General features: G+C 32.8%; 1 protein-coding gene across 5 annotated transcripts; it reads left to right on the forward strand.

Moving 5' to 3' along the window:
* The first annotated feature begins 11,295 nt into the window (after positions 1 to 11,295).
* Positions 11,296 to 48,007, forward strand: LOC115441100 (elongation of very long chain fatty acids protein). Of its 5 annotated transcripts, XM_037443232.1 has the most exons (10): positions 11,311 to 11,638; positions 14,354 to 14,537; positions 16,495 to 16,560; positions 31,591 to 31,672; positions 33,069 to 33,259; positions 33,471 to 33,551; positions 36,543 to 36,705; positions 41,325 to 41,461; positions 41,645 to 41,833; positions 46,300 to 48,007. In XM_037443232.1, exons 4-10 carry the CDS (start codon positions 31,624 to 31,626, stop codon positions 46,417 to 46,419), a joined length of 930 nt encoding a protein of 309 aa, XP_037299129.1. In that variant the 5' UTR covers positions 11,311 to 11,638; positions 14,354 to 14,537; positions 16,495 to 16,560; positions 31,591 to 31,623; the 3' UTR covers positions 46,420 to 48,007. The 5 variants fall into 5 exon arrangements, with proteins under 5 accessions (XP_037299128.1, XP_037299129.1, XP_037299132.1 ...); XM_037443231.1 differs by lacking the exon at positions 14,354 to 14,537 and having other exon boundaries at positions 11,296 to 11,638; XM_037443233.1 differs by lacking the exons at positions 11,311 to 11,638; positions 14,354 to 14,537 and adding an exon at positions 16,307 to 16,329.
* The last annotated feature ends 21,743 nt before the right edge of the window (positions 48,008 to 69,750 follow it).

Raw genomic sequence — 69,750 nt, forward strand, 5'->3', positions numbered from 1 at the left:
GGAAACAAAGCAATAATGTTACAGGAAAATGAAACTGGACTGACTTCAAAGGTGGATCCGGTTTACGCAATAATAAATAGATATGATCTACAAAAAAAAAAACTAAAAAAATAAGCCTATTTAATTAATTATAATTTGATGCTGTTTTTGCAACACTCTGTACAACACCGTTTCCATAATTTTTACAACTTGCTCCTTGAAATAATTGGTCTCAAATACCTCGTAATTAGGAGTCTCATTAAGTCAATTATTCTGATGGAACTTAGGCTTTATAATATTACATTTATTGACGATTGTCATCAAACGGCGCGTTCAAGACCCCAGGTTAGTAAGATATATGTATATTAAATGACAATCAGACGCCACTAAATATGACCGTTATGGTAGAGATGTGTCAACTCGATTTACTAACTCGAGTTGGGTTTAGATCGAGTCAACTCGAGTTGAATTCACTTTAACTAGAGTTTAAATACTCCCGTCTGGCCCTAGCGCATCAGCCGAATGACCGATAGTCGACTCATGTACGGCGCGGCGATTTTTTTTTATTGTTAAGTAAAAAATGAATACATTATAAATAAGTAAATGGTCCATCTTAGAACTTGCCATAACATATTAATTTCTATTCGACTCTATTATTTGAGTACGAAGAGTCAACGTAGAGTATGAATAAGCTAACTGCCAAAATATGATTTGTGATAAGATAGTTAAACAGCTAAGTTCTTTTTTGATTAAGTTTTAAACTTTTTTTGTAATGATTAAACCATAAGTAAATATCTATGTATCTGGGATATAAAGTTAGACTGATCTGATATTATTTTGTAAAGACTGCTAGAAATAAACATAAGTAAATACATAAATACAATATGATAAATAAATAAATTCCTTCATTATTTAAATTCACCTTGTGAGTCATTACATTTGTAAAAATAACCCAAAACAAATCATGACTCAGTTTCATTTTACCCAGTACGTGAATTTAAATTCGAGTTAGCCCGAGTTGGCATCACTACGTTATGGCTAACGGTCATCACATAAAGCGAATTATAGAATTAATTATGAATGTAATATCACTCGCTTCGTTTACGAAATCCATTCGGGATTGAACGTGCGACTTTGGAATCTTTGTACATTAGACATTCGGACTCGAAGTTTCGTTTAGAATTACTTCTTTGCACTCCACAAAAACCTTAACTTTTTATACCAAAGTGATGTAAAGCTGATACTGTACAAGTTATCTAAAAACGATTTTATTTATTAATTACCATTATTACATCATCTTTGATAAGTATTTGGAAACCTCTAAGTAGCGATTAGCGATTCTACTAGTGAATTTAGGGATTAATTTAACTATTAATTTATATTCAACAACAGCTAGACATATTTCTACACATAGAAAATTATAATGTATAGTAAGTTTATTATTATTTATATTTCTTGGCAATGAGGATCATCATGAAATGACCAAATGCCGCGTTTGTCTCTACTTCAACAACAAAAAGTATTTATTGTATCCTTCAACTTGTGTCAAAACAATATCTGGTTATAGAATACGAATAATTGTGTTTGATCGAAAATATATTATACCATAATAACGTATTGTAAAAAAAACTTTACCGAGTATATAAGGACATATAGCGCTTTAACGTATTATCACTTTCCGCACAGAAATCCAAGAAAGAACTGTTCTACAATTCAGTTAAAGTAATTCAACTACTATGTATAAGGTGCGTAGGAAATTATTTGTATTTATTTTATTAAAATACGATCAAACAATAAATGTTAACGTGTTTGCAATGCACTGTAAGTCTTGAGTTTTTATTACTAAGCTTTATGTCAATGAACAAAGCAAGTTGATTAATTTATTAGATTACGTCTATTTTGTTTGGTATGTTAATTCTAGTTTGTTCTGACAATAACATTTTATAACGTATTAGCTGATATCACAGTCCGAAAATACAACACTGTTTATACTAGCTTATAACATAACATAATGCCCTACGTGTGACTCGCGTTTTCGCCCGAGAAATACCTTTCGCGCTACCAAAGTCCGTAAAACAAGAATCGACGCTAGAGCCATCTACTTAAAAAAACATTATTCAGTTTCTATGTTCACTTGTCAGAAATATTCCAACAAACAAACATTTTCACAAACTTTCGCATTTATAATAATACTAGCTTTTGCCCTCGGCTCCACCAGAATTTTCCGGGCAAAATTTTCTGTTATAACAGTCACGCTATATATTTTCCGGGATAGAAAGTTGTCAATGTTCTTTCCAGGGTCTTAAACTATCTCCATACCAAATTTCATCAAAATCCGTTGGGTAGTTTTTGATTTTAACGCGTCAGACAGGCATACAGACAGCGCGGGAGAGCTTGTTTTATAATATATTTCTTAGAACTTTTTAAGAGGAACTATTCTATTAGACATATTTCTATCGTAACTGTTTACTCAGCGCACGCAACATAATCTCTCAAAAGTAATCGTTTTTGCAATAGTATTCATAACTGTTCCGCTCCTATTGATCATGATGATATACATCCTTTGCCTTTCCCCAATAAATGAGTTCTCCAACACTAAAACATTTTTTCGATTCAAACCTATATATAATTCCTAAGATTAGCGCGTTCAAATAAACAAAGAAACAAAAATCTTTAGCTTTATATATATAATAGTATAGATTAATAAGATAATAAGAAATATTAGTTACATAAAAAGGATGTTTAAAACTGCGATATTTTTTACACCCAATGTGAGATTTGGTTTTTGTGCTACAAGCCGTTAATGGTCAAAGCAGTGCCCCGAGCAAGATGGTGCGCTAACCACATTCTCAGATATTATTAGAAATTTATAAAACATATAAATAATGAAGCATTCAAAATCAAACAATGATATTATTTTATTGATGTTGTAACGAACGTGCCACTAAAATTATTGATTCCATGTATTACCTCCTAAAGTACATATCATAACAATCTGTAACCGATACTCTAAGATAGATCATTTAATAAACAATATTTTCATAGTTTAATTATTTATTTTTTGTTTATACTTATACGAATATAAAAATATTTAAAACTATATTGTGCTCCCTTTTAAAAAAAATGCTGGCTAGTGATCTTATCAGTTAAGTAGGATATTTACAATAGCCTTACAATGCAAACATATTATAAGAGGTCATTTTATATTTTATTCATATTATAACCTTTAAATGCGGAAATAAACTATTCCTCACATATAAATTATTTAATTTCCTCCTACGAGTTTCAAATTTGGCTAAAGAGGAACGAATATCGTAATTATATTGACTTTCGACTAATTTTCACAAGGCTCATATGCCTTTTATAGAATGTAGTCTGTTAGTTTGTGAAATAAAAACTGGTATTTAGCGAGGAACCGTATTAAGTTCGGATGATAGTCATTAATATTTTTAATAAATATCTATTCACGTATTCCATTTACTAAGGAAAATAAAAAAAATAAAAAGAAATATTACTGAAATTTTATCATTATTTTTAGTAATAGCATTGTAATTTAGAAAATTACTATTTTCATTTCAATAACTACCTCGGTTGCATAATTGTACGTGCACGGTACACCGCTCTTAGGGCCTGGGTTCGAATCCCGAATAGGGCAAAACGACATAGGGTTTTCCTGCTCATTATCAGCCCTAAGTCAGGAATTGTGCTCGACATGGCGATGAGCTCGCACTATCAGATCATGTAACAGGCAATAAATAGATGCCCTTTGCACGTCTAACTATCCCTTTGAAGATAAGGGCGTGATGTGTGTAATTTTAAAAACGATTACAATTATTAACTGTAATAATAATAGTAAAGTTTTATCAGAGAATGTGTGTATTGCGTTTGCTGTATTTTATTATCCAAACATGTTAAACCATAAGTTATTTTTAGCGTTTTGAAAGTAAATTCGTTTCACAGTGAGGAAGTTGAGTTATAATTTATTTCGTCATAATAATTCATCAATTGCAATGATTTTTTGTGGAATAGTATAAAAAATACTTAGAAGGCACAAATAATTCTATATTATGAGCCATGGCGTATGCCTGTGTCGTACCGAATTGTATATTTGTAATTAATTCATTGCTGTTTTTGCGTTAAAGACCTCTCTGTTATACATGTTATTCCAAATATGGTCTGTTTGTTTGGTGCCAAACTTTATTTAAATCCGTTTATCTGTTTTAATATTAAACATTTTAAATAACTTTCGCAATCATTACTAACGCATGTATTACTAAAATTATATATTGGATCGAGTTGTAATATCATTGCTGTAATATTTAGTATAAGTGCGTGACATAAGTACTGTCCGGACTACTTTCGGTTTAGAACCAACAACAATTTGTGAAGGGGCAACATGGTATTATAGGTATACTTAAATAAGCCAAGGCAAAAGCACAGAGCCATCCAGGATGTGACTTTTATAACGTGTTGCGAGTTCCATAGCAGTTACGCAAAAAAAAAAGAGCGAACTCATATGCTAACGCTATACGAGACGATATTGTGCGATCCTATGTCCTCCAGTCATTGACAATCTTTGACAAGTTACTATTTTTATTTTCACCGACGAAGTTACTCTGTGCTCGCGGCCTTTTCACAATAATAGTGTTACTTTTCCATATAACTGCGTCAACGTTGTTTAAAAGCTTGTTATAAGAATTTTATGTTTTCCACAATGTCACTTCAATGTTAAAGCTTTCTATATTTTAGTCATAAAAAAGTAGTTTTAGTTTTATTTTATAAGACTGCTTACGATACGTAGTAGCATAATACGAAAATATTTATTGTTTCACAAATTTTTATAACAAAATTTTAAAAAGTTATCAAACAATCAACTATTTTCGAGATTCATAACCAGACAACTTACTACTACTGACCAAATACGATAGCAATAAGTCGGCTGACTGTTTAATTTCTGTAACATTTGAATATTGGTCAATGGACTTAATTTTAACGCTGTTGAATAAATACAGGTTTATTGTAGGTTATAGCGTCCTTTGACAACAAAAACGCAAAAGTCACGAAGAGTGTACGCAAGGTATGTAGTATGTGTAAAATTACGTAAGATAACATTAATAACTGTACGTAAAATACTTTATACGCCGACATAGAGGTTGCGACCGATGACGGGGGGTCAGTCACCCTTTTGTCGATCGTTATTTTGTTGGGTTTTACCATTCAGATTAACTGTAGTAATACTGTTTCTTTTAAATTTTTTTATACGTGCAAAATAACCCCAAGGTAAATAAAGTGGGGCCTAATATAATGTCAACTGAGGGGAATGATTCCCCTTCGACCTCCACACAATTGTGCCAAGACAGGCTGATACCGGAACGCGACACATTTACGCAGGCCACTATGGAGGGATTTAACACCATGTCTAAGGTGGCTATCCGGGCGGATATACAATATATCCCAATTTGACTGTATATGTCTCATATTTTGCAATTTTATAAGGGAATCAAAACCTATAGGATACGTTCTTCCCGGCGAAATAGAATCATAATATTGGGAAAGAAGCGATTTCTCACAACACATGTAATAAGTATGTAGTTTAATAACAAAACAAAGACTAGTTAGTACGGAACCTTCGTTGCATGATTCCGATGCCCACTTATCCGGTTTTTTTTCTTAAAGTAATGTGAATATAACGTAATCTTTCTATGTTCAAAATGTTACATTCTTACGAATATTTTTTTACTATTAAATGGTACTCATATTTTTTATCTTTTTGAGCCTGATACACGTGCAAGTGGATCACTTAATCAACTCCATCGCTCCTTAATACGCTAAGTATAAACAAGTGGTTGAATTGCCGGTCTCAAAAGAAAGCAATAGGGATGAGGGAAGGAACAGGGTTGGCTGTGCCTCCGGAATTTTCTTCTGACCATACAAACACTAAAATAAGCCTACATTTCAGGGTCATTTTTCTGTGTAACTAGGCATGACCCGTCAGGCCGGCCCATTCATACTATACATACATTTATTTGCATCATGGCTCTACCACTTTAGACCTTAAATCAAATCACATTCAAAAAACCAGCAGAATAATAATTCTTTTGGAGATATTTTTTATTATTTTGTATCTCTTTTATTATACTAAAGCCTTTATCTACAATGCAACAATATTTATGACTAATGATTCTATAGATAATACAGTCGCCACTCTTGTTTCTCAGCCAAAAACGAAGACCTTCAGACATACAAACAAACGGTACGGCCGCTCCAATTAATGAACCGTCTTGTAGATAGTCACGAATGCTGAAAATAATATTATTTTTACAGACTAGTGGATAGCGAGATACGGAAAGATTGTCGTGTCTACCTTAAATATGGCCAGGCTTGAGCGTCCGTAGCGCTCATGCCCTGTGCGATTTCGGTCGTCATAAGTAAAATGCTTTAAAATCGCGTTCATATGCCCACTTATGAACTATAAATGTATTTTAATTTATTCAAGCGTTTTGTGCAATATTAGATTATATTTGTAATAATTATTATCTTAAGGTGGAGTATTGATTTATAATATGTCAAAATCAATACTCATTACAATATTGCCACACATTATAAATCAATATATCACCTTAACATAATATGTATTACAAATAAAATATAATTATATGCGCAAAACGACTAAGTAAATTAAACTAAATTTGTAGCTCAAAGGTAGGCATACGATTTTATATTGCAGGAGAAAATATTACAAAAAATAGCATCGTTTCTATTCTTTAAAATTGCAATTGATGTTTTTACTAACTAAAATATAATTGTTTAAAATTTAATTAATAGTTATTGATAATAATTTATCAATAAATACGTGGTGATAAGCTGACATATACTTAACATTAACCATACACGTATTCCGCTAACTTATGGACGATAGAACGTGCCGAACCAGCACACTAAACATGAAGTATGGAGAGATGTTATAATGAAATCTGATTATAAAAGGCCCACACATGACGACATACTCCAAAAATAATATGAAGAATTGCCGTGAAACAGGCTTTTGTTTTATTTCTATTCATTTTTGTTAAAAACCCCAATATATTCACATAGGTATAAATAAAATAAATACAATTGGCGATCTTATCACTCAAGGCCATTTCTTTCACACAGCCATAGTAAGGATACAAGGATAGGAAAAGAGAGGGCAGTTGAGGGTTATCTTACTTAGGCCTCAATTCAGTCTAATATTAAGTCTTGAATCATCGGTAGGTATGAAACGATGAGCTCCTTCATTAATGCAAATTACGAAACGAGTTGAACTAGAAATTCTTTTATTATTACGAGAAGCACGCGGAATTGATCCTCCTCATGATTTTTAATGGGCAGTGTAGGCAATTATGTAGTTATTGTTAAAATTCAGATATTTATGTTAGTATTGTGACCCAAAAAAGCTGCGTTCGCGTCAAATATATTAATACTTAGGGTAGCTATGTTCCCTTAATTTAGTCTAGTTTCATTTATTAGGTTCCGTGACCTTACTACGCCTATTCCTACCAAAGTCTAGTTTTCAAAATTTCTACTAAAACTTTACCAAACCATTTCAAATAATGCATAAATAGGTAGTTCTAATTAAAAAAATATCTGGTATTTATTCTATAGTGCGTCGTGGCAGTTGCCAAGTAATTATTTCCATGAAATAAACTTTATAAAAATAAGGAAATTATAAAGTACTTTATATTATTTTTATTATTGCAACAAGATACTTAACTAATCTTTTGGACATTACATTATATATAACTTTTATTGTTATTTCTTCAAAAGATTCATTGAACTCAGGTTTACTCCAGAAAAATATTTTGGCGCACCTTTTTACAATAAATCTTACATTATTACCCACAAAATGAATTCACGGCATTTTATAAATCAACGGTTTTAATTTGAAATTGAAAATATATTAAAGTGCGTCTGAGTAACAGCAGATGGCGTCACGTCCGATTTATTCATCAGCCACTGGACTGTCTATTCTAGTTTAATAATTGAAATATCACCCAAGGTCTTATAAGACCCAGCTTTCCGAAATACTAACCTCTGATCGAGTGGGAACGCAAGAGTAAACAATGAATTGGCCTGTCTCCGTCTCCGTCATACCCGTCTGACTTTATAAAAGACAATGTGTCGCGCCAACTGTTCTTCAACATCAGAAGTGGGATAGGCAATCAATGCCCACAGATAAGAATTGTCTCCTCTACATATCTACTCTATGTGGAATACATATGGTACTAAGTACTTATATAAATATTTTAAGAAACGCAATTCCCTTGACGAAAAGAAATCGCCCGAGGGATAAGAACTAGCCTGCAATGTGAATAAAGGTGAACATGTTGTGTGTAATGCATGTATTGCATCTCAGTTTGTGAGGATGTTATGTGTATTAGACTTGGTATGAACATGGGTCCATGTGGACCGCGTCTCAACGTATTCCCGTGCTCATGTGTCGTGTATCGTGTGAACACTGCTCCAGGTATCGACTAGCGGTTGATAGGAACGGCTGCATCGCTTATCTCGTGCGGTTACCTGCGACGGTATATGATTTTTACTGCAGTCATATAGGGTGTTCGCAATTAAAATTCGTTGCTGATTTGCGCGTGCGTCTTTCGTATTGAGGAACAACGTAGTGTAGCTTTTGGACGTCTTACGTGACAAGAATTTTGCAGATCGTCTATGGTATTTTTAATAAAGCTATCATTTTTTTTATTTTTCTGCCCCGGCAGAAAATGTCTCACAATCAGGTGAAAAGTTTTCAGTCTGTCATGTGGATTGAGGTTTACTTGTTCCTATGATGATTTGCGAAAGTGGCTGAAGGTCAAGATGTAGTGAAGCGTTCGTTGATTGAACAAAGTAAAATGGAACGATGGGCGGCTCGATAGTCAACACATTGCTTAGTGGTGCACGATAGAGTCACAAATACGGGAACCTCGATGCATTAATGTGTAACATATTATCCAAATTAATTGTTGACTAAAATCTCAAGCGAAAATCTTACATGAGCTCGCCACTGGACTGGCAATTCTAGTTTAACAATTGAAATGTCAATTCAGGCCTTTATAAGGCCTAGCTTTCAAAAATAATGATCACCGATCGCGTGCGAACGTAAGAGCAAACACTGGATTGGCTTGTCTCGTGACGTACTCATTGCTTTATCTGTGTCCTACGTCATAGATATCAATAAGTCGCGCCAACCGTCCTTCGACAGGTATATTATTGTGATTGGAATTTTGAACCACTGTGTAGTGTGCTGGTGCGTACATACAGGCTTATAGGTGTATAGTGATTTACTTTACCTTCAGTTTAATTTGGTCAATAAAAAAGAACATGATATTCGGCCACTAAACTGAATAAATAAGTTACAACCCCAAGGACTATTTCTTGTAAAATTATAAGAAAATGAAGCACTTATTTGATCGGCTTCAAACGGCCCGTCCGTCATCCTACTCCACACATATAAAGCAAAGCCACTCTACCTATCCCTTCGAAATTAAAGGCATGATGTATATTTGTTAGTATTCAAAATATATTTTTTAGATACGTACCTGTCTATTTTTTATTTTTTTAATGCAGACCAATACTTAGAAATTAAACATATTTATAATAATTGTTATCTAGATCACAATATATTAACATCATATGAACCTCGTTTCCAATAATTTATTTATATGTTAGAGTAAACGTAAAACATTTGTCAACGTTTTTTTAAATGACTTTTAGTATAATTTCTATATGGCTCATGTTGTGGTTGCATATAATCAGAGTTGCAATAATTTTTGTTTGTTATGCATGTGTGATATATTTGTAAATTATCATTGTAAACTCAGTTTGCAATCCTAAATAAATAAATAAATAATAAATAAATAAATGAATGATGCATTCAAATTTCAATATGTTCATAGAATCATACGATGATGCGACTACAAAATACATTCATAGTATTTTTTTATATATATTGCATAAAAGTAAGTCCTGTTGTCTTTCAGGAAAACATTTTTTTTCCTGAATACAACATAGTAAGTATTTATTGCATATTGTTATATAACGTGGATACGAATATTCACTGAAGTTTATAAATGAAATATTAAACATAATTTACTCATATATTATTGATATTATATGTAGGTACCCACCTACTTCACCCAATAGGTAGCAGTCGATAGAACATTGAATCATAAAAGTAATAACTATGAATATACACATTAAGCAAGTGCGTGACTAAAATTTAATTATTAACAAATACATAGTATTTGTCCTGCTAAAAACAGTAGAGTTCAACGGTAAAGATTTATATTGAATGAACTTCTAACTAAGTAAGTCAATTTATTAGGTCTTAGCATCGGCATTTAATTTTATTTGTTGAACAAATATTATATTTCCTGATGTATAGGTCCATGTCCATTACAAAGTGTGCAGTTATTCAAAATCAAAATTAATAATTAGGCCCCTCCCCGACCATACTGGCTTGAGCAATTCGTTCTACTTACTTGGTGACGCGCGAGTTAAGGGTGGCAATAAATGCAGTTTTGAAAATAAATTCTTATTAAATGACTTCTTTTATAAAATTAATTATTATGTAATCTACCGAACAACACTGTTCGGTAGATAACATAATGGCTTCAAATTATAGTATAATGTACTTTAGGAGGAATTAATCGACAGAATTAACAATTTTAGTAGATTTTTTTTAATAAATTAATGAGACAATATTCATAATAACTATAAAAAAAATAATTCAAAATACCTAAAGAAAATAGAGAATAATATATTGCAATAATATTTATTAAGTTTATTTTTCTGTGTATAGGTAATATTATTATTATTCGATGGATAGATTCTAAGAGGGCTTTAGCAAATTAATTAACCAATGTTACAGCCTTTATAATATTATAATTCTCGTTTTAAAAAATAAACTAATTTTGTTGCTAATGCAAGTGGGTAAAACTTTTAAGTATTTACAGAATCCTGAAACCAATGTGTAACGGCTTCTTGAAGATAAAATTAATTCATACCTAGCACGCAACGCCATCTGTATTTATATTTCTATAATACTAGAGACTACTGTTACCGAGTATAACAAACTTTTTCTGCTATTCCACAACAGATGCCACTTGTATATATATCAGAGCAATAATTTAAAGTGAATAATATTATCTATATTAAAAAGTCTGTTCAGCTATCACTTTAAAATATTTTTACCTAGGTAAATAAATAATTCAAACAAATTGTTTAGTTATAAATCGACTATTTCTGGAAATCGAGAGTTAGTTATCGACTACACCCATAAACCAGCTTAGTGCACCCATCTCTAGGTGGGTGGTGCCGAGAGGTTCGTTAGGATTTTTAATTTAGAAATCTGTTTATAATTTTGTAATTAGATAGATAATTGAAACATAATTGTTATATTTAGACATAAGAATGACGTTAATAGTGAAATAAGTGTACATAGAATATTTCGTTACGATAATTTTTGTCAGCTATTTTTATAACCTAAATTAGTCATCGAATCGAGACTAGATCTAGTTAGGAGTAACAGACGGTGTCTGGATTTAATTACTCATTTTGATTTCTCCTGTGGTTCCTAAATTTTTACGTGTTGTGTTCATGAAATAATGTTATAACTAGACAGGTAAGTGTTCTGGTATCTTACTATAATTTACAAATTAATATAACATTTTCGTAGTTTATGCCACTGAATCGCCATTTATTTAAAAAATATTCACTAATAGAGAATATGATTTATATATAAATAAGGTATCTATCTATTGAATAAAATGTTCATGGCGTAGAAAATTTTGCCAATTTAATTAGGTTTAATTATTTTGTATTTTATTTAGAAATAGATTGGTTATATTCACGTATTTATAAATAGGTTTGATTATATACTTAATAATCATTAAAATTAATTATATATCTAAAGTAATACTTTACTACCTATTTCATGTAGATCCAGATGGATTTAAAAATCCATAGAAAACTCTAAAATTTTCCCGTTTAGTATAATACTTTATTTACGAAATATTGTTTCTAAAGGTTAATATATAAAAAGAACATGACAATTTATTTAAACTATCTTCAGCCACATATTCATAGATCTGTATATTGTGCTAAATTTTAAAAGCTCGTATTAGATTTATTGAAAACTAGGACCTTTCCAAAATGAAAGAAAAATTAGGTATTCAAAATATTTTATATATTAAACTAATACGCAAAACAGATTACAACTGAATACTATAAATAATACAAACATGAAACTAGATTATATTCCAAAACTTTTTGCCTTTATACTAGTTAATTACTTAAAGTGCAGACTAAAATAAATTATAACTATTTAGTAGTGTATAGCTAAAAAATTTAAACTGAATATAGTATAAGTCTAACTTAACAAAAATATCTAAGTATTGCCAGTTAAAACACTAATTGTAGTTTATCACCTTATTTATAATATTACTGCCTTCTTTCAGATTATCTCCAAGCCCCAGGAATATAAAACTTATGATAGCTCATTAAGCCTTTATGCTATGGTATTACAAATATAAGAGGCATAAAATAAAATAAAATAATTTATTTCACCATTTGTAGATGCTTCTACCTTGTTTATCAATGCACCACCCTAAGGTTGGGTAGAAAATATTATTGGCATTAGGTCCACTGCATATAAAGTGTAAAAATAAATATATAAAAAAAACAACTAATAGAAATAGTTTCCTAATATATACTTTGCTGGTGAAAAAGTTTTAGGTTAACATTTTTACATATCCTTCAATAATATTATGATTTTTAAAACACATGAACACAATACTCAATTTTAATTTATTATGCTTAACAAGTTTATTCTTGTTAAAATTAGTCTACTTTGTCTTCTTATTAATGGGATGTCAAAGCAGTATATTAAGGTGACAATTTACCCGTAACAAGTTTTATTAGGATGTTTAAATTTTGCAAATTGGCTAGATTAATGCCACCTTCAATGATTTGTAAACAAACTAAATACAGCATTGAGGAAGATTAAAAATAACTAATTATATGTGTAAATAATTGCAGGCAATATATAATCTATATAATACCCAATATATTACAATGATTTATTTTGTAATAACTATCTTCAAACATCAAATTTATGTTAGTCATGTGATCAAATAGCACTTAAGTGACTATAACTTCTTATATTTATTCTTATTTAGATCCAAGCGCAATTAAATAGCTAACCAACATTCAAACATAAATTGGCATGTTGCTCAAATTAATGGTGCCTAAAAACATGCAAAGTTCAAACAAGTGAACTTGTCAAATTTCACATGTGAATCACAAATCTACATCGGAAATATTGGTTTTGTTTTCCAATTGGCACCAAATAGTTGTTTAAATCTGAATGTTTTTTAATGTCATATATATAATGCTGCCTAACATAGAATATAGAGCTAACCTCAAAACAATAACTACTTACTAACAATTCATGCTACAAATATTAAATTTATATAGATAATGGTTGCGGCTCTGAAAGATTTCTGTTGGTTTACAAATACCATTGTGTCAGGTTGAGATCTTATTATAATTGAAATAACATATTATTAGCCAGTGTTTGTTTTAGATAAAGTATTGTAGTTTAGACAAAGTGGTAAAAGAATTAGTAAAATCAGTTTAGTAGTTTATCCATTATAGATGAATTCTCACAATACGAAATTAACATTCTTTAAATTGCAAAAACAAGCATTCAAGCAAATCGGTAACACAATGCTTAAGGAATTATAGGTGCATTGCCACATTCTTGGTAGTAATTCAGATATGACATTTATTAAACAACATAGAGATTATGAAAAATAACATCAAAATTGACATTATATGTATCTTCTTTGTTGTATGTTGAACTAAGGAAATGAAAATGAAAATTGATACAATTTAAAATTGTATACTTTAATTTATATGTAGTAGTGACAATCTTACAGTAATAACTTGCACTCGGTTTTTAATGCAATTTGACTTTGTATGATCTAAAATAGTATTAATTAGCACTCAATTTTTAACGCAATTTGACATTCCACTGTCTAAAATAAAAAGTAAATCTAGGCAAAAAATCGTAAACATGTGTCATACTTAATCCAATTATGAAAGCAAGCTGTAATCATTAAATACTGATAAATCTAAAATATACAATGATTCATTATATTTTATTGATAAATGTAATAAAAATAGGCGTGATATGTATAATTCATTATAAACGATAAGCAATGTTAATGCATGTTTAAGACAATGCTCATTAAACAAAGATTAAAAAAAAGCACTAATAATAGATTTATACTCGATTATTGCTTGTTACTATACCTATGTTAAAATCCATTTCCAGGATAAAAGTGGCCCATTGCACTTGTGGATAATCTGGCTTTCTATTAGTGTAAAATGTTACTTCTACATCCAAACTCACAGACTCTGTTATAACACTTATACTGTAGACAAAAACATCTGTAACTTTTTAATAGGAAGAGTGCTTGGACTGCAATCCCTACATGCTGGACTAGATACAGATACAGGTAAACTTGACGAAATCTTTTCAAAGTTGTTGTGAAATTTAGATAAGGGTGTCGGGAATACTTCATAGGATTAGTGTACAGCCGAATTTTATTATCCACATTACAAGTCTGTCAGATGTTGGAACACTAAAAATTTAAAAATATGTGGTTAGGTAAGAGGTTTATTGCGCTAAAACTCTTGCAAAAGATTGCTTTATACAGCCACTTGTTTATTACTTATTTTAATATTACCAAAGCAGTTGTCGTAATATTAAAAAATATTCTATACCTTAACTAGTGATTATACTTGTCCGATATCCTTCTACCCTTATGGCCATTCTAAATGCTGCGACACGATAGATTATGGGCTATTTCTTGAATACTGAGTTTTCTTCCATCAGTATTAGCCAATATTGCGGTGAAGTAACAATACCTAAAAAAAATACAGTATTGTTGATTTTAATCAATAACAAGGCAAATGTGACAAGGTAACCCAATGATGAATGATATTTTTAACAATGAGTCAAATCATTAGACTTGAGTTTGGTGTTGAGAGCCGTCATTTACACTCTGGCATACTGATTAATCATCTAAATTTGTTTTGCAGTGTAATTTATATTAAGTCGGCGAAATAATAAGATTTCAACTGCAAAAATATCAACTATTCAAAATTAAGCAGCGAAGGATAGTATTGATTTCCGTGACTACTGAATTAGTGTTACAGATTTTATAAAACGTATGATATGTTGTATTTAAAATACATATCATATTATTAATGAAGGGTTGAAAAGAAAATTAAGCCTAGTCTTAAATAAAGGTTTTTACTTGAATTAAGGTCAGTTCCTTTTTTACAGCCTATAAGCAGTATAATATATGGACTTAAGCCACGAATATAAAAAGTCGCATATTAGTTAAAGTTATTATAAAGTTTGTAAAATTCCACAGCTAAAAAAATCTTAATAACCCGTAACGTGATTGTTATTATAAGTGCAAGTTTGCGGAAGATAACGCACATAACACGTTAAACTAGATCTGCGTAATTCCATTGTTTGAGTCCCCTGTATTTGTTTTTTTTTTTATTTTCGTTACTTGTTAGTTTTTACTGTCTGACGTCTTGCGACACTTGTAACATTAGTGTGCAACTTTGTGTACAACATATTGTGTATAAAATGTGTATAATGTGCGACGAGGGGTAATAGTAATTACCTATAATCGAAGTTGTATTAAGTGGCGAATGAAATTTTCTTTGTCTGAATAAATATGTAACATTATAATTTGTTTGTCCCATATTCGCGCTAATAATTCCATATTCCGAGGATGGTTTGTTTTACGGAAATTTTGAATTACGAGGAACTTCCCAAAATAACAAAACAGAAACTTTTCAGAGCGATCATGCAAATATTTATCTCAAGAGGGGATACAGCCCGCGAATTTGCCATTGTGTCGAGATTCCGAGAAAGCAACACGTATTTTTAGTATTTTATTTGTGACAATATTGTGATTTGAATTTTTTTTTACTGCGTACAATTTGTCAATTAATGACTATTTATTCCAACAGTTAAAAATATGTTATAGATACAATTTTGATACATAGTTGATAATAATGTATCAGCGGGTTAAGTTACAAATATAATAAATACCATGTGTAACCTATACGAATATATAAAGCTGAAGAGATTGTTTGTTTGAATGCGCTAATCTCAGGAACTAGTAAACCGAACGATTTTTTTCATTGATAGGAATCTACATTACTGCTAAGTGCTATAGGATAAGTTTATCCCGGGAAAACTCTTTCTCGCGAGCGGAACCACAGGTAAGAGCTAGTCCGTTATAACTGCACATCTTTCAGCGGCAAATTATCATTACCTGACGCACCCTAAACTAGGCTTTATAATAGTGGGTTTCCTGGGATCTACCATACATAGTATATTAAATATGTATTTTTGGTCTATTTTATGACAACATAAATTATTTACAGATAACATAGAAACATACGCCTCTCGTCCAGACCACCGTCACGCTGTGATATAAAACCCAGTTTGTGGTAAGTCTATTTTAATTAATCATTTGGCAAGTTTTAGTCTTGAACGATTACAAAATATAACGATTATAATTACACTAAGCTGTGTTCAATGATTTAATTCTAGAAGTGTAAACATAATATGCGTAATTGGTATATTTTGTTTTTTCAAATATATTATGATTCTTTTCCATGATGTAGATATTGTGCCCCATTAGTAAATTAACTAAATATAAGTACATGTAAGTAGATAAGTTAGGGATGTTAGACTCGAAAGTAGAATAACCGACATTGAACAAAAACCCGTTACATATTCTAAGTTAAATAATGGTAAAGTATACGATATTAAATAAATAGACTTATTTAATTTTGGTCGATAAAAAGAACAAGAGTTTATTTATTAACTCGTGGCGGTACAAAAACAACATATTTATAAAAGGTAAATATTTTGTGGTATTTTTATCTGCCAAGCTTACGTTCAACGCTTTGTCCTCATAAGACCATGATGTCTTGTCGACCTTACGAAATACAGGTTATTTATATACTTCCGATAAAATTAAGTAGGTATAAGGCGATGGAGAGCGATCATCATTCTCGAAAAATATTTTACTGTGGAGAGGTCGATGTATCAAAGTAATGAACTTAGGGTCAAGGGATGCGGAAAAAATTTGCGCGAGTAAAATCATTAAACTGCCATCAGTTCGATGATTTTCATACTTCCATAGGTTTATTTTTATAAATATAGACATCGAGGTTTAATCATTAAACTGATGCAGGTACTTATTTATAATTATTTAAAAAAGTATATATCGTGGGTCGAATGGGAATGCGTAAAATAAAAGAAAATCGATGTGTTTACAAAGATTCTACTTGGTTGTCAGAATACTTAAGTAGATTTAACTGGTTAATAATAATTTCATCAAGAATGAATTACATTATATATGTAGCTAGTCTCACTCCTGGCTCAAGAAGCTATTGCTGCCAGTGATATTGAAAACGTCTTGTTTGTGCAATGCATAAAACAAAAGGAAAACTTGTCCTGTTTGACGGGTTTTACTAGTTTGCATTAACGATTAATGGAAAATATTTAAACAAAATGTAAATTATCTTGGTATAAAGAACACATTTAAGGTACCGAAAGTAATTATTTTTAATTTTACACGCAAATATATAATATAATGAATACCGGAAAATTCTTAAAGAGCACTTGGTCCTAATAATAATAACAACGTTAACGGCATTATTAAATCAATGAAAATTTAATTTCGTGGTCAAAAATTAACCTCGATTTAAAGGTGCCACTTTGATCATTAATTTGTATTAAATATTTTTACAAACACGACGAGGTTGAAATAGTTCACATTAATCTAAGTATTATTAGTTCCCATGAAAAACTACGACGTACAAGTATCTTTAACAATTTAGAAATCCTCCTTTATATCTTATGTTTACGTGAATATTAGACATTGAAATGAAACTATTTTGGAAATTTGTAAAATATAAAAACCACGATAAAATCCGCATAATAGTTTTATTTCAAAATCCTCCATTATTTTTTAAATTTTCGTGAAAATTCTCCGTTTATAACAAAGTCGCCTTTATCGTTTTGGTTTTATCGGAGAAAGATTAACATCGCAATAATAAGGCTATTGACCGCTAAGTCTCAGGTGCGAGTGTTCTAATAACTTCTAGTTTCGGATTTGGTCAAAACTGTTCGTATGACGATCTTGAACTGGTTACTTGACACGTAGACGTTACCGTGAGATGTACTGGCGATGCCAGTCACATCATTTACGTAAATTTTCGTCGACTTCCTTGGCAATTAGCATAATGTCAACAGACGCCCCGCCCATTTACATATACCTATCCTATTTGGCTACGAACATTTTATCTTTTGTTAATTTAATGTTACCATATTCAATATAGTCATTTTGCGTATATATTGAATATTGGAGGATGTTACATAACATAATACGATTCCATTGCTATATCAATTGTTAAGTATATTAATATATGTAAAAGTCAAGAAAATATCATGGTCATATGCAAAGTTTTTGATTAATTGGTGGCATTATTTGTGTACTAAAAAAAAATTACTATGAGTGAGTGAAGTAGGAAAGAGAGAAAACACTTTTTGTGGGCTAGGATTTATTAAATTGTAACCGCATTTTGGAGCGAAAAATACCAATTCATGAGTAAAAACTAATTTTTATCTTCACTTAAATAAAATTTATTCCGAGGTTAGAACAAACTGAATTATCGGAAAAAGAAATAAAATGATTTTAATTTTAATATGACTAAAATACGTAAATTATATTACGGGAAGTACCCAGTTGTCTATTCTGGTTTCGTCTCTTTTAACTTTCGCAAAGGCAAAAGTGTTTTCATATCATGTATGATATAACCTGTAGGTTAAAATGTAGTTTGTGAAAATAAATATCCAAAAAGAGCGCATTTACAAAATTTCACAGGAAATACATAAATGTTACATTATTCACTCCCACCATTTTTCATTTTAAAATTATTTAATGATGAATTTGATTTCCTTTTTAACTTTAATTGTTTGTATATATGTTATTTGACTTCTTTTTTATATCAATAATCGATTCTTAGAACCTGTGAATGAGCCTATACTCGTTATGAGCGAATTCAATCATTAGCTAATATAAAAAAAAGTTGCCACAGAAATCCTAGGGTTGTTTAGGTTAGGATGGAACTGCATCCCAGTGTGTTCAGTTATTTATGCGTTTATTTGTAACAAAAATACAAACATCCAAATAAACGCATTTATTATGTTACAAAAGAGAAATACAATTTAAGTGTGATAAAATAAAACGAGGCAGACATTAGATTGTTTTATTTCGTGCAATAAAAAAAATAGGACATATAACTATAATAATTTTATCACTACCATTACGCATTACCTAGTACCTACTGTTTGCTCCAAATAGATTAAGTTCAAAGCAACATTCGGCATGTCGTAAAAACGGCCTTGAATTCCGAAAATTTCCCCGCGTATGAAACCAAATGCCATAACTTTCACTTAACGAATATTTTTAATACTCTGTGTATTATTATGACAACCGCTTTTATCTGGCTAATACTAATAACAGGTTCATCCTGGGGATTGATTCTGGGGTTTGATTTTACACATGAAAAAAATGCCCATCTGAATATAACAGTACGTCACGCATAATTTAATTTTGTATGATGGTAAAAATTACATATATAAGAACAGGAATAACGTAGTCCAAATAAAATAAGACTCTTTCTTGTCTTATATGAGGGTTTTCGTACAATTACATATTTTGAGGTTACTTTTGAACAAATGAGAGTTGCGCTTAAGGATATGCGAATTAATTATAATTATAATGGACTATAATCCGAAATTGAAATCAAACAACGCCGTTGTTATATCTCTTTGCCAATAATATGTTATATGATATTTTTTTTGTCAAATATCGGACATGAACAACAATATCATAATAAAATCAAAATTTTGTATTCTTTTAAATTGTTGTGTAAAAAGCCAGGTCCATACGGTATTGCTCTTTTATTTAAGCAAATCTATTATTATTAGTGATGAATATAAAAAAATATATATACTTTCTGAAATATCGATGTTTTAACATCGTCGGTCACTTACCGTTATCCCTATACTAGTCTTTTGACAGAAATCCAGCTGTCGACAACGTTCAAAATGGCGAAAATAAAATCAAATATTGTCTTATTTGGAAAAAAACTAAAACTATTTCTAACAAATAAAATATACATATTTAGATAATTTATCAAATTATTTAAGTGAATAATATTTGACGGGATTGACGTTGTATTAAAATCGGCATGTTCAAACCCCGCAAAGGCTTCCTTTTAAATTACTAAAAGTATTTTCTAATAATGTTTATTAAAATATGAATAATTGTACAAGGTGTGTCCCAGATTTGGGCACTCTCCTTTAAGAGGTTATACTTTCAGTAAAGAATAGAGCCATTTTGATACTGCTTTGATCATATCTGTTGATTTTAGAATGAAGCGGATATTAATGTTTTAAATCCCCTAGTGCTTAATGGCTGCTATTGATAAAATAACGTTACAATTTTTATGAATTAAATTGCATTCATTTCTGAAAACTCCTTTTTAAAATCGTCGCTGTAGTTGCTCAGTTGTCTTTGCAATGACTAAAAAAATCCTTACATACTATTTATATCTACGAAAGTAACATGTTATGTAAGATTCAACCGAAAAATCGATATTGATTATTTTAAGGTGTTGTATACTGTCTCATCCTACAAACCTTGAAAGTCTAGCAGACTGCAAGCAAAATATTAAGTAATATGATGTAACGAAACACTGCGAGCAATGTTTTGCGACAGTACAAAAAGTTTTGTTGATTTATTGTGGTGTGTGCGGTGTAATCCTTTTTGGTTGACTTTCGATTTATATGTTAAAGTGGAAATGCCATGGACCAGGATCAAAGGAAATACCAAGTTCATAAATCTATTTTACTTGCAATTAGTGACGTGTTACCTTGCTTAAGGTAAAAATTACTATAATTAAGTGAGACAACAGGCATGCTAAGAACTCGGCCGCACTTTGTTTCCTGATTTAATAATGATCTTAGTACTACCAGCCAGAAACCAGATTGACTTGCTTTGGCGAACTATCGTTTAATTAGTTATAAAGGGTGAACCACTCATTCGTGTATAGCTGCTACGGAGTTGTATTTTGTACTTAAAATAGACACAGACGAAAATTTCTACACTTAAATGTATAGCAACATTTGCTCGTTTTATACATATTTTGTTTAGCAAATATTGTTGGGTTGGATTTGCGAAATAATTCTTAGTGATAACTCTTTAACTAAAGTTTTATAAATAATTTATATCAGCGCAGTAGAAAGCTCCGAGAATTATCATGAACTTAAATAATGTAATGAACTAATATTAAATAATGTAGTTGAGATCAGAATCACGGTTTTTCCCATACGCAAAGATATGGCATGGATTGTCAAATCCACTTGAGGTGAGGACAGAGGAGCGATTCGTCGGTGACGCGGGTGGTGTGACGCAGGCGGTTGCAAGTGGATGGCGCGGTGACCGGCGCGCGCGCCGTCAGTCTCTGTCCGCCGCTTGCCGCGCCGGTGGACGCAGCACCTGCGACCAGCGCCGCTACCACAAGCGCACCACACACCCACAAAACGCGCGAAAGTCGACCTGTTTGCATTTTTATTTGTATTCACGTTGTGTCCCTAACAGGCACGCTCCTTTAGAAAGGACCGTCTCATCCTTTCGTTGGTCAGTACACGTCAGTTCCGTTCAGCCTATATATACATGTAAGTCAACATTACGATTATATTTAATAGTTTATTTATGTGTTACCATTGCATGGATAATTGCAACAGATATCATATTATATTAATTTAAGCCTTCTGTGTAATAGTTATAGCTTAATTGTTTTGTAAATAGTGGTCTTGTTTGAACCAATGTGCAATGTAACAACATAGTCACTAACTTTTGTTATAATAATGTATATTTATAATAAAGGTGGATAAATTACACAAACGCGCGAGATTGTAATTAAATGATAATGAAACCATACAATTCACTGTTTTTCTCCTAACTTTTTTATTCATATGGTAAAAAAATATTGCCTACTTCATAACTTTGTCTTAAATCTTCATAGCTCCGGAACATGTTTGACAGCTCAGAAAAAAATATAGTTTACATAAAGTCTACCCCTTTACATTATTGTTGGCAAATGATAAATTTCGAATATTATGAGTCCTTAAATGTAGTTTTGCAAAATACTTCAATAAGCTGCAAACTAAACTTAAGAATCTAATTATGTACTAAAACAGTTATCAATTTTGCAAAATAAACTTAATCGTAAATGACGGTTTCACGTAATCGTAATCTCAGATTATCCATTTCCAATGTTTTTTTTAATAAACGTTAGTCATATAATTCGGGCAAAAATCTTATCATCTCATAGTTAATTGGGGGGCCGTGAGACCATTGCGTGTTGTTCGGTTGGTAGTCGGTAGTCGGTACCGTCTCTCTGGGTCGAGGTCGCTCAATCGAACACAAGCATACATGACTTTTCAATGTGGACAAACGTTACGAACATAATGTAACGTACAGAAAGACCACAAAAACATTGACGCAACTTGAATACATTTTCATGTTACGGTTCATGCAGGATATCGATGCAATAGTTAAAATAAATTCGTGCCCGATATTGCGATAAGCTCGCCCACTATCACATGGGACGGAATACACTTGGAGAAAAGTGGTTGCCCTGGTTGCGTCTCTGCAATCCCCCTTCGGGGATAAATGCGTGATGTGTTTGTTTATTTAGTTTAAATATAAAGTTCCTTAATGTCAACTAAATTTGTTATGTAACAGGCAGATTTATTTTGTTTACTTTATGGCTGGCACCGGAGTACCCTCTGTTTAAGGATAAAGGGTAGTCGCAAGATTCCTGACTGAACTGTTGATTTTCTTTGACACTGCGCTGTTTAAAGTCATATTGTCCGTAAGTAAATAAACATTATGCGGTTTATCCCCACAAAGGTTTAGAACAAGAAAGATAAAGATACTATAATGTATAATTCTCTCACAATTATCGTTTATGCATTATAGTATTGAATGATATAAGTGCATAGTGTCCATTGTTTATACCGGAATTGTCACCAAATGCCAACAATACAACATTTAGTGATATAATGAGGTTGAAGAGTTTGCGCGATGTAATCGATTGATCGTAGCTGTATATCGATATCTTTGCGTAACATCAAACATCCGCGTGACAACGCAATTTTATGTCTATCGAAGCGAAGATTCGCTGAATATTTAAATGTACTATGAATTTAAAAATTAGAGAATGACCTAATTTATTGCCTAATCACTGAACAAATGACAGTTTACCTAATTTTATCACGAATTATAAATTATTCATATGATATTTTTGTAAAATGTTAGTTTTAAAAAATAATGAATATATTTTGTCACACTCATTACCTATACTACATTTTACAACTTGTACTATTGCACGCGACATCAGGTCAATCATTCACGAAGTAATTAGCAGCCAGCAGTTTAGTATATTTTTCCCTGTGTAATCAACACCGCTCGCGTGTTTAGGTATATTGTTATTTAAATATGGTGTTATATTTCCGGCTTATTGAAATAGGTATCCTTATCCTCACAGATTCGGCTGAGTATACGCACGCACAAAAGACCTTTGTACTAGCTGATCGCTACAATTTGAATGCATATAATTACCAACGCCAAACCGCAAACTCAATAGAATATTTGATTATTTTTAGGATATTCTCATATAATATCTTATTTTATGTACGTGCAAACGTCTCAGTATGCTTATTTCCTTGTTCAATTCAAGGAATATACTTTAGATTCATAATGTGACATCATAATACACGTTTAACAATATCGTGAGAACTGGACATAATTTGGAATTCTAAGTAGGTACAATAAAACTAGTTTGGGTTAAACATTTGGCTTGATTATATATATACCTACAAAAGAACAAGGTTTTTCCCTTTTCGGGAGTAGGCAAAGCAGTTATAACATCCAGGCAAAATTAGATGAAGTCCATTCCATCAGCATTCAGCTGTTCCTGATTTCACTCCTAACGAAAATCCAAACACTTTTACAAACTATCGAATTTTTATATTTATAAAGAGTAAGGTTATGATTAATGTAAAGTAAAGAGTAAGATAATCATACTTGTTTATGATTATTGTAACGTTACTGAACGGCATTTTTTTAAACATGAATGAAGACATTCCAAATTCTATGAAATGCACCAATATCATTGAAATGACAAAGTAATCAGGGAGTATTCCCTAAAGGAATATGAAATATGAAATGTATATTTCTAACAAAAAAATGACCTTTTCAATACATGAACGTTTGGTTTGGTACGCAGAATGTTTGGAGATTTTTATAAATCCTTTTACATCGTGAATTTTCAAACCAATAATTATCCACACCAGATAGAAGATGGGTAGAAAAAAAATTAAACGTAACATTTATTCAGTGTTGTGTTTCTCACCCGATAAATATTTGACATATCCTGATGAATATAACATAATTATAATTCATTTTATAACAATTTAAAGGGAATAGTTTGTAGTATAGTTTTGTCTCTTTTTGCAAGTCTATAATTTTTTGCAACTTGCGATCTGTATCACTGAAGAACAGTAAACATTATGTCTGACAAAACAGTTTATTTTAAACGTATCTGCTGAATTAGATATTTTGATAATTGACACATTTTATTTTTTCAACTTGATCTCTATCGGAGACTTAGGTATCCGATAGTGCTTACTCCATAGAGAAATGTAAACTCTAGAATACCATCTTCCTAACCTGTATATATAATCTACAGGATACCAAATGATCTTAGTCGCTGTTATTATTTGCATAGCAGTTACTTTTTTACTGTCGTTATAGAAAGAAAACACGGAACAAATCACAAATTAGAAGAGTCCATTTGCTATGTAATAATCTTACTCTTGCAACACACAAACTTTATTCTTGAATTCCATCACCAAAATTAAAAAGAGACAATTTCTGTGTATCCACATTATAGTCCGGAAAGCCTTTGTGGAACTACCGACCCACTGACGCTATTGTGATATTTTAAAATTTAACAAAACCCTATCTAATTAGATTCGCTAAACACGAAAACTATACTTAACTCTTGGTCTCTCGTGGCTCGCCGGCGAGCCAAGACAGCTACATGACATTTGCGTGTGTCACGGGATTATAACCTTATATACTACATAATAAGGTTATTTTTCCGTCACACGCGTAGCTGTTTGACAAGTCATGACGGGTTAATATTGCTCACAAATTTTGAATTCTTTCTATTTCATTTAGCTGTATGTGAAATATTATACTTTAATAAAATTTTGCCCCCGCCTAATGTCTCCACAATTAAACAAAACCTACTTAAATGTTTGTTTGAAAGCACTATCGGCTAGAACTAGTGCACCGGCTCTGAACGTTATACTCTAATAGTTAGATTAATTATTCTTGTAATCTATAGGCAGTGTTTTATTGCGGGAACAGACGTCAACTGCAAACTACACTGTATTTAGAAACAAATAAGTGCCAAAATATAAGTATCGCGACATTGGTGAAAATTACATTACTTATCTTGTGTGCTTGCCTCAAAGCACATTAGTCAATACATTACCCTACTTAAATTAAGCGACAAAAAATTGTTTATAGGTAAATTAGGATAAATAGCCAGTATAATCACTAAGTATGATCATCTAATAGATTTTTTAAATCTCATGTTGAGTGTTGTGCAGTCCAATGCAATACTACTACTACTTTGTAATTCAAAGTTGCTACAGGTAAATGTTTCTTCTGATTAGACAGGTTTAATACATGGTCTAGTCAGTATGTAATTTGGCTGTTAAGTTCTAGGTTTGATATCTAGAATAAGCAATCGAATTTATATTTTTCGGTGCGAAAACACACATTCGACTTCCTATACTAGAATCTGTGCCCAATAAGAATAGGATCATCACAGAAAATCAGGACTTACGACATTAATATAATATACACGAGGAGCCGTGGTTACATTACTTAAGTCTCTACCTACTCCGCCAGGGTAAAGCTGTAGAGTAGGTACAGTAGAATCCGTTTATTATTACTGTCTATTGACCATATAAGATAAGTATTTGATATAAAAATTGTTTTTTTTTTTCCACAAGACGCTTTGTATGACGTCCGCTTATTATGACTTGTTTGTCAATGCCCTACGATGTCATTATAAACGAATTCCACTGTACCTAAAAAAACTGTTAAATGCATAAATTATAATTCATTGTTAATTGTGTTATTTTTGGTTGACAATACAATGCACCGCAGTAATGTCGGAACGTGTTTCGATAGGGTTCCGAAGATTTATACAATCTATAAAATAATCATAATTTCATCGGTATCGGTAAACTATGAGTAACTGTGCTATTTTAAAGTCCAGTTGCTCTAGATTCTTCAATACTCTACGTTTTTCAGAAGATACGTTCTGTTTTATCTCGACCGGCGCAAACCCAATTAAAAATACTTTTTGTTTTGCTGCGAATTGTTAATAATCAGAAGAGATTTAATTTTATGTCAATTATCGTATCAAAAATATCTTCATCATATTTTTATTTCATTTTCAGGTATTAAAAGGTCATTATGGTTATAAAATTTAGTACATAGTTTATTTTCGCATCCTTGTTTACTTAAAAAAAACATACGCAGTGATCATAGTCATGATTTTACACCAATATTATTTTAAACAAAGGTATAGGTTTCAGAAATTAGTACATTGCCCTTTAGGAATTTGACACTGAAACTGAAACATATTATTGTTTTTATTAACATCATGACCTCCGTGATTTTTAAATGATTGTTTAATTTTGCAAGGGTACGCTTTATAATAAATGCACGTAACCTAGAGCATTTAAACAAAGTCATATTGTTAATTATTATTTTTTTAAATATATGCGTTGCGTCTCGAATAAGTAATGAACCATTTCCAAAATCTAAGGAGGTTTGCTTTTTTCCATAATTATATGACAAACTGGAGGTTACTCCAGGGGTTATGGACCACGGTAGGTACCTACCGAAAATATTTCGGTCCACTATCAAATCAGTAATTTCATGTGCAGGTTCGCCTAGATAATATTTGAAATATGATTTCCAATAATAATGTATACACAATCATTCTAAGTATAAACGGTAATTATGGTTTTATTATAGCCATTAACCTTCTTAATATCGTAACAAAATAATTACGTAACAGTTTTTTATTCATATAATAACCCAAAAAGTATTCTAATGCGATTAATTTTATAGAAATCCATAGTTGTTATCACTGGCACATTGTCAGCAATATCGTAACCTTATTGTGATTCACATCACTTACGCTATCGGTGCCGTTATCATCCGTATCTACTTTGAGTAATGCTGAATGGATAACATGCTATTTTTCACTGAACTTTGTTCGCGTGTGATTTACGTAAAATAAGGTAAATTTGTTTTACCGTGTATGTTTTACTTAGTACGAAATACGTATAACTAGTATTATTGTAGATACTTTGAAATATCGGTCACAATTAACAAGCAAAACAATTTGATTGCAGATGCTATTAACCCAGTAAAATATTAAATGTTCATTTCTTAAATTATTTGGAGATATAAACTGCGCTATAATAACATTCAACGTAAACAAGACTAACGCAACGATTAAGAACATTCTGCGAGGTTCTGAACGGCGGTGTGTTTCCCAGTGGCATTTGGAGGACGGTGTGTTCTCGGTCCGAGGCGCGACTATGGCACTGGGTCAGTGGTTCCGCAGGGCGCGAGCGCGGCCGCGACGCAGCAGACTCTGGCGCAACACCCTTACGTAAAAGCCTGCGGAGTGCGGACTACGAACGGGGCCCAGTGAAAGTCGTGACTGCCTCATAGAACACTCGAGACGAAACGTTACTTTGCCTTCATACCTAACCGACCATGTTATCCTGGTATACGATTGAATATCACCGATCAACGTTCATCGTTTATAATTATTTCATATAGATGTCAATTTCAAGTTTCCACTATTATTCAGTTATGAAATGTTTTAGATTACAGAGCATTATAGACTATTATTAAATTTTCTTAGGCAATTGAGTAATTTAAATTTTGTGAGACACACACTCCAAATGTCCAAATCATTCTAATTGAAAGTATGCACGATGTAGACAGTTCAAGTGTGAGTGTAAGTGAATTTAGTGGTGTAGAACGGGTCAAGGTTGTCTAGCACGATAAACGGTTGTGTAACAGAAGTATATTACGTACTGCTTGCAGTTCGTTCTATGCCGTATCGTCTTGTCGGTTTCTGTAGCCGCGAGCTCGATCGGACTCGTAGGTCGACAGCGCGTACGTTAATTTGTTTATTCCACAATCGTGCTTTACAATGGCCGTCACCTAACCTTGCCTTAGCGTAATATCCAGCGTGTACATTAAACGCTGGATATAATATTGTCGGCCTTTGCGTGTCATTTCCCTTAATTATATTATGTTCTTAATGTAAACGGAATATATTCCAAAGATAATATTTTTCTAAGGGAAACAAAACTTAAGAATACAACGTAAGACGTACGTACGTGACTACGGTTCATCGGAATTCCGAGCGTACAACAACGTGATAATCAAATGCAAACGTGATAACTCGATTGTATATGAAAATAGTTTAGCTGACTAAGATGGTTATATTAATATGATTGCCATAAATCTACCTATTAAATAATAATTAGGTTAAATTAGTTAGCTTTAAGCGCAATATAAGTACTGAATTATGTCACGAGTAGTAAAACGTGTGGATCAGTATGTCAGGTGGGTGTCGTCGGTGCGAACAGGTCGGCTAGTTGAATTGGATCGTCCCCCTTTCTCCTCATCGTGCGATGTATCATGTGACGCAAGTGGCGGAAACTCCTCCTTAATCACTCATTCCGTATGCGAAATCTGCAAACGGCTAGTTTTTAAGGACGGTGCCGCAATGTGTTAACGTGCCCGGGCTTCCGCCATTGTGCTCATTGAAATTGCGCATTTCATACCCATTTGCGAAATGTAGTTACATGTCATTTTTGTCTGTTAGTTCGTCGGCCTTCAAAATGTGACGAAGGTGCGTCACGACATATTTTATTACTACCTACTCTAAAATATCACACTTACTACCACTTGCCGGAGTGACTCGTTCAGAATTCGATTTTCAGGTCTAGCGTGCAAGTCATTGCAGAAGATAAAAAAAAACACAAACTTTAAAACAAACGTATAAAATATAATACCAATTTTAACTTAATCCTTCTGAGAGAAATAATGTAAGTCAAACATTTCGTAGAAATTACAATAATAAATACATTGTAATCCGATCGTGTCATGATGAGGGATGAGCCGATACCGGCGTTACGATAAAGATGCGAATGACGGAATACATCGTAACACATATTACGATTTACGATAACAGATTACGATATGAATGCATTAGGATTTATGCTCGGTAATCAACACAGGCGGCTTCTATATATATTTTAAAATAATATCTAAATAGCTTTATAATATGATGTATTTCCTTTGATACTGTGTTGGCTCTTCTATATTATAAGCCGATAAGCCTCTCTGCTTATATCATTGGCTTACATCAATATATTAAAATTGAAAATGAATCGTTAAATATTCTTCGCGTTATCTGAAAATTAACAAGTCATTATTGACAGCGAATTATGCCTGTAATCAGCTGAAAAATACAGACCTGAAGTTTGACTTTACATTTTGTCATCGGGACCCTGTAGGAAATACGGTATTATAATATCGTAACAAAGTTCGCCATACCCTGTTATTAACTTATAAATCCGCTATTGCTTTCATAAATAGAACTATTTGCACAACAGTGTCAGCTTTCTAAGCGTCACAGTTGTTGGCTTGTCTTTTTAATTTCAACTATGACGTAGAGATCTTTTGCATAATATTACCATGAAAAGAATATTACAAATCAATATGCACCTTTGCTTATTTTCCTTGGCAAGGTGTGGTCGCTGCAGCATGCTTATTACAAGTCTTACTTAAAGGAATTGTCCCCGTTATCACGACGGCCTGCCTGGCTGACGCTACTTCCACTGGGGGATTTGCTCTTAGACAAAGCATGTTAGGAAAACGTCATAAAGTTTTTCGGTATGCTTGGGTTCTCAGACATTATATTTTGGTTGCCATTTAATTATGGAGTGCTATAATATATAACTAATAAATAAGCTTACAATCAGAACCCGGCAGGATTCATCGACCACAAAAAAATATTTTAGTTTTATTGGAATATAATAGTGTTAACTGCTTAAGCTTTACAAAACATGAAGATGCACCCTCGGCATGAGGACCTACGCGGCAGCAAAAAAAAAGGACCCAGATTTTTGGTAGATAAGATGCTTTATTAGTTTTCACCGTATGGTTACCTAAGAAACCCAAACTAAGGCCCAGGGTGGTTGTTCCTTTGAAATTTGCGCAAATTCAGCCCGATAAGTACTGGCAAGTGTCCATGGCGCCCTTAGCACTAAGGTAGCTACGCCTCTGTCTTGCAGTTGTATTATCTGGTGTTCGGTCGATCAATTTATCGCGTTTTGCTTTGTCATTCTATTTATACAACGTTTAGTAAAAGAATGTGTCGTAATTAACCTATATTTTTTTCAACAGCTGTACATACCAATTAGCGACAATGAAGGATTAATGAGTTTTGTATCATTGCATCGATATTTATAATATTAAAAATGTTGCAAAATACACTTAATTCTTTCAAAAAACGAAAACTAAATTCAATTTTACAAACAAAGTAAACCATAATTCTCCTGTTTTGAAACTGACTTTTATTCACTGAATTAATTTTGTATTGTGATACCTATGTTAAGACTTCAGTTGGTCTCACTTCTGTCGAAATTGTATAAAAATGTTATTTGTCACGTATCACGATACAACACTTAAAATCACCACAACCTTCGGTATACAGTATATGTACCTAGCTGGTCATTAGCCTCCAGTTACGTCGAACGAAAAGTATTTAAACGTGTTAACGAGTGTTAGGCGACAGCGTATGAGCTTGGTCTTTGTCGACCGTATTAAAATATATCGTTGACGTCAACAGCATAAAATGTTCATAGTGCTTATTTGAATGGTACTAAATTACTAATGCTCCGATAATTGGTCCAGTTTTATCTTGTAACAAGATTATATTATTTTTGTGAATTACTAAGGTAACATTTATTTATCTGCCGCCCCAAATAAAGTATTCACCCCAAATGAAACATTTATGTGGTTTAATTAGTTTTAATGTCACGCCCGAATGTTGTCAAATAATGGCAATTGGCTTCGGTTGGCAACTACCAAACACGCACACTGAACGAACTATACTTTTCAACGGTTTGCACGTAAACGTGCTATTATAATAAATTATAATGTGAAACCATAATATGTGATAAACGTATTGATTGTATTGTTACAGATTTAATTAGTCGGTAGAGCAACCTATCCAAAGATGGAAACCATATACGATTGGTACAGAGACCTGATGGACAACAGGGGCGGTGAGTATTTTTATTCGTTTTAAATGTCATTCGGAATTTGACAATTTTAGTTTTGTTTCTCTAGATTATCACTGTGGTATTTTTTTTTCACAATGATTCTCATTATAATTAAAGCTAAATAATCGTATCATCCTCCCATTAAAGTTTTAAGGTAATTATTGGATTAAAAATAAAGTAGTGATGCGCTTAACGTAAATAAGTATCGTATTATTTTTATTATTTTCTCATGAACGACGCGCCGTGAAGGCAGATTGTTGTGACAGAGTTTGCTCAATACCTTATATAAGAATTACGCTACGATTCGCACTCCACGAGCGTATCCCCCCCTCTTTGGTGTAATCGGAACGCCATAGTTGCCTCGACGCTTCGTCGACCGATCTCGATAGCACTTATTCAACTGCATTCACGGCCCAGTGACCGCTTGCTGTATGAATAAACCATCCATACATATTCAGAGTGTTGTTCATATATTATACATAAAAATCTAGAGCGCTCACAACCTTGGCCAAAAAATTACGCAATATCACGCATACAATATCCGTGTTTATTTTTATAAAATTTTAATTTTCTGATATAATAAAACTCATGCGTCAAGGCAATGTGTTATAAGTACCTATGTAGTTAATGTTTATTCCACACTCAGTGAAAGTTAACTCCTGCGCCAGAAATATACGTCAGACTATCTAAACATGTTCAAATGAAAAATTACCAATCGCGGCAGATAATTAACCAATCCTAATGGCAAATCATATAGACCATTCCATTTAGTGTTATAAGACTGTAATTCCAACAAAACACAATTTTTACTACCAACCCCTTCTAGGAATTGAACCTACATCCTCATAGGCTTTCTGGTTTTATTATAGATTAAAGGAAAAATCTTGAATAAAATTTCATATTTTACTTATTTTGCTCAAGGTGTAATACACAATAAAATCTCATTTTTAAATGAAAATGATACACAAATACACATCAAGGATTGTAATTATTGTCGAGTATGAAATGAAACCAATGGTGCTTATAGTTGACTGGTGTTTCACATTGAACAGCCACACCAGTTATCCTGAATGGACAGGCCGAAGCAAACGTAATGCACTTAATGTGATATCGTCATTAAGTTATAATATGATTGCTGTCGGATATTATCTTAGTTGTTTGGGATTTACCCAAAATTATTTTGTACGCAACGTTAATAACACCAAGGCAAATGTATATTTTTATAATTCTTACCTGTTTCAGTTCGTTGACTATACATATCAGTCAACCCCACTTTTTTTCGCTAAGGTTTTAATATCTTTATATATGCCTATATTAGTAATGGTTCGATGTAGTTATTCCCAAAGGGGCGATATTTTAAGCGATAAATAATTTTAATAACATAATGTACTGTTTATAGATCCTCGTGTGAAGGACTGGGCGATGACGTCATCGCCGTGGCCTACCCTCGCGATATGCTTGACCTACGCGTTCTGCGCCAAACAACTCGGCCCCAGTCTCATGGCGAACCGTAAACCCTTCGAGCTCAGGAGAGTTCTCGTCGTGTATAACCTGGCACAGACAATATTCAGCGCGTGGATATTCTATGAGGTATTATTTTTTTGTAATTTGTAAATATTATTTACTAAGCTTTGACTTTTTTCTGTTGTTAATTATTTTATTAGTATTTAAAACAAAAGCTATGCTTGGCGAATAATTAAATTTGATTGAAAATTAAATCAGAATTATAAATGTCATGTCATTAAACTTTTATTTGAATAGCATACGATTTGATGTTTAATTATGTTTGTTATTTCTTCAGTACCTGATGAGCGGCTGGTGGGGCCACTACGACTTCAGATGCCAATTAGTCGACTATTCTCGCAGTCCGATGGCAATGAGAGTTAGTATATATCTTCTCATACAAGTTTAGATTGTAATTGAATGCGTTATTCTATGCTAAAACATGCAAGTACATGTAATGGCGACCTATCACCTACGTTGAGGTAGAGACTGCTGATAAAAATAAAGAACATTTTGTATACAATAATTATTTTCGATGCTTTTGTGTTTACAATTTACATACTTACATAATATACAGGATCATTTTAACATTGTGTTAATAAATTATACTAAATACTCGTATTTAATATTAGCTAACATTATGCCAAATATCCATCCATGAATAAGGAATATTTTCAACAAAAATCGTAGTGTTGCTTTTCTGATTTCTGTTGTATTTTGTAGTTTAGTGTGAATAAGATGTGTGGGTGGATGGAGATTTATGACTGAAGGTGAGATGTTGCCGCTGCGACGAATTATCTTATAGCACTACTAATGGCATTAGAGCGTACAGTTTATTTAAAATTGTTTTTCATTAGTATTTATTTCGTTAAAAACTTATACTATTTCATTTTACACCTACGGTTCGAATAACTTATTTTAAACTGTAATTTTCAAGAAGACGAGAATGTTGTTTCGTTTTGTAACGCAATGCCAAAATGACCCTGTATTTTAGAAGGTTCGGCGTTATAATGTTATGTAATGTACGTTTCAGACATCTTACTTCTAATCTTATCTTACTAAGCTTACTTCTTAGCGTGTAATTATTATAGATGTAAAAATTTGTAAAAATGTCCAAATGTTAGACATATATTCAGAAACAGATGGATAGAGCATGTACTGGATTAACAAAGGCTACTACCGATATCTTGCTCCTGTGGGAAATTGTATTTTTTATCGACATTTACAGATGGCGCTCCGGATCGGTACAGTAATTAAGGGATTTATGTAGCGGGAAAGGCTTTTAACGCAACCAAAGCCGAGACCAAACCTAGTTAAACATATTTATTTCAACTTATACAGCAGAGCACTAATATTATTAATGTATGTGGATATCAAATTAAAATGCCTTTCTATTTATAGTTACCCCCTTAATTATAGACTTTTTTATCTAAGGACGGAGCATTGCTGTGATAACAAGTCTGATATCTGTCAACTGATTTTTAATAAGTATCATCCATAAGTTTGTTCTTATACACTTTTGGATTATAACTTATACGCAAAAAAAAACTGAAAATTTAAACACTATCATTAAGACAAAAAATTTCAGTACTCGACGGTAAATATAAAGAGAGGCAATCTGCAAGCCAATGACGTCACAAATGTGCGAGTGACTTACCGTTGATTTCAACAAATTATGCCAATCGCTTTTTTGATCCACAGCGAAAATGAACCAATCAGAGTAAAGATTTTTTTCATGTTTACACATTAATTATTATTTTTGGTTTATTCTCGGGATTGAATCAAATATTAAGATTGGAATGGTTTATTCAAAACGATATACGAAGCTGAAACTAACCGATTTTTAAACTCACTGTGTAGTAATTTATTAGCACAATGTCAAAATGAATGAATATCTAGAGAATTGTATATAATTAGATGTGTATTATATAGATATTTTCCGTCGAAAATTGTAGTCTATTCCACTTAATATAATAAACGCGCATGAATAGAGACCAATTTGTAACATTTAAGTAATACATAGCTCTAACCTGAGGTGGTTCGACGTGCGCTTCAGCAATTCAATGTGAATATGATTGTATAACACACTTGCCTTAATACAAATCGAAAAACTAATCTTCTATTGCACAATATCAGTATCGATCAATATGTAAATTCTTTACATATTATGCAATTAATATGTCAGCCTTGAAGAATGTCGCGTTATACTTAGGCCTCGGTGTCACGCACACAAGTATTTGTAACACGTCACTTGTTACGTCAAATATTAAGTTTAAGTATTACATTTTCTATTGTATCTCTTCTTTCGGCCAAAATTGTTCTCAACTTATGACTTTTACTAAAAAAAAATACCTATATAATACACATGTATAAAAGAAATATGTTGATAGAATGTAACTTATCATGAAGTCGACGAAATGAGGAAACATTTAATGTATATTTGAGCACTATACAAACTTCCCAAGTTGATAAATGTAATATCAACAACGACCATTCCAGGCGGAAATATTCGTCACTACATGCAAATTGATACACCAATATTAAACAGTTTTACCCATGGTGTTCAAATGACGTTAAATATATTGTGCTGGGAATTTATAACAAACACATTGACGCATTCGGCTCTACTGCCGTTTGATGGGAATATGAAAAAATCTCAAAGTACAATTTTTTTTGTTGTTGTTGTTTTATGAATATATTTTGTTGAATGATTATGTGAATATCTTCTTTCTATAGTGACGTAATAACCTTGTTGGTTTAGTAATAATGTACGATGTGAAACAAAGGTCACCCTGACTCCGGGTACGATTCCCTAGCATGTCTTATGACCGTGTATAAATAAGCGCTGTTGTCCACACTGCATTGTGTGAGGTTTCTAACTCAATTTGCCACGGCCGGGACGCTTCTTAGAGAGTGGAAGTCAAGGATGTCATTGATGTCAAAAACCTAAGCCAAATTCATCCTAAACTACTGTTATAAGTGTATTGCACTGACCTCACATTGTACATGGCTAATGGCAGAAGGATGATAGTCATTACGTGTTACTATGCCTACAATAATATAAATTATAATAATATTAACTGTGGCGTATGCGATGTATTGCGTGCATTGGTACAGCACATGAGGTCCCGGATTCGAATCATACTATGGTAAAATGATAATTCCTTTGCTCAGCATCACCTCGGAATTTAAACTAGTGTCCGACATGACGATAGGTTCTCCCATCACATCATAGGACGGAACACACGTGGGACAAAGAGGGTTCCCTGTTTGCCACTCTGTCTATCTGTTCAGGACTATCCCCGCATTTATAGGTGTAATGAATGTTTGTTTATTTACAAGTACTCACATATTGTATTTTGTTGTGAAGATGGCGAACACCTGCTGGTGGTATTACTTCAGCAAGTTCACCGAGTTCATGGACACGTTGTTCTTCGTTCTCCGCAAGAAGAACGAGCATGTGTCCACTTTGCACGTCATACACCACGGCATCATGCCGATGTCCGTGTGGTTCGGACTGAAGTTTGCTCCAGGTGGGTACTGTTAAGTTATTATCTCTACAAGTCCACTTCGTTACTAAGTCGGTTGAAACATGTTCGAAATTTCGGAAAAAAATTAATAAAAAAAAATGCAATAAAACCCGCTAAATTAGTTTTATACCAAAATTATCATCTTTTTGGTATACATTGTCCTTCCTAAATGATGATGTTTTAATATTTATTTTTGATGGAGATTTAAATATGACCGTCGATTTAGTAATAACTGAACATTAATAGTTTTTTAGGATATTTGTCTCGAATATGTAATATATTACCCTATATCGAATATAAAAAAGAGTAAATTAAAAATTTGTTCAAGAATAGAAAGCTATCTGAAATATGCAACAGCAATACGTGGTAATTGACAAGAGGCATGCCTTATCATATTACGTCATCCCCATTGGCTTGCGATTGTAAGGAAAGATAGTATGATGTCTCATAACGCTTTGCCACCAATTTACTTCATCAATATGTATTTTAAATTGAAATTTCATTTAGAGAACAATTAGTTTGTTTAAAAAAATATATTTACGAATAATTCATGAATGCTTTCATTAGCAAAATTAACCTGTGAACCATCATTATAATAATGGAATATAAAATGAGTAAAGACTATGTACGCCGCTCTGGCACACTCATATTAAATATTTATTTACAGCAATTTACGTGTACCGCCTGCTTTAAATTTAAAGACAGATTTGGTGTTGATGTAATGATCATTTGGTTTAATATACAGGGTAGATTTTTGAGACGAGGCAGTAAGGGCAGGTACCGTAACCGCTGTAGCTATATGAAGAATAATTTTTTTAAACATATTAAGATGTACATTCCGGGTTTTGAAAAAGATGTATCATCGGCAAGAAAATTGACAATTTATCCAAAATCTTATTTTGATACCAATCGATCCTTTTGCTTAAAAGGATCATAAGACTGTGGGAACATTACAGATTTAAGTACTTTTGAGGACATTTTCTATATTTTCTAGGAAATGCGACGAAATTTTAAACACACTCAATAATAATCTGGAATACATTTTTCAATTCCTGGTTAAATTTCTATTAAATATTTGCAAATTATTCGACCCGCGATAAAAGGTTCTGTTATGTTTAAAAGCGAATTCGAGTTAAACTTCGTAAAAAGTGTATGGAGATTTATTTTTCACTTTCTGATTATAGAAGTACGTAAACTTCCATAGAGACTTTTGACTCTTACAAGCTGTTGCTGTTGATCTAATCGATCCCTTAGTTTTAACATGAAGTACCCCCATATTCTTACTGACGGTAAATATTTATGAAAATCTATGGATGCAGATCTTAATGTCTCCTAAAAAAGTTTCCTTGTAGCTACTCCGATTAAAATAGCTGCTCTTGCTGCTCCATCTCAAAAATACACCCTGAATAACATATTTACTTATTATACCTTTAACAGCCATTTTTAAATAAATGTTTAACCAATCCATTGCGAGAATCCAAATCAGAACTAAGTTATTTTGACATGCGCACAAATTATATATATTTTGATTGGTTGATAGGGTTAGTAATCAATATCTATACTATTATATATAACTAATATAATCACAGTAAATAAATTGTATGCATATGAAACGTATTTAAAAATCATTTTAACAATTTTATACAACACTCGAGGTTACATAAAACGCATTGCCACGATATATAATCTGTCCCGTTTATTTTTGTTTGACGGGTCCGTAACAAAAATAAAACAATGGTAAGAAAATAAACTTTATTTGCATACTGCTTAGAAAATATATGTATATTTTTGACCCGCTAATCTTTTGTTCTGTCGATATGACGACTTGCACATGAAAAATATTCGTATAAGATTGACCTATTCTATTCTCTTTGAATGGATTAATATGAAATCAATCCATATTGATTTCTTATGTTTTCGCTAACGTTATACATTGAAGTAAAACCTATTTTTCTGATATTATAGATAACATACATTTTGTATAATTGTATTTTGTATATTGTGTAGGTAGATACCTATTGTGACTTTGACTTTTCGGACGATCAACACCTCATTCCCTATCATAACCAAGAAGGCTGCAGTCTTCGAAACATCGGGTGAAAATCATCTTATAAAAGCCACGATAAATTCCGAAAAATAGTTTATTTCAAGGAGAGGGTTTGCATTCAGCAAACCCTCTCCTATGTAGTCAAAGATCTTGATTTTGCCCGCTAGCCATTTGCCATGTAAAAAAGAAGGGATGAGTAATTGGCACAGGTTTAAAGTGCCCCTGCTATTCTATTATAACACATACTAAAAAGGGATTTAACCAGTAGAACGCTTTAATTATTACGGAATTGATGTATGTATTGTTTGAATAAAAAAAATACATTTGTAATATAATTTCATTTTATTATAGTTACAAATAACCCAGAAGACTGCTACCAAAATAAATTCAACCAATTTATATTTAAGTCTTCAGTATTAATGGTAATAGCATACATCACCGCATTTAATGATTTTCTAAACTACGTTGTGAACCTTCACTTGTTTTGAATATAAGTTAAATCCATGAAGTGATTACGTTTATATAGATCACACTTGTTACATTCATTGAAAACATTATACATACTCAGTTATTATACAGGAAAATTAAAATAACATGTTACGTGTGTTTACACATCTAAAATTCTAATTTTGGAAATGGAGGTCGTAACAATATTTGTCTTCCTATTAATTTTAGAGACACCGCTTTCCGAAGGTTTAGGAGCCTACGAATGTAAATTGCGGACATTTGCACACACGGACCTCGCGCCGGCCTACACTATTATTTAATTTGTGAAGTACGAGGGCACGGAAGCTTGGAGCTTGTTTAATATATGCAAATAAAATTTTGAGAGAAATATCGTGATTTGTAAATAACATGACTAAACATGTCTGAAGTGTTGGCCGTGATCATTGTAAACAGGACATTTTGCCCGTGATTTACAAGCACATGCTTGTCAGGTATTCGTATAAACCAAGGAAAAACAATAACAACCAAGTTTAATTACATTGTACGACAAATCCCGCTACAATTCATGTTATTGTCGTTAGGAATCAAGTTAAACGTGTAATTATTTATGGAACCTTCGTGCCTTTAGCTTTATCAGATCACGCGGCAAATCTAAAGCGGTAAAAAGATTGAATGTGCGATGATAGTTATAGTGCGGAACACTGAATATGGTGGTAGCCTCAGTTTCGTCCTAATGTGTTACTCCCTAAGTCATATACAGAAAGGTAGAATTCATTTATACTATTACTAGCTACTGCGCGCGGCTTCGCCCGCATGAGAGATATTCTGGGATAAAAGTCCCACTATAGATTTTCCCGGGATAAACATCTCTTTACCAAATTTTATCGAAATCTGTTCGGTAGTTTTTGAGTTTATCGCGTTCAGACAGACAGACAGCCGCGGCGGGGGACTTTGTTTTATAATAAGTAAAGATGGTTCACTTTCAAAGTTCGTCCCTGTCTGATATACAACTTCATGTTGATATAATAAATGAGTAATGGTTCTACAATGACATGTCCGGTTATCTTACTAGGAAATATTGTATAAATAATTTAATCTGGAGTATTACGGCTATTGTATTTTCGCAAGAGTTATTCGTAAACTTAGGTGAATCGAGACGCTAGAGCATGGGCGCAAAACCTTCTTTAAGAGTATTGCATAAAAAGGTGCACCAAACTATAACTAATAGCTTATATAGTTTGTAAAAAAATGAAGTCTTTGTTGCTATAAAATTTGTTTATTTAACCAATTTACATGTAAAAAGAAATAAACTTATTTATCCTGGTGCATCCAACTTTAGGGGAATTAATAGAACTATTCGATCCCTATCAAATGGTATCTAGTCCTGTAGCTGTTTGTGGAAAATCATATAATTAACACAAACCTCAGCTGTTGTCCACTTCATTAGCAAGGCTACATCCGCAATGGTTTAGCAAATAGATAAACCAAACAGACAAATATTAGTTCCACATGTTTATACCTATACATTTATATGTTTGCAGTAGTTATTATTATTTATGGCTAGTGTGTGCGTCTTAGCTGTTGCATCGAATGGCCACGTGACACGCGATTTCTATTCCCTTTGACAATAATATATAAAAATTATATCTAACGGGAAATCCGGATAATGAAATATGGTGATATAGAGTTACAAATCCGCGGTTAGTGTATTTTATTATATATTGTTATGAATAAATTACGAAACGCATAACTTTTATAAAAAGAGCGGTGCTGCTAAATAAATTTGTATTTTCAGGAACTAAAGATTTCTTATGTTATTACACATTAAAATAAACCTATAACAGTCCGCCCCGTGACCACGGAGACCTCAAAGTCTTCAAAATGTCGAGAGAAAATTATAATATAAAAACTGCGATAAAACTATAAAATAGTTTTATTTTAATAAGTATAAAAGATTAATTTGACAAATATATCACAAGTTAAGTCATGCAATTAATTTATCTTCAAATTATGCAACTAAGTCAATGTTGTAGTTTTTTCAAATTTTTTCGAGATGAAAGAAAATTACCTAAAACACGTATCGTGTGACTCGATTAATGCTGTATACTAATATATGTTGGTTCGTCAGGTGGACACAGCACATTCTTCGCCCTACTCAACACTTTCGTGCACATAGTTATGTACTTTTACTACATGGTGGCTGCCATGGGTCCTAAGTACCAGAAGTATATCTGGTGGAAGAAGTACCTCACCGCTTTCCAGATGGTTTGTATATACCTTTCCTATTTATCCTTATATATATTTCAATGGCATCCGTGATCTGACTGCTGAATAATAATATTTTACCAAGCCTATAATTTATTGCTAAATCAATAGTGACAGAGAAGGCCATTGTGGCTTATTTGCAGAGCACATAAATTTAATAGTGCGTGTTTGTTGTACCCACAGGTTCAGTTCGTGTTGATCTTCAGTCACCAGCTGCAGGTGTTGTTCCGGCCGTCGTGCCAGTACCCGCGCGTCTTCGTCTACTGGATCGCCATGCACGGTTTCTTGTTCCTCTTCCTGTTCAGTGACTTCTACAAGGCGAGGTACACTCCCGCCGACAGGAAAGCAAGGCTCAACAACGGCCTGTGTATGGTAAGTGATGATGTTACTACTTTTTACGGACCGAAACATTCTTCTGGTCCCTTTCTATTTGTTATTTTATATAAAAATAATATATGTTAGATACATACATATTATTTTACATGAGAGCTATTGCATACCTTCGCCTGATGAGTACGAGTGGTTTTTCTATCACTTTTTGAATATTAAATCCCTTCCAATACATAAAAAGTCTAACGTTGCTGCAAAACCATTGATTAAAGAGCAGTAAAGTCTTAGTCGCCTGTCGAGATTGAACTAGCCCGCAGGTACGAAGTCCACTGTGGTCGATGTACCTTACATAAGTTGTGCAATTTACTCGGCGAGTATAAAAATGCAATTTGTTAAGACACGCGGTGGAGTGGGGACAGGTTGGGTCAAGTCACGTGCCAACCAACGTGTTAAAACATTATGCTTCATAGAAGACTAAAGACAAACAGTAATAAGAATGTAGTTACAATATTATGCAGCACATTATTGTAATATATATTTATTTTATTAACCAAGCCACTAAATAAATAGATTTGTTGCGTGCAAATTATTCATAAGTTACGAGTTCTTATTAAGAATCTTTACTTTCTGCGTTCTGTTTATGTGAACATTGATTAGCTAGCGACAATTATAATATATAGACATTTATAGCGATGTAGCATTCGTTCTTATAAAACTATGTAAGAGATATATAATACAGATATAGAAAGCATGTTTCTTACAAATTAAAATTAAAAATTTGTGAATTATTAAAAAGACGGCTTGTTGATTAAATCTTTACAATACAACAGTTGTGCATAATGTTTTTGAAGAGAAATATATTATAATACAAATAAAATGATACAATTTATATAGGTCCAGGTTATACTACATAATAAAATATTATGTAATTAATGCAAACTAGACATTTTGTCAAAAGACCTCCAATTATACGGAAGAAGTTAAAACGCAAAACGAGACATTCTCACGTTTATGCCTTGGTATTCAAAATTAATAGGCAAATTTGTTAAGTCAAGGTGTTTTTAAAAAATTGTCTCACGCATGTGAATTATTTATTATTATCAAGCCGTGAGAACAATGAAAGAACAACTATATTATAATTTCTTTTCGAATTCGAAGAAAAAGCGTATAATAATAATAAAATTACAAGTCTAAACTCATTGAAAATAATTTGTTTTATTGTCATACACACAATAAGTTTACGGAGTGATGTGGGCTAAGGCCTAATCCCTCTCAGTAGTAGAGAAGACCCGTGCCGTAATACAGGTTCGTTATTTTTATACAATTTTACAAAAGGTTTGTCTCTTCGGTGGGCTGTGTAGGGTCGAGACGTAGATTTCGGTAATAGGGTACCGGACTCATTTTTGTTCTTTACTATTATCAAATATTTACATAATATAAATTATAACACAGAAGGAATTATTAAAATCTGGTAAAAAATCAACAAGTTATAAGTCTTTGAATTTCGGTGGAAGGGGTAATTAACAAGAAACAGAAAAGAGACGAAATATCCACATGTGACGTCATCGGGAATTACGACGCGTGCGAAAAAAGAGATGAAGCGATATCCCCACATCGCGCCCACTTCTGCACGTTACAATATTTTAAATATGAATTACTCGCTCATTTTTTAACCAATTGTTATGCAGTTTTCGCAGGAGTGCTTCTTTTTCGTATTATTAACCATTACATATATAGAATAATGTACAAAAACAAGCATAGGCCGGTCCCCTATTATTTCATAAACTCAGCCCGATTCACTTGAAAGGGATTAAATATCATGAAAAAAGGAGAAAGTCCCTTTTGTTTGTTTTTCGTAAGCCGATGGTCAGCACGTACCTGCAGAAAAGCGATTGAGACTATTTTTCTTCAAAAATATTATATAATACTTAGAAACTTGATTAGTGCTGATTATAACAAACGATTTTAAAATACCAATAACTTCCAATAGTCTTTAATCATGATGTGTTAAATTAAATACAGCGAAAATTTTTATACAATACATAATTAGCATAATAACATGAATTATTCATTTATGTACTTTATTTGTTTGTAACTAATTCTGATTCAATAAATTCAAAAATAACCAAATATTATGTATTCCACATGGGTCACCATTTAAATACGACTCGGGCAATCCCGACAGAATGTTATAAAATCGTATTTTAAACCAATGTGAATACAGTTAATATAAACTCACTTAAAATGAGTAAGTTACCTTAGTGTCATTGATGAATTTTAAAATCGATTAATTATTGGTAACAATTGGTTTAACATTGTATGTTTTCGCGATTATATACGGATATTTTTAATTGTTTATTGTTACTAAAATATTAACTGTTTACATTTAAAAAGCACAAAGCGACGCGTCGTGAAGATTTTCCGACATTGATCCTCAGTATATTTGGTCATTATCGTTTATTTACATAAATAATATAGATAGTAGGCATAAATATTCGTCCTGTAGACCATCAAGGTTATTGTTTTGTAACCTTCATACAAAGAATGGTTAATTTTGATATAAAACATTCAAAGGTCGAAATTTAGGATTCGAGGTTACACAATTTTATAAAATCTAGTGGGCGTTAACTCTTGGTATTTTCAATTGGTAAAAATATTGCATTTGGATTTCGTGCATTCGAACAAATTACATATAATTTATGAGCTTTAGAGAATGTATGAGCCAAAACAGTAAAGATAGAATCAAGAAGTAAATAGGGATAGTTTTCAATAATAAATATAACAGTTAAAATGCATTAACTGCTTTCTATCTTGCGACTGTGGAGGTTTAGAATTGTCTATATGAATATAGAATATGTATGGTTTCAAAGACTATTTATTGCGGTATTTGTAACTGTAAAGTTAGCCACCAACATTCCATTTAAATCGTTGTATACCTATCGTTAATCATTACAAGGCGGATAGACAGTAAAGGCAAAAAATCCACGTACGGTAATAACAGGCCTACATTCGCGACATAAATTATAATACTCAATAAGTAGGTAGAAACCGTGCGACATATCCGTTGATATTTTTTATTAGATTTAATAGTATGGTGAATCTACTCCCTTATTCAAAGACGTTATTTATCTAAGGACGGAACATTGCTGTGATAACAAGTCTGTTTCTCAGTGCCGACGGCATGGCAGCCTTCGCAGTGCGTAGACATAGGGCTGTTGTGATTAGCTAATATTGAGATACAACTTGAGTCTAATTGGCTGTCAGATGATATACACAAAGCTGAGAAACAGACTTGTTTTGACAGCAATGCTCCGTTCAATGTCTGCATTTTGCAACCATAAAATCATTTAAATATGATTGTAAAGCCTCTTTAACACAGTATTTGGCTACCAGGCACCAAAATAACTATCTATTGCATCATAATTGGCTTCTGTTATTTACTTCAAAATTAAGTTCCCTCCGCTTTTGTCCATTTATTCCAAGCTATACATTCAACTATAAAATAACTTCATACTTGCGTAACATAATCAAGCATGCTTTATTTTTAGTCAGTAACAAATTACACACCACCACCGCACCTGTAACAAACCTGCGAAACCATATCAATTCCGCTTTTCGCAAAAAAATATGCCGAAAATAGATGTTCATCACCCAACGACGTCAACAATCATAATATTATTCTAATTCGTTGCGGACCATTATTATTAAAAGGTCTAATCAGTTTTCCGATGTTTTTTGTTAACAAGTCGTAACACGGAATTTGTAATACCTAAACTTTATAAATATTACGACCTCGCATTTAAGCGTATGACGTCCGACATTACTGCAAATTATAAACCGCTCAATATATTTTTCTACGGGTTGAAAATCACTGTAACAGGTTATATAAGTATTCTAAATGAAGATAACTGGACACTAATATACCGTTTACGATATTGGCTCGCTTTACAAACTTATAAATCTGTGTTTTTAAAGTTCTATCATTTTTTTATTTTAACTTTCTTCTCGATTAAAACATGTTTCTTCGAGATGAATGAACTGAGAAACAAATGAGTTAAACTTTCAAATAGAATAGCGTATAAGCATCTATTAAATACTGCTATTGATTAAATAATGTTAGGGGTCAGAAAACTTTTTTATACGAAAGTCCGTCTACATATATGGTTTTTTTCATTTCCGTCAAGTAACAAGGTAAAAATATTGCTTATAAAAAAACTACATTTATCAAGGCAAAGGCCTTAACCCTCTCAGTAATAAAGGAAATCCTTTCTAGAAGTTGGTTACAGAGCTGATATGATACCATTTGTAGTTAAAGCAGTATGTAGCGTATTTATATACTTATATTTTAAAGTAACACTTAAAATATTACACTTAACTTAGCAAGGAATATTTACAAAGCTCTCCAAATCGTCTGGTTTTTTGCACAAATTGTGAAGGACTTGTCAGTGTATACAGTGATTTTTTATTTGTCAATAAGCATCATGCAAATAATATATAATTGTTTTCAGGCGGTCATGAGCGACAACGCCAGCAAGAACGGATACAAACAAGAAGTGGGCTCCGAGGTTCCGAACTCGTACGCGTCGTCGGGCGCGGACGCGTTCGTACGCAGGCGGCCCGTGTCATAGTGTCCACCCAACAGCACGCGACCACGCGAACATAAAAGTGTAGCTTTAAAGTTAAAAAAACCATCTCGAACTTTCCACGTTAGTGTTCGACAACCGTTCACTTGAAACCAGTGGTTTGATGACACCGAGGAACTATTACCCTGCCGACGTGAACAGCATTGTGTGACAGTGCACACGCGGCGGTCTCTGCGAACCAAGTGTGCCGATGAGTGGAGCCGGGACTAGCGCGGCACGACGCGCGGCATGACTCGCGGCATGACTCACGGCACGACGCGCGGCACGGCTCGCGACACAACTCGCGACACTGCAGCGAAGGCTCCGAGTGATGTGGACATTCTATTTCTGCTATAAATAATTACAAATTAAATACGATTATGTAATGTAAATTTTTTAAATGCACAAATATCACTCATCTTGAAACTTGCTTGGATCGTATATTGCCTTGTGATTTTTTAAGTACAAAATATTAGTATTGAGAGTATTCTATGGATTGTTAAAATTATCTTGGGGTATATGAATCTATATCGCACTGTTGCGATATGTTTTCCCTCTAATAAAAAAAGAGTTTATTGTAATAACAATTTAGGGTCGTCGAATTATTTGGTCGAATATAAATGAATACGTTGGAGAAAGTGAGGTGGGCATTTTGTATTATGTATATATTTTTTTAATAGAAAATTATAGTTATGTGGTTATCTTGTAACTAGGTGTATTGGAGGTTAAAGGATTTTGTAAATATAATTTTATTAAAAGTTGCTAGAAACGCAATTCAATCATGTTACCATGGGTACAGCCTTTTAGATGATATTATACTCCAGTGTTATTTACTAACTGCCTTTTCCTTTTCCTTACAGTGTGCCCAAACTTCCCTTTATACTGTCACTTCCACAAATGGTATACAAACTCGTTCATGTATACGGGTTATGGCAAAGAGAAAGTATTTTAATTGATGTCATGTTACAAAATTTATTTAAGGATTTGTTACGTCTATTGTATACCTTTTTATCTACGTCACTCAGAAGAGCTCGTTCTTAACTAGTCTGTGTGCAGTTTTCGCAAAATATAATATCATCTGTGGGTTCCAGAATATCCTCTCGGGATATTTTTTATTATAATGTGTGTAATATAATTAAGTACCTATATAAAATAAATATTTATTTCTTTTAATTCTATACAGGTTTGTTCTAACTTCACTCGGCTACTTATTACTGTAGTATGTTAAATGACGATCATGCATATTATAAGTTACCGGCAAATGAGTTAGAATAACTGTAACTTTGATCAGTTTGTGTATGAATAAACATTACAGCATAAGATAGATTGGACTAGCACGAGACGGCTCTTCGTGAGTAGTGACTCGGCGGGATGACCAATGAGTATGCACAATCTCCAAACGCTAAGTAATCTGGATTGTATTTATGTATTATTTTGAATCTTGTTCTGGTGTTGAAATGCTTAATGTGTGCGCAATGTGAAATCCCGGTTGCTTAGATACTTGGCCGGCGAAACGACAGAACTGCTCAAGTAATTGCTACGAGTTCACTCTTTTGCAACTTTATTTATTATTTTAATAAAGAATTTTACTAAATAATGGCGTTTTTCTTTATTTTGTGTCAAAAATATCGTATTTTAAAAAGCCAGGTAGTGCTAAAAAATATTAATTAGTGAGTACGCGCCGTTACACTTTACAATGCTGAAACAATCGAGGCTAAACAGCATATCTGCCTCGGGGTCATGCCTATTAGCCGAAGAACAAACAATAAACGATACCTACTATGGATCTTATCGACAGATTTAGAAATAAAGTGCAATAAATCATTGTTCGCCTACATCAACAAATAATTGTTATTAGCAGGTAAAGCATTAATTAATTAGTATTAAGAGTAATCAAATTTATACGACTGCTTTGGTAGCGTAATTGTATTTATTACTTATAGGTGCTTATTTGGTTCGATCTCCTAATTAGGTACAGTGTAGAAGTCTGGAGTTGAACCCGGCAATGGCATTTAATAGCAATAGGCCTTACCGTCTTCAAAGGATAGCTGGCATAGCCCCAGTTGGCCATATTTGACGAAATGTGAGTAAGGTCCCCTTGAAAAGGGAAACAGTAAAGCTTTATATAAAAAATTAACACGTCATGCCAAACGACGAGACCTTAATTACTGCACGAAACAATTTAATAATTATTTATTTCCGTCCTATCATTCGTTCACGAAAAGTTCCTATTCCGTAACAAGTAGCAACATCTAACCTCAAGGTTAATGACCGCTAGCGAAAACCCGCCAAGAATCTTATTACTTATTCCTTCACTTCAAAGCTTTGGTCATGAAGCTATGAAGAGTCCGGGCGGCAATTATTACTACAGTGTTAATACGAAGTGATTGACAACACACTGAAACATCGAAATTCTAGGGGTGGATCCAGTGCCTCTTTTAACCTTGTTTTAACCTGTATACGTGGGATACAAACCCGCGCCTCTTACTTCGTGGAAGCCCTGAAATGTCGAAAGACGAAGCCATTTTTCTGAAAACGATAGTTTTGTCACTAGGCTATAGCGATGGCATGAGTGCCACGGGCGATTAATGGCCCTATAGTAGATAATGAATGGGGGTCTCGGCGAGTATTATCTTAGAAATGGCTCTTGTCACTGAGACAAACTACTGAAACAGCATTCTCGCCGACAGTTTGAAAAGTAGGCTACACTTTTATATATATGTCTCGCTTGTTCATACAAGATCTACGCTTGTTTTACATTTCTTGAGCCATAAAATAGTCGATATTACATCGCTTCCTCGGCAGCAGTGAGACTAATGGTTAATCCGATGGAAGGGCTTAATGTCGAAAAACGAAAATGAAAGACAATAACATCTTATGGTGTAATCAGGAATTCGATAGAGCAAAAGAAAGTGTTGGGCCGATGGACTTAATGTTAGGTATGACTCCATGCGTGGATCAGAATGTCTTATAAATAGTGTTCGGTGGTAGTTCTCCGGACAAAACCTAGAACATAAATATTTACACAAGAACATTTTTGTTCTGACCTTCATCGAGTACATATGTAGCCAAAGGTGTGCTAAAATTAAATAAAACATTATTAAGATTCATATTACGAGAATATTAGACAAAAAAGCTTATTATACTTACCTATTTATTATGAAATCTACGTCCACAAAATATACTATTGCAAATAGGTAGTAGTCGTTTAACCAACTGTACGCTGCGATTGACGTTTGTTTAAAATAAACGGCATATACCCAAGGTAACCAGGGACTCAGCCCAGTAGGTAAATAGCCACACTTAGGTGTTGCCCAATACTAATACAGTGAATAGGTCTGTAATTTACAGTAATATTATATTGATTTCGCTGGTCTCGTGAATGTGCAAAATTCCATAACAAAATTGTTGACTATTAGGGTGTGTTTAGTTTGGCAAACGTGCTCTAAACACGCGCTTCCAAGGTGCTTAATGCATTTTGTTCGCGCTTCGCATTGTGTCATAAAATCTATTGCAATGAAAATATTGTATTAAATACCGACGCATACGCCACACCTCTTCGCTGCGTCGCAACGCGTTCACGACACTTTCACAAATAGCAGTACCCTCACCATTCATTTTTTCCAAAATGCTCATGTCTCAGATTTTAAGTGTAAGTGCAAGAGCCGTGAAGCAAAAACTTTGTGTAATGTGCAAGCATACTTACCTGATAGAAGCTCAAAGACCACGTGTTTAAAGCCCATTTACCAATCTGAACACATCCCTAACAACAGTCATCGGTTCTTTAAATTACTAAATACGTTAGGCTAAAACCCGCTAAGTGTACATTAGTTCTAATTGCACACGTCTATTTCTTTCACAGCACGCAATAATATGCTTCGCCAAAACCTGAGACAGAATATTTGTTTCCCTTAAATACGAAACCTATTAAGTTATCTTTAATTTACCATCATTTGTCACCGACTTACAGATCATTAACAAATGGATTTATTCCATAGGCCATAATTTATTTTCTGCAAAATAAAAATAAAAGAATGTTTAATAATAATACATTTTATTTTATTTTATTCTCTATAAAATATAAAGAAATAATTTCATAAAACAAAAGTAGAACTATAAACTAGTTTCTAGGAGAGTACCTACCTAAAATAGGTTATTTTACTATGTTCGATTTTGACAAAGTTATTCTATAGGTAATAGAAAATTAAATAACGAAGAAGCCCTTTTGTGAATTCAGTAATAAAATTGGTTAAGAAATAGAGTAGCAATAATTCATATATCCAATATTGCACTGTTCACTACTCATCACTAAATAGCGCGCATTGTAATGCTTGATGACGTCACTAGATATCATTGAGTCTCTTTTTCGTTTTGTAACTTAGTCTTGTTGACTTTTTACCGGATTTGATTATACGTCAATGAATTTGATCGTATTTTTTTTTGGTAGATTAGAATAATCTAAAGAAGATGTCTAAAAACAGTTTTTTATTCGACAGTAAAGCTTAACCAAACTTATTTATAAATTTGTATTGAATAAAACTTATAAACGAGCTTATTGAAATCAATTAGATTACCCCCTTTTTAGATTTTTGTAATTAAATGTTGCTACATTGGAAAGCACCCTCAAAATAAGTAAAATTGACAAAAAAAGGTTTATTTGTCTCTACGAATACCAACAAAGGTCATACAAACATAATAAAAAGGAAATATTAAAATTTCAAATTCGTCTTGACGGTCCGGCAACTCTTGAGTGCGGGTCATTGAGCATATTCGTTTTGTGACCCCCGGCCATCGCCCCTGGCATATAGAGCAACGCTGAGCTAATTAGTATACATTTTGTATCAGCGACCTGTGATGACTGTGAGTAATAAGCCATTTTAAGAAGCTCTACGATGTTGTATCTACTCAAGTATTTAGCTCCTCAAGCCCTCTATAATGATTAACGACAGCAGATGTACCTACTTTGACACTTTATACTTATTTTGTCGGTATCTGCTAAACCATCGGATTAGTTGTTAACTAGCTACTAACCAGTAGTCAATACGATCTAAGATCTGAGGTAGTGTTTGTTCCTGAGTTCTCTATATGATATAGGTATTCAATTACGATTATTTTTTCAATGGTGACATTTATTTCATATTCGTTTTAGTTATTAACGATTTTTATAAAGATATTTTTCAAATAGCAAATCTCATATTCTAATTATATTGATATGGACTTACATTCCTTATAACATTAGATAGATATGTATTACGATGACTTCAATAGTAAGTCGTATTAGGATTTATCACACAAACAAGTTTTTACACGCTAAAATCAACAGGTCAGATGAGATGGTAGATATTGTGTGGGTAAACACAAGATGAGAAGCAATTTACCTATTCGATGACGATATCAGACTTTGCACCTTCGAGATTTCGCGGTAAATTACTATGTAAATACTAGTCCTTTAATAAATATAATGTTTTGCGTAGTTCACTCGTACGAAGATCACGACGTGTTTCGTTATATACTTAGAGGTTATGTTATGTTTAGTATCTACCAGTATCTACAGACCACCGAATACAACTCCCCATATAATTGTATAAACTAAAATTACAACTTAAAGAGGGATATCTTTTTATTTATACATTATTTACACAAATAAGTAAGAAACATGTGGGATTAATTTGACAGATGAAGTGTTTTCAGAGATTGAGGATTTTAATAGTTGGTAAATATTGATATTTTACTAGTTTATTACAAATTAATGAGTATGTAAAGTAAATTACCAAAGAATTACACTATGATCCATCAACAACATGGCGCATTTGCAATCGTGAAAATGCATTGAATAAACTGTAGGTACATATATGATTCTACGGAAAGAAAAAATATTTTTTAGGTTTGAACTTAATTAACTAAATTACATATTAGTGTCATTCTGAACCCTTTTATTTCAATAATAAAATATTAATATAAAATCCTAAGAAAATATCTTAAAATCTTTCCGTTTTTCGATATTCATTTTTTTATTGATAGAGTCAGCACTAAGGTTTTCCAGGCAGCATTTATGCATATGCAGTTATAAAACTACTCCGACGAATTAAAAATTCTAGTATAGTATACAGTGCATAAAAATATTGTTTTACTTGCGTTTCCATTTATCTGCTTGTCTTGTGTCATAAGCCGCGGGGTACACGTTTACTGTGACTAGGCCAAGTAAACTATTTGGTGTAACATGTTGCGAGAACATAATGTAGTAGTTATCTTGTACAAAGTCTCGGGCACTTGATTGTTTACATACTATAATTCGTAAACGGAACTCCGTCGTATACAATTTCGACGTACATACAACGAGGACTTGTTAATATTTTTTTAGAAGAATACTACCTATAATCATGTTAATAATATCCCGGTTTATTCGAGAGTATGCGTGATAGTGAACCTTATCTGTACCTTATATAATTACAAGGACCTACTATTAAAATCAGTATTTGTTTAGTAATTAATCACTAGATAATTTTTTATAGAATTAAAAAATATTATCTTCTGTACTGCTAAATTGCGCCGTAAACGAGATCACGGTCAAGAAATCAGGACAATATAACATATTTGTCTAATAAAGGCACTATAATTCTATTTTATTTATAAAGGCAGTATGGTCGTAAGACTATAGCCTGTCCTCTAAGGACGAAGAAAAAAAAATATTTATAAAGTTTGCATGGACACCAGCAATAGGGGACCGGCCTATGCTTGATTTTGTACATTATTCTATATGTAATGGTTAATAATACGAAAAAGAAGCACTGCTGCGAAAACTGCATAAAAATTGGTTAAAAAATGAGCGAGTAATTCATATTTAATATATTGTAATGTGCAGAAGTGGGCGCGATGTGGGGATATCGCTTCATCTCTTTCTTTCGCACGCGTCTTAATTCCCGATGACGTCACATGTGGGTATTTCGTTTCTTTTCTGTTTCTTGTTAATTACCCCTTCCACCGAAATTCAAAGACTTATAACCTGTTGATTTTTAACCGGATTTTAATAATTCTTTCTGTGTTATAATTTATATTATGTAAATATTTGATAATAGTAAAGAACAAAAATGAGTCCGGTACCCTATAATAATATTTGACATTTGACATTATTGTTTTGATTAGTATTAGTACCTACATAATAATATTTTTTTCAGAGTCTCGAAAATAATAGGGTACCGGACTCATTTTTGTTCTTTACTTTTATCAAATATTTACACAATATAAATTATAACACAGAAGGAATTTTTAAAATCCGGTAAAAAATCAACAAGTTATAAGTCTTTGAATTTCGGTGGAAGGGGTAATTAACAAGAAACAGAAAAGAGACGAAATATCCACATGTGACGTCATCGGGAATTAAGAATCGTGCGAAAGAAAGAGATGTACATATTTTAAATATGCGCTCATTTTTACCAATTTTACAGTTATTTAAATATTAACCATTATATATAGAATAATGGACATAATCAAGCATAGGCCGGTCCCCTATTATTATTTCTTATGAGACCTCAAGATACATTTAATTATCTCGAGGATATTTATTTTTCAGACCCATTAATTAAGTAAACAAAAAGCGCGAAGTCATTAATAGAATCAAGTCCCGGTTTATCAGAAGAATTATTCAACTAATTCAGATGTAAAATACTTAAAAACACATTTATCCGCGAACACGATGGCTCCATCTTCCGCATCCAGGTAGTAAATATGAGGTGGTCACCAGTGATAAGTAGTAGGTAAAAACGCATATTTGATTTGTACATTTGGCCACCAAATTATGGAAAAACGGACGTGTATCCACAAATGATTCATATGAACATCTAATTTTCAACCGCTGGCGTTAATGTTTACTCAAATATATTTGGCTAAATATGTGATTAAGCTCTTCGCGTCAGGAATTGTCAGCTGCAATCGCTCAAGCCATGTTAGTTTGCGCAAATACTACCGTATTTACCATGCACTACGACTGTTATGACGTAAAAATACACAACCAATGTATAAAATCTTTACATATAATAAAATTATAACACATCGAGATCTGCACATTATAGATATTGAATAAAAACTTACATGGGGTCCAAAAGAGCAACAGTACCCAAAAAAATAGTTTTTAGAATTATTGTTTATCAGCCTCTATATTTGAACACGCATCATGTAGAAAACTACTGCATGGAATTTAATGCAATTTTCACTGACACATTGCTAGAGGTCTAAATAATATAGGCCCCATTGTATCTCGGGAATTTAATATAAACCGGGACTTTATTCCGAAAAATTTCTATCCCAATATATTTTTTCTTTTTCTTTTTTATACGGATATGGAACAATTACCCCACTGCACCTGTTGGTCAGTGAAATAATTATACCTCGCCAATCGATACAATTACGCCGGCCTCTTTGCAACTGGATAAGGGTTCTATTATGAAATTTATTTTAATGACGTTTTTTCGCGTATACGTAAGGCAGGGGTCAATTGGAAGAATTTTGAGATATTGTCAGTATACATCCTATCTGAACGGAAATGGTCTCTAATTAAAGCTACATTATCTCACTATATAATGACAGCACTAATTTTGATTATTTAGTGCACATAACTGGTACCATTTAGAAAATGGTGGAAATCCTTTCAATCGAAACGTCGCTACAGTTGGCTTAAATATACTTTACTTCAATTTGTTTTGTACGTTTTATAAATATTTTTACTGCGGTTTGGCGTCAGAGATTTCGAACAAAAAAAGAGAAAAAAAAACACAAACATCATAGCATTAAATGACCTTGAGACAATTCTATCCCTCTCATAGTCTGCACCCAACTCTTGTAAGCATAGTATGGCATTGACTCAATTTCTGTTGACTCAACAAGTGCTGTTTGCAGCTTGAGGTAGGTTACATGGGGGACATGAGTGATGTCTTCGTAGAGTTCGTAGGACATGGTAGTTATGATTTACAAATTTATTTGCGTGTTTATAATACTACAATTTAGTTCCGAATGGTTTATTACCCAACACATTGTTATGAAGTTATTGCAGAAATTATTTTATACTAGTTATTCCTCACAGCTTCGCCTGCGTGGAAAACCTTCCCTTTACTAAAGACTCCGATCCCTGCAGCGACTCAGAGCACTACCTGTACGATGTCAGCGCCATGTATTTAAAAATCAGACTATAAAATTCCATTATTAATCATGGGAACAAATTATCAAGATAAAAATCCATGTGCGAAATCCAATCAGCTAATTCTAAATTTACTTCTAACAAACATCCAAACATTTTTACAATCTTTCACATTTTTAATATTATAGTAAGATACCATTAGTAATGAGTAAGATAAGATTAAATCCGAAAAGTGTCATACCTTTCTGTCTACTATAAAAGTCCAGTCCTTTGATTGTACATAAGTATATAATGTTTAGGATGGGGTCCGGCGGTGGCTCGACGGTTTCCGACTCTCCACGTGGCACAACGCTGAACCACCATGCCATCGCGGCCCCAATAAAACTGCCTATGTTTTTGAGTGTCGGACCCCTCGGTCAACACCGGGGGAAACCCGCGAATGGAATATTGGAATCCCCCGGTTTATCGACTGCAGGGTCCTGAAGGAAAGTTGGGAGAGGATAGCTGGGAAGGAATTGTGGGGGAAGGATAAGTAAACTTCTTAGGATGGGAGGTGAGGAGAAGTCTAGGAATGTTTCGCGACCCCTTATAGGCCTCAATGTGAACTGGCAATTATGAAGTATACACACTTAACTGTGTGCCTAGGACCGCGACAAATGCCCCCCCGTGCATGCCCTTGTCGCGGTGCTAGGTGCATTGCGTGCGTGCATTTGGTGTAGAGACCGAGCGCACAAGAATTGTCGCGGCGGGGAGATAACTGCTTATATACCCCTTCAGGCTGAACTGATTCTAAATAACGCACTTGTTTTCTGAAAACAAAAAAGGTCAGGCACACAACAGTCGGGCCTGAACGTGTAAATGACTCCTGCTGCTTGCACTCGAATAATTTGTTCACCAAAATTTACCTTTATTTCCTATTCGCACAGGCTTTACCAATAAATAATAAATATTCCAATACTGCCGACGTTTATAATAAAATATTCTGCTGTAATTCACGTAAAAATTTATACTCATCTTAATCATTGGCCGTTGTGCCAACTGGTTTGCCGTTAACTGGTTATGTTAAAATGATGATCCCACTCCTCTATTATTTTTAATCTATCAGATGCAAATGATAAAACATAGGTCGTTTAATTTTTTTTAAACTTAAATAGCTCAAGGTGATCATACTCATAATAAACACAGTTCCACAAACTAGATGCAAATACCAGTATACCTAATGAATAAATATCAAACTAGGTAACGTATCCCGGCAATACTTTTTGTCCAGGAGCTGGCTTCTAGACAAGATGAAATAAACGAGCTGACAATGGTTTCTTATGCTAAAATTTACACAAATTATGGTAGAGCACGTAAAATTAAATATCTGTATGTAATTACGCAAAAACTATTAGGAAATGATCTTTGAATACAGGTATTGAGTGTGTTTGACACACGTAACAAATATACAAAAAAGTTCTTTTTCTAATTTTGAATATTATTTCTTCTATATTTTAAAGCTGGGACTATACATCCGGCATTCTAAATTCTAAATTCGACATTCTAAATTCAGAAATTCTCTAAAACGTGGATGTGGAAAGTAGCAACAATTTTCAACATTTTTAATAAAGTTGTGAGGTTAGCAATTTGCCTCAATTTTTTATATAAATTCTCAATTACATTTCTGAATTGAGAATGCTATTCCGTATGTATGAGCCTGCTCTAACAGTCATATAATATAATAAACCAGTTCAGCCAGTATTGTCTATTAGGAGTTAACTTTCCACAACTTTGTTTAAATGATATTCAGTTACCTACCTAGTTTTTACGGGTAAAATGTAGATATTCATTATTAGTCATTGAGCAATAAGCGCTGCAGTTCGAACCACTATTTTATCCGTTACGACGTAAATTAACTAAAAAAATAAAATATGATAAGCAATTTTATTGATTGTCACAATTATTATGTACTACAAATAAGAAAAATGATCATGACATATTGAAATTATCATAGGTACTTACGACTAGCCCTGACATTGGCCCATCAGTCTTCAACTTGACATTTCGTCACATAATCTGTAAACATGGAAGTCATGGAACTACTTCGGCATTGACTGGCAATGGAGAATGACCTTTGTCCACTCAGCGCAAATATCGTGGAATAGGTGGGTAAATATTTGTTTAACTATTATAACGTAAAAAACATCGAATGGGTTCTGGTATGAAGGCGTTCATCTTTTATTATGTTTTAAATTCTGATCAAAACATACATCTTTTCCAGGAAGTTACAATATTTATCACCCACTCAAGAAAATCTTGTTTAATATTATGTAAAATATACAGAAAATACTTGTATGTTTAGGTATATAATAAAATGTTTTGGACTGAATTACACTTGTCACAATCAGTTATGTATACCATTTGTAATTCTTCCTTAACATAAGTAGAACCTTATCATATATAAGTACATAATAAAACTGGTTGAGATTACCTACTTCTGAAAATATATAAATAGAACAAACATACATTACTTTGTTTACACTCTGGGGCATGCAGGTCCACAAAGTTTTCAGAGACTTGTTTATTTTTAATTAATTACCCTCCAAAATGTTAAAAAAGGTATGTCTTAGTTGAAATATTTAAATATATCTAGGGATTTAATAAGACTATTAATTTATCTGTTTAAAAATTAACGAGCATAAAAAAATATATTGATAACGATAAATAAGAAAGAACACTTTCTTCCTTGCTTAACGTAATTATTGACACTAAACGTTAAAACAAATCAGAAATCTTGTTGAACTAAATTCAAAAATACATACTCATTCGTGAAATATTATATGCACTAGTTGTAAAAATTCGGTCGAATTAAATATATTTGTAACACGTATTATAACATGCATTTTATTTTCCTGCACTTCATCTCTACATGAATTTTAAGCATATTAATCGTATTCCTCCGTGTGCGCAATATACTCAATAAGGGGTACAAAATTTTCCTTCACGTATTAAATTAAAGATTCTTAAAGCCTGTCACCGATATTGGATCCTCTTTTTGATTAGTTACCTAATATAATTTTTCCTTCCATTGAAAATATTATTATTTATCATTATGGTAAAAAAATACGTTGCTGTTTGTACAACAACTTCGTCTAGAGAAACTGATTCCTAAGAAATACCTATCGTTTAGATATTTAACCACTCATAATAATTTTACATTTATTGCCAATATTTACCCACATAAACCAGTTTACCTTGTACAAATTCCATAAAGCAAAATTAAATAGGTGTGGAGACCCATAAAATATATACCTATGTTATGTACTTTTTTTACTATACATAAGAAAAGAGCACGAGGATACTTTATTATAAGTTATGGCCACTGCTCAACATACGTCGCATGAAAATTTCGGTGCCTTTGAGTCCTTTTAGGAACAGATTGAATATTCGGACGGAGAAAAACATTAAATTATACTTATTAGACTACCAACAGGCACACGGTTCATACGAAATGCAGCAGCATTAGCAATTTGTTCGTTGTTTTAAGTAATACATGGCTATGGGCTTGAGCATAATATCTGGTCAAAGCATTGGTCAACGCAAATTATTTATTACCATTAATTACGAATATTATGTACTTATGTATTTTATCAATGAGTATAATAGTTTCTAATTAACTACAAGGTGGCATATTTAAATACGTTAGTACAGGCTTTTTTTGTCACTTTTTTTGCGGGGCACGCTAATTATCAAATGTTGTAAGGCCATCATTTTTGTACCCCCTTCCCCCTCTCTATAGATACTTTTTAATAGCATTTTTTTCGATACATTCGAAATTTCCTTCAGGGTCATTCTGTCTTCTGTGTGCCCCGCGTGCTGTCACTAAAAAAATCTGCGTTAGTGAATGTTTCTTATAAAATAATACGAGTTTAATCAGGAAATTTTTAACGGTATTTATTACCCGACCTTGTAAAAAATTGTTTCATGGAAATGACACAATTCTTACAAACTATATACTTTAGTTAAAATCGAAAAGCATAATTTGCTATATAAGCTAACCAAGTTTACTGAGTTCATGACCTCGCTCAGAAAAATAATCTTATAGGTTAGACTTTATTACCATAAGTTCTAAAGAAGGAGCATAATTTTAGATTACTAAAGTTACCTACTGTTCACTCATTATATAAATGTAAAAATGTTAACATTTAAATAATAACACCGTAAACTTACCTATTTAATAAAAACAATACTTGAATTTAAAGGGTAATTGATATAAATAAATTTATGTTTTTTTATTTATACCTGCACGGCAAAGTGATCTCATTGCAACTGATGGTATTTAAATAGAGTGGAGTCCAATAGAATGTCGACTGATAAGAGATCAATACCCCTCGGCAGTTGACACAATTATGCCGGCCTGTTCGAACCGGATATACACAGGCTGAAACCGGCACGGGACACACTTACGTGGGCCACTATGGCGGGCTTTAACACCTCGTGTGCGATGGTCGCTGTTCGGGCTGATATGAAATATACTCTACCATCAGCGAATTGTCTTTATTTGTCGACCTCTCTATGCAACATACATCGTATACGATTATTCATATATGCAATACACATACCTCTGGATCAATTGCAAGTCATGAAAATACACAATATGCGTCAACCTGCTTGGTTGAATCTCCAATATACACGGTTTAGCAAAGTGCAAAAAAACCGGATCTCATCATGATACTCACCAACCGCGAAGTTATAGTGTTAACATATTAGCGATGTATGAATAAAATCGACGTAAAACCAATTTAATACGTCAGCATCTCGTGTCCTGACGTCAAAGGAATTTACATAATTGGTAACAGGGTTATTTGATTACTTTCTTGACACTATCTCATATTATTTAGTGGTATCTATGGACCCTTTAAGTATTTTTTAATTATATGTATTTCATTTTAAAAAAAAAATTTACACTACACACTCAATAAATAAACTGTCAAAACGCTTACTCCGGCAACATGGCGTCGATTCAGTGACATGACGTGACACCTCTATCATGAACATTGAACACTAAACAATAAACATGCTATTAGTTTGCAGGACAACAAATGTTTACAAACGTGACGATCATATATTTTATTATGTTTTTTGATAAAAATATACAAAATATTTTTTATATTATGTTATAGAAAATTACTTTTAAACTCTATAGTCAAGGATGATAATAAGTAAAATTTTCCATAGTTTCAAAAAGATTATTGATGGTAAGCACTAATAGGCCTATAAATAGTAACAACACAACCCGGAAATTGAATTATAATATACCTATATTTATTTCCTTTTGCTTGTCACGATGAGCTATTAATGTATGATCTCGTGATTCGCCTAATGCCTAATAAATAAATAAACTGGTTACTTTGTCCGTCAACTCTGACCGCAGCTATGCTTGCAGACTGCGATATGACAGTAAAAATGGTCAAAGCTATAGTACCTATACGATAAACCTACCATCAGAAAAATTTGACGTTCTATAAAAAATGTTGACTCTACTATGTAGAGCACCTCATCTTAAAAAATAATTGGTATTCATTTGCTTATCTAATCTTCCAGTTCATCTGGCTGCACATAAAATATTGCACGTCCAGGGAATTAATTATGAAACCCAGGAGGTAGAAACCTGTTGGTCCACACAACTTGTACTCTCCCTCAACAACCGACTAAGGTGACGAATCTTTCTCATTTAATTTGCTTAATTAATAAAGGTGATAATAATAATATGTATATAAGTTATTTTAAAACATATTCCATTACTCTAGAGTCTAGACATTTGAATGCATCAAACAGATATTAATCTCCAAAAGCAATATGTATTTACAAATCTACTCAGAGAATGTTACCTTTTGCGGCCATCACTTTTAATACTGAACCAAGGTTTTAATTAATAAGAAAACTAGCAGAATTTAATTTTAGCAAGGCATTTTTACCGGATAAATGATCAAGACAACCTGACTTCTGCAAACTTTGCAGCTTATTGGAGTTTAGGTCAGTTGCATGGGTATAGAATTATTTAAATATTCATGCAACTGTAAAAACCCTGGAACCCTTCTGGAAATTTTTATTCCATATTTTTCCCTGAAACTTGCTAGTCTAGACTTACCTTAATACTCATAATAAATTTCATAAACATAATTACATTATAATCGTACTGGACACAAAACAAAAGTGCAGAAAACAACAGAGCGGTACAATTTCAAGTGTATTTTTTGTGTATCAAATGAGAAACGACAATGGCCGCGGGGCATACTGTCTATTCTGGTTTATAATGACGTAGTATATAGCGGACTTCGTGCCAAACATAAGTTGGTATTGTTGTGTTTGCCTGTATACAAATAATATCTACCAAAATTTTACAAATTCCAGACTCCGGCCTGACACTAAGCAGAAAAAGACAATATCACTTTGTGCAACCCGAGATTTTAGGCCGGCACCTCAGAGAGGTTGTCGTACCGAGCACTTTATAGGGTCTTTGCGCCGCCCCAGTTTCAGTAAGCGACACATCCCTGAATAGATTTCTTTGATTACAGATTACAACCTTTCTTTTTGTAATAAAACCAAAGAGTATTATTTAAATATTATAATTATTTGAATAATTGTTGCATAAAATTTGTCTAAATTTTATACTAACCGCTTAGCCTAAAATAAAAAAGGAAGCTCAATTTACGTGTTGACTGAGAGGTATGTGAACATGCAGTAAAAGAACAAAACAGTATCAAAGCACATGACGTTGACAGATAAGTTTTGTTAATTTACGTTGTTTACTATAGTGTAGACTGTAGTTACTTCAACCTTTACTCGAGGATAGGCAAAATATTTACCAAACCACTTTTAAAAAATTCGCGTCGCTTTTCCTAAGTGTGTTGGTATTGTGTTATTGAATAGAAATAACGTTATAACTTTTATTAGAGCAAGTTAGGAAGGGGAAGGATGCGAATTGATTGCAAATTATTTGCCTATAGCAACACTGAGAAAAATCAAATCCGAATTTAGCCTCGTTTTTACCATTGCCCACGAATGGGTTAAGTATGCATAGATATTAATTGTTTTCTAGTTACGTAAAAGTTACCTTTAAATATTACACTATCACATAGTGACCAGCTGCTTAAATGCGTATTTTATTTATACATTAACAAGCGACCATGCAGTCGTATTCTAATTCACAAAATCTCATTTTCTTTTGTTTATTGTATGTTTTATTTTTGGCTATATAACTTAGGATTTGAATTTTGCAATAACCTTAAAGATGTAAAGGTTTAGTTAGCGACTTCATGTTTTCTACATAAAATTTTATATAATTCACTTATAAAAAATGGTCGCTAACAGATATACTTCACAAAGCACTATCAATGGAAATTTTATTATTTGATAACTGATTATATTTAATTTTAAATACAAAATTTACAAATGAATGCAGTTTTAATTGTACTCTATAATATTTTTTTAAATAAATCAACAATATAACACACTAGTGAACGTAAACTGAAATAGGTAGCAGTTCTCTAACGCAAGCTAATTTTGCACATATCTCCCTATTTTTTATTATTTATGAATGCAAGTACGGTGATTCATATTTTGTTTCCCTACTAGACTGGGATTCGAACTAAGTAATTTATATAGTCGCCACCTATTTCTCATGTAAAATTATACATATTTGACTCGTTTGAAATTACAATTCAACTAAGTGGTCGCTAACCCGCGGCGAGACGACCATACAACCTCGCTGCCACGTCGCGCCGAGTCAGACAGTATCCGGATATAAAAGTATATAAATTTCAAGCCAAAATAACGCGCACAATTATGAACACAACAAAAAAGGAATCAGCTAAATCGATCGAGTTTTTCTTAAGTAATGCTCTTGCATACATGAGGCAACTGATATTTACTGAAATGTCATTTTACATCCATTCGAAAATAAACAACAAGTTAGACCTCTATATTGTCACAAATATTTGTTTTAAGATCTGGGTATATAAGCGACCGAAAATCTCACGCCGTTTCTATTATTCATCGCACTGTATTATAAGAGCGTTATGTTAACACGGTATATATTCTGTACTTTTTTATTCACGTAAAATCAGCTGTATTCTTTGTTCCTCTGACGGTTAAATTGTGGCTTCGTAATATCTGTTCAGTCTTTTAACAACGCTTAATTTTATCACTATATACAAAAAGTTGCTCTTATTATAACAAAGTTTTAAGTTATTTAAGTTTTTGTATTTATATTATTGCTACAAATACTCCGCCGCGCAAATCACTTGAAATGGAAAATTTAATAACACGCGCGTCATCAACACTTATTTACTTACAACACAACGTGTTTTTGCTAGTATGAACAAAAAATATAGCAACTTATAAATTTATATCTAAAAGTCAATTACAAGTATACTCTAGAGATATATTAGTGAATGTAAAAACTATTGACGCATGGATTCTATGAATGGCATTTATAAATATAGCTCAACGCATATTGTACTTATTGTTATAATGCATGCAGTAACAAACGACTAGCTGTTAAATTATATCCAATAGGTATTATTCAAAATTCCAAAAAATCCTTCCTGCGCTGTAGAACTTAAAAGTCTGAACTTAAGACATTTTAGGAACCCCAACTACTGGAGTTTATAATTCAAACCCTCGATCAAAGGATGGTAAAAGTATGAGTCTGTCTTTTATCTAAGAATCTGCGAATCGGTCCGTGGCAACTGGCAGCGTAACTCTTAAACTTATATGAACTATTTTACATTTTTTTACTTTAGCGAGGCACATGTGTTCATTTACTGATTTTAACGGTTTATTTGTAGTACAAATTTCGTATCAAATCCGGTTTCAAAGGTTACTTATAACAGCTGGTGCTATCTAAAAAGTATCATTGCGTATGTATTCTTTATACAATGCTAAAACAATTTTCAAATGCCAAGATCTACTTAATCATCGGGTACTCAACGACGACTATCCGATACCTGAATCTTCTGCTCACATTACTTTTTTTGTGCTACTTATTACTAAAAATCTTAGTCTATTTCGTTTTTATGCCTGTGTTATGTATAATAATAATTATTATTTGTAAGTAAGACGGATTTCATATTTTTTGTTATTATTACGTCAACAGTTTTAATCCATCACACAGACCTACATATAAATGTATAAACCGAAAAAATATTGATTTACTAATGTATCGTAGTCACGAGGCCCAAGCCCGGCACGTGTATAGATAGTGTAGAAGCACAGAATTCGGAATGCGAATCTCTCGACACATACATATACTTACATATATTGGTGATGGTGATTCCTAACCGAATTTCGGCCACGGCGGCCAATCTCAACGAAGATAAGCCAAGTACGCAGGACATATTATAGTGCACAACTGTGTGCGCAATACACAGGTGCACTCTCTATTCCTTCACTCTTATAATCCGGTGAGATGACAATCCGATAATACCAGAGAGAGATCAGACGCAAGACCAACGGCCTTACGTGCTTTCCGAGGCACGGAGGCATCACACCGCCAACTTCCTGACTCCGAGCTGCGGTATTTTTTTTAAAAACGAAAAACTCATTCTCAAGTATTTTGGCCTGACCCGAGATTCAATCCCAGGACCTCAGCGCGGTAGTTGTACGCGTACGTAGTATACAATTACAAATACGCCACCGAGGTATTCAGTACATACTTACTATAAAATATATTAACATAATACTCAACATGTTATTATACAGCATTTTATTGTCACTTTAGTATGCTATAAGTAATTTCCTACAGTTGAAAAACGTGAAACGATTGATATAAACTATACAACTTATTCTAATCGAATTATTTCTGTATTTTGCTAGAGAATAGGTAGAGGACCCATTTCTTATTTATAAGTATTGTTTAAAATATTTAATATAAGTCGGGTGCCCACAAAACTTGAACTTCTTTTGGTTGGATTTCAAGTGGTCTTAAATTATTATTTAACTTAAACTTATCTCTTTTAACATTATTTCCGTATACCCACAGTATCGAAAAGATAACTAAAGAAAAATAACATAAATCTTCTTCTTTTTAATATATGTAAATATTATAATATTCACATTTGGCTATTGTATCTTATTATAGTCGGGTATAAAATATAATATGTAGACTACTTATGTATGGTATTTTCGTATGGGTGATACGTCGGGTTATTATTATTTTATTTAGACTATAGATTATTATAAATAAAATGTCTAATTTCGGCTGCGTCTATCTTTCTTTCAACACGTAAAAACCGATAAACCGTTTTAATGTACAATTTAAAAATATACAATTGTAGTACATGTGTTGCCGACCTATAGGAAAGTGAAATGCAAATTCGGAAGGGAGAGGTGGGTTTTATGAAGCCTGAGCTTCGGCAACGAACTATGAAACGTCCACATAAATCTGTCACTGCCATAACAATTCTAATTTAATATGTCCGACTTAAGCTTTTGAAGGAACAAAGATCGCTTAGAAAATATAGTCTGACGTGTAACGACCAAACTGAACCATCGGAGATACTTCAGATCAAGTTACCTGCTTCCCGATACATTCGTTGCGTGTTTGCATTACTTTATTGTTTTTGTTTTAAAATACATTTTATAAATGTTAACAACTACTGTTAAAACCTGTTGATTTGAACTTGTAATAAAATAAATACAAGTATATGCAGTCCTAAAACGTTCATAAATAAAAAAAAATGTGCAAAGTAGGTATATGGTAGGACATTTTATTACATTTTCAAGTAAAACGGAGAATAGTACATATTAAAACTTATTTCCTTAAGCCTATTGTCTTTGCAATGCTTAAAAGTTTAAAATAGTTTAATTTATAAATAAAATTGTATGATATTCGTTTCGATTTAAAAAACAATAATACTGCTTATGCACATATACCTATATTTATATTTATATCTGTCTTAATAGTTTCTAAAATAACTTAGAAAGGCGTTAAAAACCTAAAGATGTGCTTACTTTAACAATACAGTAAAAGTAAACCATCAATGATATTTTCAATGAAAATATTTCGTAAGAATCATTCAATTGCAATTACACGGTAAATTTGATTGACGAAAAAGTTTATTACTTAAATAATTACTTTAAGCAATCTCTTACTACGCAGTAATATATTTTTAGCTTTTATTATCTACTAGTTGACCCGACAGACGTTGTCCCGTCTTAACTACGAATTTGCAGCGGGCATTCTGTCAATCGCTGAAGTTATTTTAAACAATTGACAGTTATATAAAATTAATATTTCCGTTAAGTTTTCTTAAATTTTCTAATTTTCCGCGCAATGTTTTGATTTTTTTCCGCAATATTCCGACACTTAATCTCGATGCCACGCGACATCTAGCCACGTGGCTATGATGTTATTCCATGTAGTCTACTCAAGTCGCGCGGTATTCAGACTCTTCTAACATGGCAGCCACAGAAAGGAGCGGGTCTCGGAAAACTAAATTACCTTTTACTTATGACTATGATATATTTTAAATACTTTCCATATACTCAAGACCCATCCAAAACCGTTGTGGTTACTAGAATAACAAGCATATATAGATGCTTATAAGTACTTATTTGCTACGTACAGATTTACAGTAGCCTACTTATTGAACTCTATTGGCAATTGACGTCATGCAATATTTTCCATGATCGTGATAATTCACAGACACTATTAACAATAACATGCTATAATCAGAATTAAAATCCAGCCGAATAAAAATATCGTCTATCTGAAGAGATATAAAAAAATATTACTTATTTAAAAAATAAAACCGGTTATATTTAATTATCATTAATGGCACACAAATATCACGAGTATTATAATACGAACACACCGTAAACCCGTACTCGAGCAGTAAGGCCATGCGATGCTGACATGCGAATCTATCACCGAGTACTAATTAATAATTTGAATTGTGCAAACATAGAGATGCTATCAAAAAATAAGATAGTCAATTTACTTTGTACAATATAAAATATTTACGTTCACTGGGACTGAGCTCATCCTGTGTAGATCGGATCACAAAGAGCTATTTAAAAAGTTGTAGATATTGTAACATTGACTTTGCGGAAGACAAATACCTCAGTCCCTTCCGTGACCACGAAGGCTGCAAAGTCTTCGAAACGTCGGGGGAAAACTAAAATATTAAAACCGCGATAACCTCCACAACAGAGTTTCATTTTAATGTTAAACATTCGCGTAAACATAAGAAATCATTAGTAGAGATATCATTGGTGCGGCGCGGCAGGTCGCGTCGTGGCTAATATCTACCGTGGATAGTGCTACGAATCATAACATTTTGTCCGTCGGACGAATCACGACATTAGTGGTGTCACATTGTAATGGCGGCCTGAGTAGGACGTATTATTTTTAAAGCACTACGTAGACTGTTTATTTTTTGTACCAGAATCGCAAAATATTTTGGCTGCTTTGAGGCGCAACATTATACCATTATTATAATTATGCAAGGCTGCAGTTGTATCAACAGTAACGGCGGCTCTAATCAACGGAACTTTAACGACAAAAAATTGCCTGCGTCTGAACCAAAAAAGTACATATACGTCATTGTAGTAATTTAATAGTTACAAAGTTGGAGTTCTTATGATACTGAAAAAACCTACATACATACAGATACTTCAATAGTTTCAGGATATTGTTATAAGTCAAAAATGTTTTCATAAAATTATTTAAAAACGAAAGTTTCTGTTGAAAGTAATGTTTTTTTTTTTTAAATTAAACATAGATAAATTATAAGCACACATAGAAAAATGAAAGATGAATATATTAACTCCCGATATACTGTAATAGTACTAAACAAACAAAAAATACGGTATTTTTCCGTGTTATTAGATGTGAATATATTGGGTCTTTATCATCCGCTTCTAAAGCGGGGGAATCCCACCAGACGCTGCAGAAAAAATATTAATCAACGTTTTCAAAGCAAAATATTTCCTTCTTTAATCGACTTTAGAAAATGTGGAGGTTATATAGTTGGGGGTCTATTATAATAGATATTGAGTATATTTTTGAATTATAATATATTTGTATGTGATAGCACTGATACGGATTTCTACTAGATTTCCTTTAATAATTCCTTCTTTTTGTTTGATAGTGCTAGCGACGTACTCTCATATACATAGCTCGATACCTAATGATATGATGTTCAGTTCCGAGACAATCAATAAAATTCACTTAACCACTATAACAATCATATTTACATTTCAAATAAAAATTTATATCGCTTTGAAGACGTATTTAAGAAGGTCGAGGATACTTATGATGTAAAAGCAAACTTACATACAGCAAGGCATTCGATGTTGATTTATTTGCAAAAAATGTATACACAATTAATGAACAAATGAATTAAAAGAACAGAGTATACCGTGACCTTCTGCAATCTGTGAACAATTAAAGATTAATTGGCTCATAAAACACCTTGAAAGTATATCTTCATTGGATATTCATTAAATTATCATTACCCTTCGAGGATTTTAAGGACACCATACAATAACTTGATCAGCTCTAGTATTTAATTAGCATCTAAATTGCAACAATTTCATTTAGGAGCCGGTTATCATAGCCATAATTATTACCATCTTAGCGGCAGAAATCATACATCAATCGCTTTAAGTGATACCTCGTGGTACCTTTTTGGTGGTAGGATATAGTGAACACAAGTAAGTGTGTCGAGTTTTTGGATCAGCCTGTCTATAAAAGAAAACCTCAATAGAAAAGAGCAGTGGCGTAGCTTGCCATGGAAGGACTCTGCATAAAATTTGTTGGGCGCTCTTCAAGGCAATGAGAACTTTTGGGTGCCACCTAATTTAATGTAAGTATGGGGCAAGAGACGCTCCTATAGCTCGAGGGCCCCCTATACTTGATACGGCTGGTGCGGCTGTATTTAAGTCCATCGAAATGACGATGGTCAGTTTTGGTTATCATCGCACGTAAGGTGTGCTTAAAGCTAAGCCTTTAAAGATTGTTGTAATTTTCGCGACATCACAAGCTCCACTTATTGCTACTTAATAGACATGTAGTGTGCATCAGCAATAATGATGCCACAATTGTTGCTGGCAATAAATTTATATTACGCATGGCCAGTACCTATATCTCGTAATATTGCTGAAGTTTTGATAATAATAGCTGCCCCTGTAGGTACTGTTCACTGCTGAGCACGGACCTC

Source organism: Manduca sexta, chromosome 26 (assembly GCF_014839805.1).
Source record: "Manduca sexta isolate Smith_Timp_Sample1 chromosome 26, JHU_Msex_v1.0, whole genome shotgun sequence".
NCBI classification, from domain to species: domain Eukaryota; kingdom Metazoa; phylum Arthropoda; class Insecta; order Lepidoptera; family Sphingidae; genus Manduca; species Manduca sexta.

Excerpts from the sequence above, each read along its gene's own strand:
- LOC115441100 (XM_037443231.1), top strand. The coding sequence starts at position 31,624 with ATGGAAACCATATACGATTGGTACAGAGACCTGATGGACAACAGGGGC. Across the intron at positions 31,673-33,068 it reads CCTGATGGACAACAGGGGCG|ATCCTCGTGTGAAGGACTGG; the intron begins GTGAGTATTTTT and ends TACTGTTTATAG. Across the intron at positions 33,552-36,542 it reads GCAGTCCGATGGCAATGAGA|ATGGCGAACACCTGCTGGTG; the intron begins GTTAGTATATAT and ends TTTGTTGTGAAG.